Source organism: Harmonia axyridis, chromosome 1, assembly GCF_914767665.1.
Source record: "Harmonia axyridis chromosome 1, icHarAxyr1.1, whole genome shotgun sequence".
NCBI classification, from domain to species: Eukaryota; Metazoa; Arthropoda; class Insecta; order Coleoptera; family Coccinellidae; genus Harmonia; species Harmonia axyridis.
This window is the reverse complement of record NC_059501.1, coordinates 66,154,526-66,212,512: the sequence shown is the minus strand read 5'-3', so window position 1 is coordinate 66,212,512 and position 57,987 is coordinate 66,154,526. Positions and strand designations below refer to the sequence as shown.

The 57,987-nt window shown below is 33.9% G+C and overlaps 5 protein-coding genes and 2 long non-coding RNA genes across 7 annotated transcripts; 5 read left to right on the top strand and 2 right to left on the bottom strand.

Moving 5' to 3' along the window:
- Positions 1–1,016: 1,016 nt before the first annotated feature.
- Positions 1,017–4,549, top strand: LOC123670956 (zinc finger Y-chromosomal protein 1-like). Its single transcript, XM_045604551.1, has 3 exons — positions 1,017–1,227; positions 1,754–2,824; positions 4,214–4,549. The coding sequence occupies exons 1-2, from the start codon at positions 1,172–1,174 to the stop codon at positions 2,781–2,783; spliced, it is 1,086 nt and encodes a 361-aa protein (XP_045460507.1). The 5' UTR covers positions 1,017–1,171; the 3' UTR covers positions 2,784–2,824; positions 4,214–4,549.
- A 2,397-nt stretch (positions 4,550–6,946) lies between these two features.
- Positions 6,947–9,045, top strand: LOC123670955 (zinc finger Y-chromosomal protein 2-like). The gene is made up of 2 exons (XM_045604550.1): positions 6,947–7,181; positions 7,793–9,045. The coding sequence occupies exons 1-2, from the start codon at positions 7,126–7,128 to the stop codon at positions 8,958–8,960; spliced, it is 1,224 nt and encodes a 407-aa protein (XP_045460506.1). The 5' UTR covers positions 6,947–7,125; the 3' UTR covers positions 8,961–9,045.
- A 16,211-nt stretch (positions 9,046–25,256) lies between these two features.
- Positions 25,257–30,077, bottom strand: LOC123670954. The gene is made up of 5 exons (XR_006746026.1): positions 29,701–30,077; positions 29,585–29,645; positions 29,238–29,525; positions 28,748–29,144; positions 25,257–28,046 (listed from the first exon to the last, which is right to left on the bottom strand). It is a non-coding gene; the product is annotated as an uncharacterized LOC123670954 (long non-coding RNA).
- Positions 30,078–32,024: 1,947 nt separating this feature from the next.
- Positions 32,025–34,173, bottom strand: LOC123673743. The gene is made up of 3 exons (XM_045608392.1): positions 34,024–34,173; positions 32,420–33,640; positions 32,025–32,033 (listed from the first exon to the last, which is right to left on the bottom strand). The coding sequence occupies exons 1-3, from the start codon at positions 34,171–34,173 to the stop codon at positions 32,025–32,027; spliced, it is 1,380 nt and encodes a 459-aa protein (XP_045464348.1).
- Positions 34,174–34,770: 597 nt separating this feature from the next.
- Positions 34,771–37,670, top strand: LOC123670953 (zinc finger protein 64-like). Its single transcript, XM_045604548.1, has 2 exons — positions 34,771–34,926; positions 35,539–37,670. Exons 1-2 carry the CDS (start codon positions 34,844–34,846, stop codon positions 37,133–37,135), a joined length of 1,680 nt encoding a protein of 559 aa, XP_045460504.1. The 5' UTR covers positions 34,771–34,843; the 3' UTR covers positions 37,136–37,670.
- Positions 37,671–42,064: 4,394 nt separating this feature from the next.
- On the top strand, positions 42,065–43,808 carry LOC123670952. The gene is made up of 3 exons (XR_006746025.1): positions 42,065–43,092; positions 43,142–43,282; positions 43,335–43,808. It is a non-coding gene; the product is annotated as an uncharacterized LOC123670952 (long non-coding RNA).
- A 4,280-nt stretch (positions 43,809–48,088) lies between these two features.
- Positions 48,089–53,760, top strand: LOC123670951 (U4/U6 small nuclear ribonucleoprotein Prp3). Its single transcript, XM_045604547.1, has 6 exons — positions 48,089–48,874; positions 49,107–49,339; positions 50,163–50,406; positions 51,778–52,082; positions 52,169–52,371; positions 53,423–53,760. Exons 1-6 carry the CDS (start codon positions 48,202–48,204, stop codon positions 53,670–53,672), a joined length of 1,908 nt encoding a protein of 635 aa, XP_045460503.1. The 5' UTR covers positions 48,089–48,201; the 3' UTR covers positions 53,673–53,760.
- Positions 53,761–57,987: the final 4,227 nt, after the last annotated feature.

Here is a 57,987-nt window from a genome sequence, read left to right as displayed (position 1 = left end):
ATTAGCGGTATTTTTGTAGTAAACTCAATATTTCTCCGTTGGGAACACTGGGTAGTTGGTATTGTCGCATAACAATATGGCGACGGTGAATATGGTCAATTGACCATATTCGCCATATTGTTATGCGACAATACCAACTACCCAGTGTTCCCAACGGAGAAATATTGAGTTTACTACAAAAACACTGGGTAGTTGGTATTGTCGCATAACAATATGGCGAATATGGTCAATTGACCATATTCACCGTCGCCATATTGTTATGCGACAATACCAACTACCCAGTGTTCCCAACGGAGAAATATTGAGTTTACTACAAAAATACCGCTAATATCAAAAATACTATCAGCCATAAAGACTATTCTTCCACTGGCTATTTCCAAAAATGGAGCGAAGCATTCATTTATAAACTCGGCCACAATTAATTTGTTCAGAAAACCACCTTTCACTAATCTTTTTATTTCCAAAAGGTGAAATTTTTGCACAATGTAGTCCCAAACAAGCCTATCTGGCGTAGCAGCCAGAAAAGGTACACATAAACTTCACTTATAAACTTTATATTGTGGAATTTTTCTAGTAAACTCAATATTTCTTCGTTGGGAACACTGGGTAGTTGATATTGTCGCATAACAATATGGCGACGGTGAATATGGTCAATTCATCAATTTGCCTTAAAGAAATCAGTTCTGCCAACCAACATTTTTCAATGCAAAAATCACTAAAATATATTTATGGAACTATTTCATTAATTTCAATGAAAATGCAATGAATTAGAGAAAATAATGTATAATACTCGTACAGAAGGCTCATTCTACCACTCGTTCATTCCAAAACTCGCCACTTCGTGGCTCGTTTTTGAATTTTGAACTCGTGGAAGAATATCAATGCCTTCTGCACTTGTATTATAAATAATTCTCACGAACGTTCATGAGAAACTAAATTTCAAATTTTCATCTAAATAATATAATAACCTATAACAATGACATCATAATAATTGACATTTTATAAGTTCTGTGATCCTCTCCTCATAAAGATAAGATGTCAAAAGCTCCTATCACCTTATCAGGGATTTTCTCGAATTTTATCTCATCACATATCATATAAAGTGAGGTTGAATGATTTTCAGTAAATCAGATGTGCTGAATACTTGCTTTATAAACTGCTGCCAAGCGAAATGGAATCTGCCCTACTTCCTATTGAAGAGAAACCAAATATATCATTTAGTGAATCGTGAGTGAAAAAACATGTTTTGATGAGTAGACTGAATTTGAATATCGTTTTCTTGATTCTCAATTATCAAGTGGTCCAAAATTTTAAAGAGACCGACCTTCACATGCGAACGGAATAAAAATTATTTGTTACCTTATTCTTATTCTGCTCCATTCATTGTTTGACTTAAAAAAGTCTCACACAACCATCATCTTGCATCTTTATAGAATTGCCATGATTAAACTGGAATTTAGAATCTCTGAACAACTTTATATGGTTATATGACTTACGTCCCTATAGGGTTCAGTATAATTTTATGAAATTATATCTTGTTTTCTATTCTAGATATTTGCTAGCAGATACTGTTGTTTTAGTTTCATGTCAAGTAGTTTTTATTTACTCTGTATATGCTTAATCCAAGCAAATTCAATTTTTTTTTCATTCCTTCTATGAAAAAACATATTGAATTAAGCTACAAAAGATTATTTTTTTAATATCTGTCTTCCAGTGGAAAGGGTTAATAAATAAATAATTATATATGTTTCAGTAACAAAGTTTTCAAAGAAGAAGTAAGTTGTGAACCATATGAAGTTGAGACTGGTCAATTGGATGATATCAAAGAATTTACTGATGAGAGTCAAATTTATAACAGTGGAGTATTCATAGTCAAAAATGAGAGCAATGTTAATTCCAATGGCTCATCTGAACAAAGTTTTCTTGACACAGTTGAAATGAAGGAAAACAGTGAAGTTCATTCAAATATTAAACCACAAATATATAATATTTGTGATTATGTTTCTAATCTGAAGGACGTTCTCAAATGCAGTGACGAATCTGTTCATTCTAATGAAGAGCAACATAAGTGTAATTTATGTGATTTCACTACCAATGAAAAGGATCTTCTCAAATTACATATAGATTCTGTTCATTTGAATTTGAAACAACATAAATGTGATTTATGTGATTATATGACAAGTCGCAAATATAATATAAAATCGCATATAAATTCTGTTCATTTCAATAAGAAAGCACATAAATGTCATTTATGTGATTTTGCTTCTAATCATAAGTTTCACCTCAAATCACATATAGATTCTGTACATTTGAATTTGAAACGACATAAATGTGATTTATGTGATTTCGCTACAAATGAGAAATATCTCATCCAATCACATATTGATTCTGTTCATTTAAATTTGAAAAAATATAAATGTGATTTCTGTGATTATGCTGCAAGTCGTAAATCTTGCGTTAAATCACATGTAGATTCCGTTCATTTAAATTTGAAACATCATAAATGTGATTTATGTGATTATGCTACAAGTCGTAAATATAACATCAAATTACATGTAGATTCTGTTCATTTGAATTCGAGGTCACATAAGTGTGATTTATGTGATTTTACTTCAAATTATAAACCCCATCTTAAAATACATATAGATTCTGTTCATTTCAATTTGAAGCGACATAAATGTGATATATGTGATAGTACTTTCAATAGAAAATCACAACTTACTCGTCATTTAGAGTCTGCTCATGATAAGTTAAAGCAACAAGTAAAACTTAAGTCAGATTAACATTTAGACTCTTCTTTGAAAACATGAATGTTTAAATGATTATATCAGGTGTCCCAAGGTGAGTGGCCTATTAGATTATTATGGAAAATATTGATGGTAAAGATTTCAAATTTTGTGGATAGATATTTGGCCATGTAAGGTACATTTTTAAAATAATTTCACATTTCCAGTGTTGCCGGATGTACAACAATTTGGCAACAACTTTGTTATTTTAAATGGGACATCCGGTATTTCTATTTTTTTATGATACTCCAAAAAATATTAAATCTATTTACTCTTACTTTTCCATCCCTATCTTTAACGGTTTTTGAGTTATTAATTATTTTTCGAAATTTTAGATCAAATTGGCGTATTACGGAAATGACTCTAGTTCGCTCAATATTTGAGATTTAAGTCTGAAATTTTGCAAGTCGTTAGATATTGATTTGATCTGTGTAACTGCTTTTGAATTATGGTTGTCAATAATACAGGACGGACCGAAAAAAATCATCATTTGCCAAGTTCCAAAATTGTGAAAAAGTCTATTTTTCCAAATTAGACACCTAGTTTATTTTTCAATTTTTGGAATCAGAACAACACACTCTACAATTTTTCTATTCACGTCCCTATACCTATCTCAACTGGATTCCGAGTTATATGCGTTTATTAGATTTCACATTGATTCAATAAGCGTTAATTTCTTTTGTATTGTTATTTTCTCTATGTCGTTCATAGATCGATATATCAATGAATCAGTTCAATCCATTAATGTCAAAATAAACAATTATTGCCTAACAGGTGTTTTGTTCCGAGGTTTTTCTATAAATAATGGCTCAAGAAAGATATACACATATAACGCATATAACTCGGAATCCAGTGGAGATAGGTATATGGAGGTAAATAGAAAAATTGTAGAGTGTGTTGTACTGATTCCAAAAATTGAAAAATAAACTAGGTGTCTAATTTGAAAAAATAGACTTTTTTACAATTTTGTAACTTGGCAAATGATGATTTTTTTTGGTCCGTCCTGTATTATTGACAACCATAATTCAAAAGCAGTGACACAGATCAGATCAATATCCAACGACTTGCAAAATTTCTGACTTGAATCTCAAATATTGAGCGAACTAGAGTCATTTTCGTAATACGCCCATTTGATCTAAAATTTCGAAAAATAATTAATAACTCAAAAACCGTTAAAGATAGGGAAGAAAAATAAGAGTGAATAGATTTAATATTTTATGGAGTCTCATAAAAAAATAGAAATACCGGATGTCCCATTTAAAATAACAAAGTTGTTGCCAAATTGTCATACATCCGGCAACACTGGAAATGTGAAATTATTTTAAAAATGTACCTTATATGGCCAAATATCTATCCACAAAGTTTGAAATCTTTACCATCAATAGTTTCCATAATAATCTAATAGGCCACTCACCTTGGGACACCCGATATAGTATTTAAGTGATCATACTGCTATCTTAGTCATTCCTAATTTTATTAATTGAATTGTGATACTAATATATAAATGTTTCAAAATGAATTTATTGTTGCTAAGAAAATAAACACTCCATGATTGAAGTATATGGAAGAAGAAAAGTTAATTTGAAGGGTAATGTACTCTAATTATTTCAATGCATGAAATATTTTGTTACCAAATCAATTATAAACATTTCCAGATGAATCTTCTGGTCCACATTTCTAATGTACTATAGTATCTAGGGTGATTTCATTACATTCTAATACCGAATGCCCTATTTCTAGATCAAATAAACTTATAAAGAAACCATTAATGTATTGATTGGTCAACTCAGAGTTGATTAAACCCATCTTGAAAGAATTATTTGATTAGATATTAATAATTGCAGGAACTGAAGTAACTTTCAATCTTGAACAGAGCATTTTTAAAACCTTTATAACTTGTCTTCACATTCAGTACAGGGTGTCCCAAATTTTATGCTCACTGAAAGCATCTCGAGAACTATAGGGAAAAATCTATAAGGTCCCCTGATCTCTTTTTTCGAAATAATAGGATAACAGAAAGCAGACCATAGATATCTTGATTCGTTCTCGAGTAACAGGGCATCTCTGAAAAAAGGCTTTCAAGTATTTCGTTATATCTTGGTTTCTATTTGGGAAATTCGAATAATTTTATTACATTTTTTCAGTAAATATGATAAAATGGAAAAGCATTTAGGAACACGTAATTCTGCTAATTGCAAGAATAAGTTATCGAACACATAGTTGTCCAGGTTCCTCCAAATCGAAAAATTTTCGTTTCAATTCAATCATCTACTTTCTGAGTTCCCAATTAAAAGGTACAAATAAACAACGAAAAAGACATCCTAGAAATCAAAAACTCAAAATTTTCTACAACCAAAAATTAACTATAACCATATAGCGCGTTCGGCATCCGAGAGCGGACGGATATTTTAGTCACGTGACCACAGATTTTACAAATAATCATAGACCTAATATCACAAATTTGATATTAGGTCTATGGGTACCGTGCATAAATCCAGCATAAGAGCCCGTTCACATGACGAGCGGTTTCCGCGCGGTTTGAAACCGCGCGTTTACAAGTACATGAATTTTCTTCGAAGCGTACACATGCCTCCGCGCGGTTTTATGGACCGCGCGTAGAGCGCGGTTCTAGAGCTTGCCCGTAGTAACCGCGCGTTGGCGCGCGGTTTGAGATCATAGGTTTCTAATGTAACCGTTCAGATGACCGCGCGGGCACGAGCTGATAGATGCCAGAGACGTATTTACGTATTTTCCTTCGATCTGTTCGGTCAGAAATATTTCAAAATGGAACCGGACGCTCCTAAATTATTCATAGATGAAATTGAGAATTTTCCTGTAATATGCGACATGACAAGTAGTGTATATTCAGATAAAACTCAAGGAGACGGGCTTGGGAAGAACTCGTCATCATATCCTGTGAAGGAGATGCTAATGAAGAAAAAAAATTTATTATGTGACCACATAAAAATGATAATAGCTCTTTATTTAGAAATCATGAGATACACGTAGAACAAATACAAATGAAGAGAAATAGTATCAAAATAACATTCACCTACCACTTAACAGCAGAAATCTACTATACTAAGTATATGGTTCTAATTATAATTATTCAACAATAAATTGAATATTATATTCTTAAATGGTTTATAATTATTTATTTGTTTGATTTCATTAGGCAGTCTATTGAAAAACTTTAAACAACTGTATTCTAGCTGCTATTTGTGTTGAATTTAATTTACTTTTTTTTTTCTGTCGAGCCACGTGTCCTGCCCACTGCCACTTCAATTCTGCAACACGCGCTATAATATCTACGACTCTAGTTCTTTGTCGGATATCTTCATTCCTTTTTCTGTCTCTGAGACTGACATTGAGCATAGTTCTTTCCATCGCTCTCTGCATCACCCTCAGCTGGTTTGTGGTCTTCTTAGTTATTGCCATAGTTTCCAGGCCATATGTCGCTACCGGTAATATGCAGGCATCGAAAACTTTCCTTTTAAGGTTTATGGGATGTCGTTATTCCTGAATATATATTTCATCTTTCCAAAAGTCATCCAAGTTAGCCTGATTCTTCTTTTTATCTCTGCTGTTTGATTTTCTTTGCCGATTCTTATTGAGTGTCTTAAATATTATATATTCTTCTACATTTTAAAGTTGTGTGCCGTCAATGTTTATGTGTTCTGTGGTGTTGTTGATAAGTTTGGTCTTCGAAACATTAATTTTCAAACCGACTTTATTCAGAGCATCAATAAGTTGTTTTAACATCTCGCTCAATTCCTGCATGTTGCTACTTATTAGGACGATGTCATCGGCAAAACGAAGATGATTTAAGTAGGATCAGTTTTAATTGATGAATAATAGAAACTATTCGATCTATAATTACCTATCAAAACTTAAAAACGTTTAATTCTCACCTAAATCTGATACTGAATCCAGATTCAAATCAAAATGTAGAATTCAAACTGAATACGGGCCGTTACGGCAACGCGCGGTCACCGCTTGGCAACCGCGTTCCATGTGAACGGTATCCAATTATCAACCGCTCATTCAACCGCGCGTAAACCGCTCGTCATGTGAACGTGCTCGGTTTTTACTTTTTACATCTTAAACAAAAAATTTTTTTTGACAGGTCTCCGAATTGTCTAAATGTCTAATGTCAAATTTAAATCTATGGTTGAATTTTAACCTTCTAGAAAATATCAACACCTTATGTAGAATATAGATAGATAGATATTAATTATTAATGTTCTAAGATCAACACAGACTTAATCAACTAAGATTTTTTTAATTTGGCTTAATGTAATTCAATTGTATCGAACGATTCATATTGTATCCAAGCAAAATGGAATCTATACAACATCCCATCGAAGACAAAACAAATATTTCATTTAGTGAATCGTGAGTTTCAAAATTGTTATTTATTTAAGTGGTCGAATTTATTACATCAGACTGATCTTAGTACAATAAAATTATTATACATTTAAATTAAAGTTAAGTGGAATCTTCTATTCTGAATGAGGAAATATACATTTTATTATATGGATTTTGGTGAATTGTTGTGTTGTTTGTAATTGATAATATGGACTAAAAGTCTATTGGCATACTGAAAGCCTTAAAAAGTAACAGATTATTATTTTAACACCATCCGTCCCAATTAAATCCTTTACATTAGATATTGTAATATATCTAGTAGATACGAAATGAATTCCTCATAATTTTCAGAATTTAAAGGTCAGACTGGTGTAACACTTCATTTGAAATATTTTCATTCATTTTCTATCTAGTTCAGACATCATTTTCGGATGTGTTGAATTTGACAAGCTATATATGCTTCAATAAATAATTTTGATTTATTATATATTGCATGATATAATTAATAATATCGATAAATTATCATAATCCATGTGATTTGCATGAGAAATTGTATTGTACTGTAGATTAATATGATTTTTTTTTTGACTGACACAAGCTACAAGAGTAAATAAATGCATAATTCTATAATGTTTCAGCATTCATGTTTTCAAAACGGAAGGGAGTCTTGAAACATTCAAGGCTGAGATTGAAAATTTGGATATTGTTGAAGAATTTATTGATGAAAGTCAAATAAAAGTCAATAACACAGGAGCCTTTATAATCAAAATTGAAAATGAAGTTGATTCTAATGATACATCTGAACAAAGTGTTCCTCACGCCGTTCAAATAATGAAAGAAAATGAAGAAAAAGAAAGTCTTGAAACATTTAAGGTTAAGATTGAAGATTTGGATATTGTTGAAGAATTTATTGATGAAAGTCAAATTCATAAGGAGCAAGCAATCATAACCAAAATTGAGAATGAAGTTGATTCTAATAACACATGTGAACAAAGTGTTCCTTGCGCCATTCAAATGAGAGAAGAGAGTGAAGAAAAAAAAAATTGTCTATTCAATGCAAAACGAGTTACTAGCTGGAAAACTATTATTGCTTCAAAGCAACAAGACTGTCATCTTTGTGAGTTCTCTTCTAAAAATAAATATGAGCTCAATTATCATATAAATACTATTCATTTGAAGCCATTCAAGTGTGATATATGTGATTATGCTACTAATATAAAATATAGTCTCAGACTTCATATGGAATCTGTTCATTCTTCAAGTTCACATAAATGTCATTTATGTGATTTTATTACTACCCATAAGAATTACCTCAAATCACATATAGATCATGTTCATATAAATTTGAAACAATATAAATGTGATTTCTGTGATTATGCTTCAAGTCGTAATCATGACATAAAAAAACATATAAATACTGTTCATTCCAATGATAAGCCACACAAGTGTCATTTATGTGATTTTGCTTCTAATCATAAGCATTATCTCAAATTGCATGTAAAGTCTGTTCATTTAGATTTAAAGCTACATAAATGTGGTTTATGTAATTATGCCGGAAATAGTAAATATGTCATCAAAAGACATGTAGATTCTGCTCATTCCAATAAGAAACCTCATAAGTGTAATTTATGTGAATTTGCTTCCAGTCATAAGTCTTATCTGAAAATACATATAGATGGTGTTCATTCAGATTTGAAGAAATATAAATGTAATTTATGTGATAATTCATTCAAATGGAAATCTTCCCTTAAATATCATTTAGATTCTGTTCATTTTATGTCAAAGGAACAAATGAAATCCAAGTGAATATTAATATTTGGGAGTCTTTTTCAGAATCTTATATTATTATGTAAAAGAGGATTTATTATTTTAATTATAAAATGTCGATATCTTTGTGTTGTTATTTCCACTACATTATATTGTATTGTGATACTAGTATGCATGTTTCAAAATTAATTTATTGACATAAAATATGTCCATTCATACTTTAAGATGCAAAAAATGTCTAAATTCATGAAAGTTAGCAAAAGGCGAATTTCATAGAAGTGAATAAGGCACATTGATATTCGTATTAATTGCTTGAGAGACTGTTAGAACAATGATTTTGTAATGTATTTTGTCAAGAGTGAAGATCAACTAGGACTAGAAGTTGTTTTCATCAAGACTTTAGGGAGATGCACATTCCAAGTTATCTGAGAATAATAAACAATTCTAATTCTTCATTATGGTTTATTATCTTCCACCTATCTTATAGAATATCTAAATTATCATAAAGATAGAAAGAGCGTCAAAGAAGAGCAAGTCGTATAGTTCTAGATATGATGAAAGGGAGAGAGGAAAAGTAGATTCGACTCGGATCAGTCTCTGATACGTAATTCTGTGAATTGCGAGAATAAATTATCGAACACAGTTGTCCAGGTTTCTCGAAATCGAATCATTTTCCTTTTAACTCAATCATCCACTTTTTGTCAGGCAATTCAAAATACATCCTACGAAGTGTCAAATTAAACTCTATGATCATTTGCTTGGTCAGAGGAAAATTCTGAGGAAGGATAGACTCCATCCTACAAGGGAATTATAATAATAATAAATAATGATAATAACTAATCTTTGTTATACCCAACAGCAGGGTTCCCAATTAGAAGGTACAATTGTCGAGAAATCTATTGAGTATAATAGACCTGCCTACATGTGTTTCATCGACCTACAGAAAGCATTTGACCGGGTAAAGTTACAGGATGTGGTCCATTTGCTATATAGTAGACGGGTGCCCTTCAATTTGATTAAGGTGATTGAAAATATCTATAGCGCCAACAAAATACAAGCCAGAATTGAGGGAGAACTGACCTAATCAATCCCCGTAGACAAGGGAATACCTCAGGGCGATTCACTGAGCCCACTCCTTTTCAACATAATCATGGACGAGATCATATAACAAGTACGCCACTTGAAAGGTTATAAAATGGGTAACCGTAATATAACTATCCTATGTTATGCCGATGACGCTGTGCTTGTTGCTGAAAATGAAGACTGTGTAGCCAAGTCCTTGAACATGGTCATTTCTACATCCAAAACAAAAAGCTTGACAACATCTAAAATACCAATCAGATGCAAACTTGTTGTCGATGATAAAATTATTCAACAGGAAATGAAGTTTAAATACCTAGGTATTGAACTCTCTGGATATGGGGACATTGAGTTGGAAGTCAGACAACAAACAAACAAAGCACTGAGGGTTGCTGGTTGTTTGAACGACACGATATGGAAAAACAAATACATACACACTGGTCACTGAGACTAAGGCACGAATATATAAATCTGTCATAAGACCTATAATGATATACACAGCGGAAACACGACCAGATACAGCAAAAACAAAAAGAATCTTGGAGGTCGGCGAAATGAAGATCTTGCGGAAAATCGCTGGAAAGACTTTATTCGACAGAGAACGAAGTGAGGCGGACATATAATAATAATAATAAGTCCTTTATTTCCAACAGGGTTGACCCCCAATTACAGGAAAACACAACTTTAATTACATTATTTTAACAATATAACAATCATTACGAATGGCAATGTAAAAAAAGAGAGATACACCAACCCAACCCAAGATCAGCTCACAGAGCTGTCAAAATAATAGGCCTCCACGATGGACCGAGGAGAATCGTGATGTATGTCACATATACTTGCGAGCGAGTTGAACAACTTAGATGAATAACAAATTGGTGATCTACGACTCGAGAGAGTCGTAGAGTGGACAATATCAGCGATTGGGTGCTAGCCCGAAAGATGGAATGGAACGACCTCATAAGCCTAATGGACCAACGAAGAATAGTACGGATAGCACGTGATGAATCCCCGATTAGAAGAAGAAGTTTGGGAAGACCACGAAAGCGATGGAGCGATAATCTCACCGTCCATTGAGAGTAGGCGAGTTATGAAGTATAAACAGGCAATTGACCATATTCACCGTCGCCATATTGTTATGCGACAATACCAACTACCCAGTATTCCCAACGAAGAAATATTGAGTTTACTAGAAAAATTCCACAATATAAAGTTTCTAAGTGAAGTTTATGTGTACCTTTTCTGGCTGCTACGTCAGATAGGCTTGTTTGGACAATATTTTGCAAAAATTTCACCTTTTAGAAATAAAAACATTAGTGAAAGGTGGTTTTCTGAACAAATTAATTGTGGCCGAGTGTATAAATGAAGGCTTCGCTTCATTTTTGGAAATAGTCAGTGGAAGAATAGTCTCTATGGCTGATAGTATTTTTGATATTAGCGGTATTTTTCTAGTAAACTCAAAATTTCTCCGTTGGGAACACTGGGTAGTTGGTATTGTCGCAAAACAATATGGCGATGGTGAATATGGTCAATTGTGCCTATCATAGAAAAAGAAGAAGAAATAAATAAGCCTTTCATAAACAATGAAAGACATCCTAGAAATCAAAAACTCAAAGTTTTCTTCAAATATAACTATTAAAACACATCAATAGCAAGGTTATTAGAACTCTCCCAAAACCGATACACAGGTGCCCTCCGAAATATGTTGGTCCGAGGAGTAGGCAGGCCAAACGCTTGTGGACGCCTGGTCACTACTCTCAGCACTAGGATGTCGACTCGAGAGAGCAGGCAAGGGCAGTCTATCCTTTCGATAAGGAGCTTCTGTGCGAATTATGCGCAATGCAGGGTAAGGAAAGTTGAAATCTCATCAAAATACCCCCTTGTCCTACTGAACATAACTTACTTTAGAAATTTCCCCTGGATTCGCTCAACTGGAGTGTAATGAGTTGCATATATTTGGAACCATATCAAATTAACATATTCCAACTTACTAACAACAAGCGAAGAGTAAACACTCGTGAGAACAGACAAATCATCAAATTCCCTAAAGCTTCTGAAGAGGAATCCCAATGACCTACAAGAGGCAAATATCTCTTCAACGTGTGGCACAAAACTCAAATCACTGTCGAATAGGACTCCCAGGTCAAGAAAGCGGTTTCCAGCAGCAATAATGTGGTCTCCAATATGATAAAAGTGAACGGCTGCGTTTTTCTCGTGTATATATCTGAGATCCTTACTTGTGATTATAATAATTCTTCAAAACCAACTATGTTAAAGTTAAATTCTGTTCCTCGGCCTTTACTGGAGTATCAAATTCATAATCATCATCGCTATGATTGCCGAACTTCCCCAAATGTTTCTTGTATGGAAAATATTGATGATTCTAACAATAACCATCTACGTGATCCAGAATTATCATATCAAATTAAAATGAATTACCTACTAATTGATCGCTATTTATAATCTTTATTTTTTTTATAACCACCTACAACCTCCAAATGAGCTGAAAATGAAGTAACAAAGAAGACCTGTGATAATTAAAGTGAATTACGAAATGAGCACTGTAACGCAGGAAGATAGATTAAACCAACTGAAGATTTTTATCTTTCATGTATGTGCAGAAATTTGAATATTGCTTCAGAAATGTATCAATTCAGTTGTTCATCAGATATAATTTTATAAAGTAGGTATAAATAGGTATTTTTTTCAGTCAGGTATAGTGTAAATCTCCCAATATTATGTATTGATTTTTATAAATTATTATTATTTTAAGCAAATATGTAAATTTCCTTTGATAAATAAAACTTTTCAATGATATTTTTCTGAATATCATTGAAAATTTTTATTTATCAAAGGAAATTTACATATATTTACATATATAATAATAATTTATAATTAAAACAGAAGTTTTAATTCGAAATTATAACAACATAACCTAAAATAAATACTAATAATATTCCAACAATTTCAATGAATTGTCATACCTTCATATTCAAATTTTCCCGCCAAATAACACTTAGTGATGGCGGACAAAATATCTTGGAACATTAATAAGATATCGGCCATATTGTTGCCTTGATTTAACACGGCGTTAGCACTTCTTATATATTTAGTATTCTGTGCTAAGAACTAAACCTAAGAATTCAGTGGCGATTATGCACTCTCTTGTTAGTTCTTACTTAAGGCATGCGAACTTGCTCGAGCCACTTTCTACTTGTTCCATATTTTGATGTTTGACATTGATATTGATTGTGAAAAAATTAGGATCTAGGCGATGTCTGAGGGGTGGGCCATAAAAAGTCACGGCTCATATCGATTAGCAAAATAGCGGAATTTTTTGTTGGTGCCTACTGGGTCAAGTGTTTTTTTTTTAAGAAAGATGTATTTTAGTAATTCATATCATATTCAGTTTCCAAAATTGTAGTAGTACAAAATCAAGTTCAAACAATTTCATGAATACATGTAGATTTATTTCATGAGAAAACTCAGGCACAAGAAAATATGAGGTATGGAAAAAGAACCATTATTTTTGCATAAAATCAATACTTCAATTACCACAGTTAGAATGATCCAATTTAAGTTGAATATGCGCCGTTTTGTTCTATAACTTGTTGTCACTTGTTTTTTGTATGCCTCTCTCATAGAAACCCTTGTCGCTATTGGCAAAAAAAATGAAGACAGTCTATTTTCACAAGCCTCTGTTGAAACAAATTTTTCACCAGCAAAATTGTTTGCGATGGACAGCAAGAGATAAGGATGCATAAGAACCTCTGGCGAGTCACTATCGATGTGTTTGGACTTACGTTGTCTCCATGGAACACAATTTCTTTCCTATTGACCATATTCACCGTCACCATATTGTTGTGCGACAATACCAACTACCCAGTGTTCCCAAAGGAGAAATATTGAGTTTACTAGAAAAATACCGCTCATATCAAAAATACTATCAGCCATAGACATAATTCTTCCACTGTCTATTTCCAAAAATAGAGCGAAGCCTTCATTTATACACTCGGCCACAGTTAATTTGTATATAAAACTACCTTTTTTGCGAATAATGTCCCAAACAAGCCAATCTGGCGTAACAGCCAGAAAAGGTACTCCGGAATTTACACATAAACCACAATTATAAACTTTATATTGTGGAATTTTTCTAGTAAACTCAATATTTCTCCGTTGGGAACACTGGGTAGTTGGTATTGTCGCACACCAATATGGCGACGGTGAATATGGTCAATTGGTCGCTTATGAGCAATTGCTTCCTTCAGAAGGTCCAAATGTTGACAGTACAGTTCCGAGTCAACATTTGTGCCTTAGGGAAGCAGCTTGTAGATAATTTCCTTCCAATCACTCTAAATACACAGCAAAACCTTCCTGACCGTTTCCGATGGCTCACCGCTTTTTTACCACGATTGTTTTCGCTTGATGTTGTTGTGAGTCGTCCAATCTTCATCACCAGCCACCAACCTTTTCTAAAACGGGGTGATTTTGTTGCGATTCGCAGATGGAAATTCGGTCTAAGAAGTTTTTTGCGGTAACTCATGTGGTACCCATACATCTAGCTTCTTCTTGAGACCAGCCTTATGCAAATGGTTCCAAACGATTTTTTGTGCAATCTTCAACTCTTGAGCAATGGAAACAGAACTCGATAATGTCCATGATTTTGTCGATCTTTTCGACAATTGGTCTTAAGTGCGTGATGCATCTTTGACATAGAAATTACCAAGATGGAATCGACGAAACCAAAATTGCGCGTGATTGTCTATTACAGTATCAAAACCATAACCATTATTTAAATTTTCAGCAGCTTGGCTTGCATTTTCGACTTTATCGAAGAAAAACTCAAATATAACGTATTTTTTCTTTAACGCGCGCTCAAACTAAACGAAGTAAACTAATCACAAAACTGTCGAAAAAGATTATGTAGTACGAAATCTCATCTTTCTAACGCCTTTTAGTGGAACCCGATCGGACCTATAAAACAGGAAATGCAGATAATTAAAGCTATCTATTGGAAAAAAAAAAATTAAAAATTAAATGAGTGAATAGTCTTCGGTAATTCAGGATACACTTTTATATTTATAAGGTTCGCGAGGAGGGGGGGGGCATGGCCCCCCCCCCTGGATCCGCCCCTGTTACTAAGAACTAACACTAGCAAGCCAACTGTAAACTAACAACTAAGGGATCAGGTAAAATATAGAAGTGCGCGTGCGCCGCATAGAATTTCAATATTAACGAGTACCAGTTTCTATCATTTTATGTCCTTTATTCGTGTTTATCGATGAAAAGTATTAGGTGTATTTGAAAAAATTAAATTAAATTTTTTCACAATAAATATAAATGTCAAACATCAAAGTATAGAACAAATAGAAAGTAGTTCGAGTACGTGCGCATGCCTTAACTAAGAACTAATAAGAGGGTGCATAAACGCCACTGAATTCTTAGGTTTAGTTCTTAGTTCATAGTTCTTAGTCCTTAGTTCTTAGGTACGGTGCATAAATCCACCATAAAAGTTGGTCAACTTTCTGGTGTTGGTGTTAGTTCTTAAGTAAAGTGCATAAACGCTCTCATTGATTTGTTAGCGTTCAATTCTTAGTTATTAGTTCTTAGGTTTAGTCTTAGTTCTTAGGAATGGTGCATAAACCCACCATAACCCACAATCCACCTATACATGTATTGCAGGAACCTATAGGCAAACCAATTCGTTAAATATTAACCCTAGATGTCAGCCCCAGTGAAACCATATTGCAAATATTGGTAAATTAATATTCGGCATTCGTTGTAAACCAGAAAGAGCCAGTCTAATGTTTTCTTTAACTTGAGTCCATGGAAAATATCCATTTTTTTGAGTTTTTGAATAATATATGTTTCTATGAACTAGTGAATTTGTTTCGGAAGGCGCAAATTTTTTCAGATTTTTCAGTGAAGTAGCACTGGTAACACTGATTTTTATTTATAAGTTCTGTGGTTCTGTGTTTGATATTAGCGCTATTTTTCTAGTTAACTAAATATTTCTTCGTTGGGAACACTGGGTAGTTGGTATTGTCGCACAACAATATGGCGACGGTGAATATGGTCAATTCGCCATTTTAAGATAGGTTTGTCTATGGATGACAAAGTTGTTATTTATTCGTGGAGAGCGTTGTGGGTATATCTAAGATGTCTAAAATTCAGGTGTATCAACTGATTAGCTTTTGTTTCGCCAGTTTTGAGAATATTAGATAAGCTTCGTTATGTCAACTATAGGTGGCGCTATCAACAAATTAATATTCTTGTTATTTATTATTTATGAGTTTTGTGCCATTATGGACCTATATATGTATATCTTTCATTATAGTTATGATCTATGGAAGCAATTCTTGTAATTGAAATACCAATAAACTCTCTCTATTTCAAATATTTGAATTCATTCCAGTAAACATTTCGTGTTTTGTTTCACGACTTTGCACGATCATACTCGGTTCCACATCACTTTTGATTGGTCACTATCGGGTTTTAATTAATGTATCCAATCAAAATCAACGGAAAAAGATCGAAATGACAGGTATGACATTGCGGCGCCGCCACGAACTAAAACAATATTTTCAATTTGGTGGAAAGCATAGACCTAATAACATAGTGATATTAGGTCTATGGTGGAAAGTCATTTCATTCAAATGTTGACGAGTGCATTCTCCATGTTTTTAGACATCTTAGGTATATCATAGAGAAATTTAGGATTTTTTGTATATTGGGAACATTATCTTTTAGTCGGGGAAAACAGACAAGCTTCATGCTATCGTGCACAGTAGAGATAATACAAAACAAACACAAACAAATTGAGAATTTACGAAGTGTTGAAGTCAGAAATGGAAACATACTCAAAAATTTTCCTTGATGAAAATAATCATCACAGAGTAAAGATGGAAATGGGAGAAGCTGATGATAGCTATGAAAAAGGAAACTCATTGGACTTGAAGTAAGCATTCATTATTTTTTCTTGATACTGTAGACCAAATTTTAACTTTTTTCATAGTGAAAGTTATTTCTAGAAAGAACATGGCTTATTGTCTCTTCATTTAAGTAGATGTGTTTTTGCGATTTTGAAAGTTTTAATTATTTCTAAACTGATCTTAAGTCTCAGTCTTATGGCTGGTTTATGTACCATTCTTAAGAACTAAGAATTCAGTGGCGTTTATGAACTCTCTTGTTAGTTCTTAGTGAAGGAAAGCGCACGTCCTCGAACTACTTTCTATTTGTTCTATACTTTGGTGTTTGACATTGATATTGATTGTGAAAAAAATTAATTTATTATTTTTCAGATACACCGAATACTTTTCATCGATAAACACGAATAACAGAACATAAAACGAAAGAAACTGCTACTCGTTAATATTGAAATTCTATGCGGTGCATGCGAACTTCATTATTTTAACTAAGAGCTTAGTTTTTAGTTAAAAGTTGATCAACTTTCTAGTGCTAGTATTAGTTCTTAGTACTTAGGTAAAATGTATAAACATCCTCATTGATTTGTTAGAGTTCAATTCTTAGGTTAAGACTTAGTCCTTAGTTCTTAGGAATGGTGGATGAACCAACCATTAATTTCTTGATTTTAATGCAAAATGTCAGAATATGTTGACCATCTCTTTTTTTCCGAATAATGTAAAATATTTGGATACAATTCAATAATAGAGAAAGAAAGAGAAAAGTTTATTGATGGCCATCGATCTGAGGTCCTTCAGCCTATTACACTGCATATACATAAATATTAAAAAAAAAAGTACATTATGTGTTTTCTAATGCTCTAAATAAAGTCTGTGTAGGGTATTTTCTAAAAGTTATGTCATCGAGATCATTAAGATTATTGAAAAACTTTCTGTTGAAAATACAAAATCAAGAATCAATTGGTTCACCTGGTTCTTGAATACAGCGTTTGGTTTGGCGGGTTATGCAATATATTGGTGGGATGTTTGATTTTTGAGATGATCCTGAGTGCTGTTGTCTCTGCCACCTTGAGATTTTTTACTGCTGGAGCTCTACAATTTATATATATATATATATATATATTGTCTGAATCTTAATAGATTCACGATATATATATATATATATATATATATATATATATATATATATATAGGGTAAATGCACTGGTTCTCGACCAGTTAAAAGAAACATCGATTTCGAGCACGATTTTTTCACACATAAACTTATCAAATTTCAATGGTGTTGGTGTTCATCGATTCTTTGGCGAGTTTTAAATGAGTTGTCATATAATTTTAAACGTTCTTTCCGCATTTAACCTTTGAAATGTGGAAACATATAGAAAATCTCAATAACCTTCGGTTCTCGACCACGCCGCAGAGTTCTCAACCATTTTTGTGTTAGTTTTCGACCACTAATAATAGTGGCCGCTCCACTTCAAAATTTTATAAAAAACTTTAGAGCGAGATGAGTGATTAGTACTTACTTTCGTACCGTCATCGGCATCACTACCTATCACTCAGATGGGTTTCAGATGAGCTAATCAAGTAAGAAACACTCGAAACGTAAAAAAAAATTATTTTGCAAAAGTTTCCACTTTCTATAAATATTTCAAAATAGCAACTCATACAACATTATTTGGTTATTTTGCTCTTAATATCTATTCAGAAACTAATGAGTAAATAAAATATAAAACACCGACCACCAGTGGTCGAGAATTAAGTACAATCAAATTGGTTCTCGACTGCGAATAAAGAAAGGGTAGAAATAAGTGTTTCAACGTTAATTCAGTGGTCGCAAACTAATTTTCAGAAAGTAGATATATAAATGAATCAGGGTATCGAAAAAAAACGAAAATGATCCAACAGAAATATATCGGTTGACATAAACAATTATTAAAGTAACATATTGGTTCTCGACCACTTTGGTCGAGAAATAAAAGATACAAATTTTCCAATACCAGTTCGCGACCGCCGAATATTTAACAAAAAAATATACATTTATCTGCTTCTTGATTGAAATACACTCAAAAATATATTTTATAGTTGATATGGAACAAAATATACACACATAATTCATTTAAAATAAGAAACAATTACTATTTTCTGGTCATATATCACAAAGCACTTTTCTAAGAGAGGACGAGAAAGAACCCTTTTCTATGATAGACGATTATAAACTAATTTTTAGCGCGAAAACTTTGACCTATACCCCTACTATGGAAACTATCTTGGAAGGGTAGAATGGTCGAGAACACGTACCGCGAAAATATTTCGCACTACATGATATATTTTTATTATTATTTTATCTCAAATCACGGAATGGTCGAGAACCAGTGCCGGTCGGCTAACCAGTGCATTTACCCTATATATATACAGGGTGTTCCTAAATTGAACGTACAAACGAAAAGGGGAGATTCCTTAAGTGAGTTTAAGAAAAAAAAGTCCCATAAACATGGGGTCGCAAACGTTTCGTTTTCGAGATACAAAGTGTTGAAGTTTGAATTTTTTTCAAGTTTTTTTCTCATAGTATCTACACTTCACAAGATATTCAACTGAAATTTGGCATAGATATTACATTTGAGAGTTCTCACCACGTGACATGGCAATTTCGATAGAAGATCTACAGGGTGATATGTTTTCTGGAACACTGCCACCTGTTCTTCAGCAAAACTTTTTTTTGGTGAGCAACTGTTAATTTGAAAAAATGTAAAAAGAAGCATTGTTCTTATACTAAACTTTTCGTTATTTTGTAGTTTTGTCGTATCTACCAACGATTTTGAGAAAAAATATTTTGAACGATTCTCTCGAAATTCTCGTGAAAATCCAAATTATGATGGGAAGGCCACTTTGTAAGCTGTGGTGAATGAATTCAGTGTCAGTTTTTATGGAAATTTTCCTGATCTGTGGCGATGATTCATAAAGATTCGATAAACTCGTATAATCAACACAAAAAATGTATTACAACAAGAAACGTAAAACTAAAAAAAATCATAACAAGAAAACTAAGTAACCGCAAAGGACTGAACTACAGCAAATGTTGAAAATGTCCTCCCCCAACTCTTATACAAGCTTCTGTTCTTCGTCTCATAATAATAATTTGATGTGTCAAAACTGGCACTGAATTCATTCACCACAGATTACAAACTGGCCTTCCTATCATAGTTACGAGAATTTCGAGAGAATCGTTCAAAATTTTTTTTCTCGAAATCGTTGGTAGATACGACAAAACTACAAAAGACCGAAAAGTTTAGTATAAGAACAAAGCTTCTTTTTACATTTTTTCAAATTAACAGTTGCTCACCAAAAAAAAGTTCTGCTGAAGAACAGGTGGCAGTGTTCCAGAAAAAATATCACCCTGTAGATCTTCTATCGAAATTGCCATGTCACGTGGTGAGAACTCTCAAATGTAATATCTATGCCAAATTTCAGTTGAATATCTTGTGAAGTGTAGATACTATGAGAAAAAAACTTGAAAAAAATTCAAACTTCAACACTCTGTATCTCGAAAACGAAACGTTTGCGACCCCATGTTTATGGGACTTTTTTTTCTTAAACTCACTTAAGGAATCTCCCCTTTTCGTTTGTACGTTCAATTTAGGAACACCCAATATATATATATATATATATTTTGATTTATTTATTTATTGATATATATATATATATATATTGGGTGTTCATATTCAATTGAAGGTCGACATATGCTTTTATAATTTTTTGTAGCATTTTGGATGGATATACCTTGTTTTTTATATGTCAGTTTGGCAAAGTATTTGGCTCTAGTGATAGTTCTCTTTTTTACTAGTTTCGTTTGCATGTTGAAATTCAGTTTATTATCAATCTGTACACCCAAATATTTCATTGAAGTAGAAATTTTTCCCTTTGGAATCATTTATTTTGTTGCATGCATTAATCCAGTTGTTTCCTCTAAACTGCTGTATCATATTTTGAATATTTTTATTATACCTATTTATACCTCTTTTGAAGTTTGAAATTGTTTATGAGATGTTTTTAGGTATAAAGCTGTTAATGTTACTATAGAGTATTCATGATGTTGACGTGAATTTGCCTATTAATTTCGGATTATAAAAATTTTTATTTCATCATGTACCGTTATTGGAGCATGAATCTGGCTTGTGTTTTTTTGGGAGATCTTCTTTTTCATTAGTTTTTTTATAAAGTGGCTTGACATTAGCGTTTGAAATACCTTCTATGTGTTTTTTTTGGATGTTTCGGACATTTAATTGACCATGCCATATGGTCTTCTGCGCCACAAGACAAGCACTTCGGAGAATTATTGGTTTTGTACTGAGACATATTATGTGGTCCTTGTCATTTTGAAGTATTTTGGTGAATTTGTGCAAGAATCTTTTATGGTCGAATTGGAAGGTATAGGAGTTGGTTCTGGAGGATGGCTGGGATATACCAAATAGTGTTGATTCATGAAAAATAATCCATTATTCAAAAGTACTTCAAATGATTCAATTTCATAATTATTCTAATAAATTTTGTGGGTTTTGATGGGGCTCTTGAGATTATCCTTTTGCAGTATCTATGTTTTATGTTTTGTGATAAAAGATGCTGACTTATTTCTTCTTCTTTCATACACGTTTCCATATTTGAAATCACCACAGAGTAAGTTTGTTGAGGCGCTCTTCTTGTATTTGTCGGTTTTTGCGATGTTGTTTTCTTGTAACTGACTATTTGTTCACACTGTTGACAGGGCTTGTTCCAATTCCTTTTCATTAGTATTGGATTTGAGGATAAAGCTGAGAATGGTTTTGAGAATTATATCTCTGGACATAGGAGATATCGTATTCCAAATGGTCGACATTTGTATTTTATCTATTTCATTGTTTTCAGAATTAATATAAAATTAATTTGAATATTCCATCTTCTGGATTTCATTCATCTTGGCCTAAAGGTTTCTGTTTATTATTTTGGTTTATTTGTTTTAGTTTTCGATGTCTCTTGTCGTTGATTATTTTTTGTTGACATGGCAGATGTTGACTGTTCATTATTTTCTTTATCAATTTCCTTTGGTGAAGGAATGTTTTGATTCATTCCTGAATCTTTTATTAATTGGGGTTTTTTTAATACGATATCAGGAGATTTATTATCGGTTTTTTTTCTTTGTATCTATGGCGTTTTTGGTTGACTTTTTCTTTCGTTTTTTACGCTTTGAATCTTCCTGGTAGGAAGTAGAAGTGCCGCTGACCTGGGACATTTCTGATTTGTAGAGAAGTTCGAAGACTGCGGCGCTAGCAGTAATCCGCTTAGAAATTTCATTTAATCGAATTTGTTTACTCATAATAATCACTTTCTTGAAGAAATTCTCAAGGGACGTTGAAATTATTCACATGTGCTCACCATGAAGGTTCAACACAAACTGTTTAATATTATTTTCTCTATTTCGCAATCATTCAAATACACTAGGATACACAATACAAGATACTAATTTTCAAAATATATTTATTTTGAAATTGTGTAGATTAGATCTTGAAAATTTCAATAGTTCCTATGAAATAAAGTCTAATCGATTATATTATGTGATATTGAAATTTCTATTTCAAATTCTCTAACAAGGAAAATCAATGTAGTCAAGCAACAATACTTTTTACAAAGATGTCACACTTTGTGAAATATTCCATTGAAACATCATTTTGAAAATTCGATTTTTTAGAAGAACCCTTTTGAATGTAAATTTCCAGTGTTTGTTGAAATTGTTTTATCTTCAAATCTCTTATAATTGAAAATGTTACAATTATTTTTTTGGTTCTAGTTTTCAGTACACGATTGAGGATAAAAAGAATGAAATCATGGATATTGTTCACCATTACACTGATGAGAATGGAATGAGATCGTCTCTTGAATATGACAGAGGACTATTTGCTTTCAACCAGAAAAGCAATGTCGGTGGGCATATAGATGCTGTCCATTTGAATAAAAGTGAGCATAAATGTCACTTATGTGAGTTTGCATCCAATCGGAAAAATGTCCTCAGAAGGCATATAGATTCTGTCCATTTGAATAAAAAAGAACATAAATGTCACTTATGTGAGTTTGCAGCCAATCAAAAACATGACCTCAAAATCCATATAGATTCTGTCCATTTGAATAAAAAAGAACATAAATGTCACTTATGTGAGTTTGCAGCCAATCAGAAAAATAGCCTCAAAATGCATATTGATTCTGTCCATTTGAATGAGAAAGAATATAAATGTCACTTATGTGAGTTTGCAGCCAATCGGAAAAATGTCCTCAGAAGGCATATAGATTCTGTCCATTTGAATAAAAAAGAACATAATTGTCACTTATGTGATTATGCAGCCAACCAGAAAATTCACCTCAAAATCCATATAGATTCTGTCCATTTGAATGAGAAAGAATATAAATGTCACTTATGTGAGTTTGCAGCCAATTGGAAATATGCCCTCAGAAGGCATATAGATTATGTCCATTTGAATAAAAAAAAACATAAATGTCACTTATGTGAGTTTGCAGCCAATCAAAAACATAACCTCAAAAAGCATATAGATTCTGTCCATTTGAATAAAAAAGAACATAAATGTCACCTATGTGAGTTTGCAGCCAATCAGAAAAATAACCTTAAAATGCATATAGATTCTGTCCATTTGAATAAAAAAGAACATAAATGTCATTTATGTGCTTATGCAGCCAACCAGAAGATTCACCTCAAAATGCATATAGATTCTGTCCATTTGAATAAAAAAGAACATAATTGTCACTTATGTGATTATGCAGCCAACCAGAAAATTAACCTCAAAATGCATATAGATTCTGTCCATTTGAATAAAAAAGAACATAAATGTCACTTATGTGAGTTTGCAGCCAATCAGAAACATTACCTCAGAAGGCATATAGATTCTGTCCATTTGAATAAAAAGGAACATGAATGTCACTTATGTGAGTTTGCAGCCAATCAAAAACATGACCTCAAAATCCATATAGATTCTGTCCATTTGAATGAGAAAGAATATAAATGTCACTTAAGTGAGTTTGCAGCCAATCAGAAAAATAATCTCAAAATGGATATTGATTCTGTCCATTTGAATGAGAAAGAATATAAATGTCACTTATGTGAGTTTGCATCCAATCGGAAACATGACCTCAGAAGGCATATAGATTCTGTCCATTTGAATAAAAAAGAACATAAATGTCACTTATGTGAGTTTGCAGCCAATCAAAAACATGACCTCAAAATCCATATAGATTCTGTCCATTTGAATAAAAAAGAACATAAATGTCACTTATGTGAGTTTGCAGCCAATCAGAAAAATAGCCTCAAAATGCATATAGATTCTGTCCATTTGAATAAAAAAGAACATAAATGTCACTTATGTGAGTTTGCAGCCAATCGGAAAAATGTCCTCAGAAGGCATATAGATTCTGTCCATTTGAATAAAAAAGAACATAAATGTCACTTATGTGAGTTTGCAGCCAATCAAAAACATGACCTCAAAATCCATATAGATTCTGTCCATTTGAATAAAAAAGAACAACAATGTCACTTATGTGAGTTTGCAGCCAATCAGAAACATGACCTCAGAAGGCATATAGATTCTGTCCATTTGAATGAGAAAGAATATAAATGTCACTTATGTGAGTTTGCAGCCAATCGGAAAAATGGCCTCAGAAGGCATATAGATTCTGTCCATTTGAATAAAAAAGAACATAAATGTCACTTATGTGAGTTTGCAGCCAATCAAAAACATGACCTCAAAAAGCATATAGATTCTGTCCATTTGAATAAAAAAGAACATAAATGTCATCTTAGGCGAGTTTGCAGCCAATCAGAAAAATAACCTCAAAAGGCATATAGATTCTGTCCATTTGAATAAAAAAGAACATAAATGTCACTTATGTGAGTTTGCAGCCAATCAGAAAAATAACCTCAAAATGCATATAGATTCTTTCCATTTGAATAAAAAAGAACATAAATGTCATTTATGTGCTTATGCAGCCAACCAGAAGATTCACCTCAAAAGGCATATAGATTCTGTTCATTTGAATAAAAAAGAACATAAATGTCATTTATGTGCTTATGCAGCCAACCAGAAGATTCACCTCAAAAGGCATATAGATTCTGTTCATTTGAATGAGAAGGAATATAAATGACACTTAAGTGAGTTTGCAGCCAATCAGAAGATTCACCCCAAAATGCATATAGATTCTGTCCATTTGAATAAAAAAGAACATAAATGCCACTTATGTTGTTATGCAGCTAGCCGGAAAGTTCATCTCAAAATTCATATGGATTCTGTCCATTTGAATGAAAAGGACATAAATAACACCTATGTGATTTTGCAGCCAGCCAGAAAGTTTATCTCAAAATTCATATGGATTCTGTGCATTTGAATAAAAGATAACATAAATGTCACTTATGTGATTATGCAGCCAAGCATAAGTTTCACCTCAAAAGGCATATAGATTCTGTCCATTTGAATTAAAAAGAACATAAATGTGACTTACATGAGTATGCAGCCAATCAGAAAAATAACCTCAAAAAGCATATAGAATCAGGAAATGACCTCGAAAAGCATATAGATTCTGTCCATTTGAATAAAAAAGAACATAAATAACACCTATGTGATTATGCAGCCAGCCAGAAAGTTTATCTCAAAATTCATATGGATTCTGTGCATTTGAATAAAAGATAACATAAATGTCACTTATGTGATTATGCAGCCAAACATAAGTTTCACCTCAAAAGGCATATAGATTCTGTCCATTTGAATTAAAAAGAACATAAATGTGACTTACATAAGTATGCAGCCAATCAGAAAAATAACCTCAAAAAGCATAAAGAATCAGGAAATGACCTCGAAAAGCTATAGATTCTGTCTATTTGAACATAAAAGAATTACTTATGTGATTATGCAGCCAACTGGGAAGTTTACCTCAAAATTAATATGGTTTGTGTCCATTTGAATGAAAAAGAATGTAAATGTCACTGTGAGTATGTTTAAAGCGTTCAAGAATTTCTTAAAAGACATATAAGTTGCATCAGTAAGATGATAAAGTGAGGTAGGAAAACAACAAACCCGCAAAATTGACAAATAGAGGTGCAGTAAACATTCCAGTGGCGTGGTTAATTGTTTCTTAGTAAGGATTAATATTACAAAATCGATATTTAACTTGAATATAGAATATAAGTGAATTATTATATTTCAAAATGAAAACTATCAATGGAGCAGAGACCATAGCCGAAATGAAGATCCTAAGAACAATAACGAGATACAATCTGGCGGACAGACAGAAAAATTATATTATAAGAGAGAAGTGCCAAGTGGACGATGTGGTCAGATGGAACCAGCATGTGGACAGAAGGAGCCTAGACAGAATGGCAAAGATCACCAGGGACAACAAACCCCTCGGAAGAAGACCCATTAGATGACCAAAGCAATGGTGAGATAGCTGGCAATCCACGTCACAGGAAACATAGACCAGAGGAAGCAGGCAGTATGTCTTCTCAAGAAGAAAATGAAAACAAGCTAGTTTCATAATTTTTTTAAGAAATAATTTCCATTTTATGAGTTATTTTAGTAGATTTCTTATGTAAACAATATACAGTAAATAAACTCTCGTAAAATACAATGTTTTTAATTAATTAGTAATAAATAAATATACCTCATTTCTTACATAGTTTCAATAGAATGAAGAATTTCCCAAGATGAATATTAACCTGCGATCAGATTCTTCCATAGACCTATAACAACATGGACTGGCCCTCACATGGCTTCTACTTGCATAGCTTTGCAGACTATCAAAGAAAGAGAGGTGTTGGGAAGGATGGAGTCATTGAATTAATGGCAACACATGCGAATATACTATGAGAAAAACGCGTTTTTAATTTTTTTTTGAGAAATACTGAGTTTTTGCATGACTTGATTGTTGAAATGGCTATGGGAATAAGGCGTTTGTAATGAGAAATATTGAGTTATTCAGATGAAAATAGTATTGAAATAGCTTAATATGGCTATGGGAATAACGCACATTTAATTTTTTTTTAAAGAAAAATATTGAGATATTCGTATCAGAATTGTATTGAAATAGCTAAACGATTCACATTTAGGAACTGTTTGGTACAGGTTTTCATGATATCTGAAATAGCTTAATATGGCTATGGGAATAACCATATGTTGTATATATGTTGTCTTCAGAAGAAGTAGCCCAAATATTTTGAGAAATAGACTGAGGAAATAGTAAGTGCTATTAGGATACCAGAGTTGCTAATCGGTGGATTTTTATCCGACTTGCAGGTTTTTTTCGATTTACTGATTGATGCAATAGATGTCGGGCCGGTTTGAAAGATATGAATTTCTTCAAATATGGTTATCATAAGTTATTCACTGAGACCCTAGGCTCTGAGGCATAGTGCTTTTACAGGCTAATACATTCTATTGAGAATGCTTTAATCTGATGAAATATGTTGTGATGTTGATTAGTTATGAATCAAGGAATGTTTTGAATCTGGGTTTTATTATGTGCATTAACATTTCCATTTCAACTCTTCAAGCATCTTATGCACCATTCCTAACAACTAAACCCATAGAGAAAGGAGGGAAAGAGTGACGACTCAACGGTAAAATAAATAAGCGTGATTGTGGCGACCTTATGGGCAGGGAATGGAATTAATGATGTTGATTCTGCGCATTTGGCTCCTTATTATTTCATAATTCGAAACGACTCACAATTTGAATGAAAACCTGCACCGAAAATTGTGAAAAAACTGTAATATCAATTACAGTTTTTTCAATATTTCAGTGAGATTTTGCATCCAACTTAATTTTTACTTAAGTAATAATACTCAACAAATTTTGACATTCTTTTTATTGCACATAATTATACAAATTGATATTTGTGAAGATTTTAATGAAATAATTGAATCGAATTATATATAACGTATTGTACCACTTAACTATCAAAGAAGGAAACATTTCATTTGAAGATTGACAATAAAATAATTATTTTTGTGATTACTGACAAAAATCCAGGAAATCGAAGGATTGATTTAGAATTGGAATCTTCAATTGGCAGAACTTCAACATAAGCCTTTTGAAACCTGGAACAAAGTGAAAAATTAATGGTAATACTGAAGAGACTTTTATTGAAAGTATATAAGGTGATAGCAATAGAACAATATGAAGTGAAAATATAGCTCCGTTTTCTTAAATCGACACAACTGTTCTCTTTGACATTTACTAATATTAAAAAAAATTCTCTTTGTTAAATGACTCTCTTCCTTGATATTAATTTGATTTAAAATGCCTGGTTTTTTCTTCACAAAAAGAGAAACAGTATCAGTATTCGGTTGGTTATTTCTGATGCTATCTGAACTTGAATCTGTTAAACTAGTACTCGGCACACATAATTGCATAATTTGGAAAATCTGGCAGGGTTGAAGGTAAAAGTCTTGTTTTAGGTGTATTGAAAAAATTGACCTCACTGATATGGTCCCAACATATTTTACTGTTCACATTAATATTTGCTGGAATGAACAGCTTCAATTGCTTTATCCCATTCAAAAATTCTAGTTGGAGGACGAAAACAGTGCTTGTTCGTGATTGAACACCTGTAATATATACACAATTTTGGAAGCAACATGAATAATGATATGACAAAATGCTGATTAGTTATGACGAAAGGTGCTTTATATTTATAATTATCATTCTTATACGAAAAAACTAGCAGACATATGCCTGAGATTCTTCAATGCGTTGCCAGCAAATATTCAAATGGAGGAAAATTTCAAAAAATACATACATGATCATAATTCAACTGGAAAGTATTGAATAGGGTTTGATATTATATTTCTATAAATATCTGACTTCTTAAATATCCGGCAGTCATTCATAGAAGCTGGATATTCAGCATAACAATCTATGAACTTAAGCTTGTGATCACAGATTGCTTGTAGAGTGATTGCGTGAAATTTTTTACGACAAACATAAAATTCTGGGTCCTTTTATTAGTATATAACTGCCATCTATCATACCCAGGCATGAATCAAGGCCAGTTAATGAAAAACTCTCCTTCACTTCAGCATTCTCCCGATGGCCATTTAATTATCATTGGCGCTATATTATTCAGCACATAGGTAACTCTGATGAAAGAATTGAAAAGAGTGGATTTTGCCATATCTAATCTCTCTCCAACAGACCTAAAAAATGTTTTTCAGTTATAATACCAACCATTATATATTCAACTTCAATACAAATCAATGAAACATTAAACTGTTGCTGTAGTTGCTTACCTAAACAAATCAGGTGTAGCTAGAAGCCAAATAACACTCAATAATTGTTTTTTTGGCTCAACAGTTTGCCATCTGAGTGAATGTTCATCAAGTTTGACCAACAGCTGCTAATACTTTTTCAAATGTACCTATATTCATTCTGAAATGCATCCTGAATTGTTCTGCTGTGAGATTGGGTACAGTATGGAACAAATAATTTTCAATTCTCACAGGTTTCTGTCCACAGCCATTTGCTAGTTCATGGGCTACCAACTCGCCATTTTCACAGGAAGACTCTCCTTCACTCATCTAAAAATAGTATCAAGATATTACACGATTATTCAAAATGTATCAGTTCACTCACTCACATTCATAAGTTCCCAAGAGAACTTTATAATTTCATCTATAGGATCCATGGTATATATAATGCTAAAATAAATTAACTATATTTTGAAGACACAACTAAAATGTTTGTACAACTTACTTTACTGGCTATAAAGTAGGCAGACCGAACTGAAAGAGAAACCATAATAATAGCCTTAACAGAAACCAATGAAAAATACAGACTACAGCGACCGGCAATTTCTCTTACTTTTGTTATATTATACATTTACGATAGCAACAATTCAAGATATAAAATAATGTTATCATATCATTGTGTACAAATATAATTTAACCTATAAATTTGTTTACTTGTTTAAATGACATTTGTCAGAGTAAGTTTCTGAACGACGTGTTTTGAGTAAAGACTTGCGCATATATGGCCATATCATTATTATTATTATTTGAACTGGGGTCGTTTTGCTTCGGTAAGCCTTCCGGGAACTGCGACCATGCAGATCTTTTGTTCACTACCCTACTCATTCATAGAAACCCAGGGAGGTCGTCAACGACGTTAATAAAATTGACAACCTCCCTAGGGACCTTGGCCATTACCTCTCTGGTATCCAGGACCGGCTTGCCCATGTGAATGGTTCTTAGGCCAGCCAGCTCTGGACACTTGCATATCAAGTGTTCAGAAGTTTCTACTTCCGATCCACAGAGCCTGCAAATCTCGTCTGCTGACTTACCCATACGGTACAAATGATGTTTGTACCGACAGTGCCCCGTCAGCAGTCCCACCATCACCCAAAGCTCCGCTCGTGATAGCTTCAGGAGTTTTCTGGTGTAAGTAGGTGGAATCTTCACGAATTTCTTTGCCTGAGCAAGTCTAGGAGTGTTAGTCCAGTGGATTGTCCTACTGTTCAACTCCCATAGCTGGACCGCAGCTTTGTATTGGTCTTTTCTTATCCCACAGAAAGGCTCAGGTCCAGCAGGTCTCAACCTTGATGCACTTTTTGCAAGCTCGTCCGCCCTCTCATTTCCTTCAACCCCACAGTCACCTTATTTCCTCTGGCCAGTTGCTTTATGGTGTTACGGCACTCCCAAGTCAGCAGAGACCCCTGAAAGCACGATTCCAGGGATCTCAGCGTGGCTTGGCTGTCCGTGGTGATGTAGATATGCGCCCCTTTGAGGTTCATTTTGAGACACTTCTGGGCGCATACATAAACAGCCATTATCTCGGTCTGTAGAATCGAGGGCTCACTCCCCAGGGCTTTAGAGATCCTCAGTCTAGTTCCATATATCCCAATGCCGGTGCCCTTCTCTGCTTTTGATCCATCTGTAAACCATATGGATGACTTTTTGTCCAGACGATTTATGAAACTTATTGCACTATGACGGTCATTTATAACCGTTTCAAAGGGCGTTTCAAAATCGTAGGTGGTTGGCATAATATCTGATGGTTTTGCGAGGAGGTTTGAATCTAGTTGATTCAGTATCCTCATATGTCCAACCCAGTTCCCAGGAAGGAGCTTTCCATTATGGGAAATCCTTATTGCTTCCAGCAGGCTACATTTCCTTACATGTAGGTGTAAGGGAGGTAAGTCTAGTATGACCTCCAGCGCTGCCGTAGGAACTGTGCGCATAGCTCCTGTGACACCAATACACGCCAGCCTTTGCATTTTCTGCAACCTGATGCGTGTGGTGACCTCCTCGGTTTTTGTCCACCATGCTAGAGATGCATAGGTGACAATAGGGCGTACCACCGCTGTGTATAACCACAGTACCATTTTCGGTTTCACTCCCCATGTCTTTCCAAAGAGTCTTTTGCATGCCCACATAGCCGCCGTGGCTCTGGAAAGAGTCTTATCTATATGTTTCCCCCAGTTCAGTTTACTGTCCAGGATAACACCTAGATATTTACACTCACTAGAGAAGTGCAGAGTCTGACCATTTAAGACCAGAGCTCTGAGGTCGAGATTCCTTCTTCTAGTGAACGGGGTTATTGATGTTTTCGAGGGGTTGACAGTAAGCCCCTCTTCCCCGTAATTTTCAATAGTTTTGAGAGCAAGTTGCATTCGGCTACTTATTGGGCCCCCATGCTTGCCTCTAACTGTCACCACTATGTCGTCGGCGTAAGCCTGGACGTTAAATCCGCCTGTTGTAAGCCTCTCCAAGAGGCCATCCATGACCAAGCTCCACAGCAGGGGTGATAGAACCCCTCCCTGAGGGCATCCCCTGCACGTCAGCACAGTCACTTCGGTTTCTCCCAGATAGGCTGTAACGGTTCGTCCTTTCAACATAGCTGATATCCACTTTACAGTGGAGGGTTCTATCCCTTTCCTTTTGGCTGCATTGCATATGGAGGTATGTAGGGTATTGTCAAAGGCCCCTCCGATATCACCGAACATTGCAAGCAGAATCTCCTTTGCGTTGAGGGTGCCTTCCACCTCTCTAAGAAGATGATGAAGGGCGTCTACAGTAGATCTACCCGCCCTATAAGCAAACTGTTTGCTGTGGAGTTTTACACTGCCTCTTATGTTGTTGTCAATTATTTTCTCCATGGTCTTCAGGAGAAAGGAGGTGAGGCATATGGGTCGATAGGATTTAGGCTCTGGGGAGCCTTTTCGACCCTCTTTGGGTATGAATACTACCCTCGCTTCCCTCCATGATTTCGGGATATAGCCCCTTGTAAAGCTGGCCTTGAAGAGCTCAGTTATCGGGGCTATAAGCACTTCAACACCTTTCTGAAGCATGGCTGGAAAAATACCATTCATGCCTGCTGATTTGAAGGGCTGAAAGCTCTTTATCGCCCATTCAATTCTTTCTGGTGTGAATAGTCTACCAGCTTTCTGAGAATCCCACCTGGTGGGGTTGTATACTTCCCCAGCGGGGGCCCCATCTTCACTGGTAATCTGCCTGGAGCCAGGAAAGTGAGTCTCTAGTAGAGCTCTTAGGCTCTCTTGAGGATCATTCGTAAATTCCCCACATGGCTTCTTTATTTGGCCAATTGGGTTTGAGTGATCCTTAGATAGTACCTTTTGAAGTCTAGCTGCTGGGGCCGTTTTATCTATTCCCTCACAGAAGCTTCTCCAGGACTGCCTTTTGGCTTTCCTGACCTCTTTGTTGAAGTTGGTCAGGGCTAGTCTGTAGGCATTCCAGCTGCCTTCTCGCTTAGCCTTATTGAAGGCTTTTCTAGCAATTTTCTTGAGGTTTTCAAGATGATTGTTCCACCAGGGGACGTCTCTGGAGGTCGTTTTCTTCCTGAGTGGACAACTGTTTTCAAATGCCCTCTGCAGACATGATGTGAAGTGAGCAGAGGCGTTCTCCAGATCCTCATTGGAGCTGATGTTGTATTTCAGGCCCTTCAGATCAGAACTCATGTGGGCTATGTAAAGTTCCCAGTCTGTCTTCCTGGGTATCCTGCACTCAACATCAGCTGAAGCAGTTGCTTCAACGTTGAATTCTATTGCCATATGGTCTGACATGGATGGCTCTTCTGAGACCCTCCAGTTCTTGACCATCCCCGCAATAAAAGGTGTCGCCAGTGTAAGGTCAATTACTTCCCTTCTGATCGCATTCATGAAGGTTGGACTATTACCCACATTTACTATCTCTATGTTAGTAGAAAATAGAAAGTCAAGCAAATCCTCACCTCTATGATTTATATCTGTGCTGCCCCATACTTTGTGGTGTGCGTTCGCATCGCAGCCCAGAATCAGTTGTTTCTTCTTCATGCGGCACCATTCGATGAGGCGTTGTACTTCCTTCGGTGGTGGGCTGATGGCGTCTCCTGGAAAATATCCTGAGGCGATAACAAGCTGCCTCCTGATGTTCTCAGTTCGCACCTCAACCAATGCCGCAGCAAGATCCCTTGTCAGGAACTCTGTAAGTGGAAGACAGGTTAGTCCCCTTCTGAGTATTATTAGGGCTCTTGGACTTACTGCCTTATCGCAGTATATCGTCTGATATACTTTGTTTGGTAGGCCTCTTACTTGGCCTCCATTGATCCAGGGCTCTTGTATAAGCCCTATGTCAACATGCCTTCTAGATGTTCTCCAGCATAAGGCACTAAAGGCTGCCTTCGAGTGCTGGAGGTTTATCTGAAGGCATGTCAGACATCTGCTCCTTATGAGGTTGGATGTCCGCTAGGCTAGGCCTAGGATGATGGCCAAACCATAGTATAAGGAACTCCTTATACTATATATTTAGTATTCTGTGATGGCCATACTCTACTCTCTATGTAAGTTTATGAACGCACCCACTATGTTGTATTTACACTATTTCCTTGAAAAACTTCGATTAAAATACTTTGTGACAGCTTTCCAAGAATTATTTTATTTCAATATCGTTATATCATGTCTATAGTAACAAAAACATATCAGATTATATGGAGGTAATAATTGAAACAATGAAATCATCAATCCATTTCCAACATTCTCCCCCCGCAAAATTATTGAAAACCATAACGATCAGGTGGTTTCACCACACGTCCTCTTCTCGTAATTTTGATTTTCTCCTCTTCCTCTCTATTCCTTCGGTTTCCCCCTAAATTCATCACTTCATTTTCTACATTCTTCAATTTTGGTGGGTCAGTTTGATTTTCTGTTAAACTCGTGGAATCGTTGATCTCCATGGTGTACAAACGTTGGAAAGGTCTCAAGGATTCGCCAGTTTTTTTTTTCACTTTCGCTACTCTCGAAACTTCATCTTTTCCAGGGTATAATTCTAAAACTCTTCCAATGTTCCAGTCTGTCCGTTTCACATTTTCTTCACCAATCAGAACTACGTCGCCTACTTTCAATTCACGTGGCTTTCGTCGACCAGAGTTGACCAGTTATGCAAAATATCCCTTTTTAAAGCGTGTTCTCAATTGATCATATTCACCGTCGCCATATTGTTATGCGACAATACCAACTACCCAGTGTTCCCAACGGAGAAATATTGAGTTTACTACAAAAATACCGCTAATATCAAAAATACTATCAGCCATAAAGACTATTCTTCCACTGACTATTTCCAAAAATGGAGCGAAGCATTCATTTATACACTCGGCCACAATTAATTTGTTCAGAAAACCACCTTTCACTAATCTTTTTATTTCCAAAAGGTGAAATTTTTGCACAATGTTGTCCCAAACAAGCCTATCTGGCGTAGCAGCCAGAAAAGGTACACATAAACTTCAGTTATAAACTTTATATTGTGGAATTTTTCTAGTAAACTCAATATTTCTTCGTTGGGAACACTGGGTAGTTGGTATTGTCGCATAACAATATGGCGACGGTGAATATGGTCAATTGTATCTAATGATTTACAAATTGTATCCAAGCAAAATGGAATCTGTTCAACATCCCATCGAAGACAAAACAAATATTTCATTAAGTGAATCGTGAGTTTCAAAATTGTTATTTATTTAAGTGGTCGAATTAATCATCAGATCAGACTGATCTTAGTACAATAAAATTATTATACATTTAAATTAAAGTTTAGTGGAATCTTCTATTCTGCATGAGGAAATAAACATTTTATTATATGGATTTTGGTGAATTGTTGTGTTGTTTGTAATTGATAATATGGATTAAAAGTTTATTGGCTTTCAAAAGTTAACAAATTATTATTATAACACTATCCGTCCCAATTAAATCCTTTACATTAGATATTGTAATATATCTAGTAAGATGTAATATATATAGTAGATACAAAATGAATTCCTCATAATTTTCAGAATTTGAAGGTCAGACTAACACTATTTGAAACATTTTCATTAATTTTCCATCTAGTTCAGGCATAATTTTAGAATGTGTCGAATTGGCGAGCTATATATGCTTCAATAAATAATTTTGATTTATATTACCTTACTCGCATGGTATAATTAATTATCGATAAATTATCATAATCCATGTGATTTGCATGAGAAATTACTGTAGATTAATATGATTTTTTTTCATTGACTGACAGAAGCTAAAAGAGTAAATAAATGCATAATTCTATAATGTTTCAGCATTCATGTTTTCAAAACGGAAGGGAGTCTTGAAACATTCAAGGCTGAGATTGAAAATTTGGATATTGTTGAAGAATTTATTGATGAAAGTCGAATAAAAGTCAATAACACAGGAGCCTTTATAATCAAAATTGAAAATGAAGTTGATTCTAATGGTACATCTGAACAAAGTATTCCTTACGCAGTTCAGATAATGAAAGAAAATGAAGAAAAAGAAAGTCTTGAAACATTTAAGGTTAAGATTGAAGATTTGGATATTGTTGAAGAATTTATTGATGAAAGTCAAATTCATAAGGAGCAAGCAATCATTATCAAAATTGAGAATGAAGTTGATTCTAATAACACATCTGAACAAAGTGTTCCTTGCCCCATTCAAATGAGAGAAGAGAGTGAAGAAAAAAAAAATTGTCTATTAAATGCAAAACGAGTTACTAGCTGGAAAACTATTATTGCTTCAAAGCAACAAGACTGTCATCTTTGTGAGTTTTCTTCAAAAAATAAATATGAGCTCAATTATCACATGAATACTATTCATTTGAAGCAATTCAAGTGTGATATATGTGATTATGCTACTAATATTAAATATAGTCTCAGACATCATATGGAAAGTGTTCATTCTTCGAGTTCACATAAGTGTGATTTATGCGATTTTACTTCAAGTCGTAAACATAACATCACAAGACATGTAAATACTGCTCATTCTAATGAAAAGCCACATAAGTGTCATTTATGTCATTTTATTACTAGTCATAAGAAATACCTCAAATCACATATAGATGGTGTTCATATAAATTTGAAACAATATAAATGTGATTTCTGTGATTATGTTTCAAGTCGTAAACATGAAATCACAAAACATATAAATACTGTTCATTCCAATGAAAAGCCACATTCCGATGAAAAGCCACATAAGTGTGATTTATGTGATTTTACTTCAAATCGTAAATATGTCATCAGAAGACATATAAATACTGTTCATTCCACTGAAAAGCCACATAAGTGTGATTTATGTGATTTTACTTCAAATCAGAAATATGAAATCACAAGACATATAAATACAGTTCATTCCACTGAAAAGCCACATAAGTGTTATTTATGTGATTTTACTTCAAATCATAAATATGACATCACAAGACATATAAATACTGTTCATTCCACTGAAAAGCCACATAAGTGTGATTTCTGTGATTTTACTTCAAGTCTTAAAAATTACATCACAAAACATGTAAATACTATGCATTCTAATGAAAAGCCACATCAGTGTCATTTATGTGATTTTATTACTAACCATAAGAATAACCTCAAATCACATATAGATTGTGTTCATATAAATTTGAAACAATATAAATGTGATTTCTGTGATCATGCTTCAAGTCGTAAAAGTGACATCACAAGACATATAAATACTGTTCATTCCAATGAAAAGCCACATAAGTGTAATTTATGTGATTTTATTACTACTCGAAAGAATAACCTCAAATCACATATAGATGGTGTTCATATAGGTTTGAAACAATATAAATGTGATTTCTGTGATTATGCTTCAAATCGTAAATATGACATCACAAGACATATAAATACTGTTCATTCCAATTAAAAGCCACATTCTGATGAAAAGCCAAATAAGTGTGATTCATGTGATTTTACTTCAAGTTGTAAAGATGACATCAGAAGACATAAATACTGTTCGTTCCACTGAAAAGCCACATAAGGGTCAGGGTGATTTTGCTTCTAATCGTAAGAATTATCTCAAATTGCATGAAAAAGTCTGTTCATTTAGATTTAAAGCAACATAAATGTGTTTTATGTAATTAAGCTGGAAATATTAAATATGTCATCAAAAGACATGTAAATTCTGTTCAGTCCAATGAGAAGCCTCATAAGTGTAATTTATGTGATTTTGCTTCCAGTCATTTCTGAAAATACATATAGATTATGTTCATTCAGATTAGGAGAAATATAAATGTGATTTATGTGATTATTCTTTCAAAGGGAAAACTCCCTTTAAATATCATTTAGAGTTCATTTTATGTCAAAGGAACAAATGAATATCAATATTTGGGAGTCTTCTTCAGAATCTTATATTATTATGTAAAAAAGGGATTCTGTATTATAATTATAAAATGTCGATATCCTTGTGTTGTTATTTCCACTACATAATATTATATTGTGATTGTGATACTAGCAGAGACAAGAATGAGACGCACAACTCCCCACTAAATTTTATCCGATATTTTGTATCCTTGTCTCACACATCTTTAAAGGCAGTTGGAGATGGCGCCACATCCGCTTTGTGCGTTTTAGCGCGGGAATATCAAATTATTAATTTCAATTCCATTGTTTGACTTTGAGGTCTTGGAGCAATTTCGCGCAACCATAATATTAATACTGAAATTTTTGCCATGCTGAATATTATGATTATTAATCATTTCCAGGTTAAAATAAGGCATAACATTTTCACTACTAATATGGCTGCGTGAAACTGTTTAAAAAAATGGTAATACATCTTTGGATGAGATTATATAGTTTAATGTAATTTTTGTTGAAACTCTTGAAAACATTTATCATATAAAACAGCAACTAACATGCGTTTTTCTGCAACAAATGAGGGTTTTATTAACAATTAGCGCGTTCGGCAATAGCATCCGAGAGCGGACGGATATTTTAGTCACATGACCACAGATTTTACAAATAATCAAGATTTATTTGAAATAAACGAACGGTACAGAGCATCCTGAGCTTCAGCCGTTATGTCAGTTCTTTGATATATGCATGTGGTGCCCTTCGTGGCTAAATGAAATGAAATCATTAGTAAAACATAATATTCATAATATACACTTTTTCTGTCTTGCCTGCTGAAGAGGCGTTAGAAATTTATGCTCTTTTTGATTTTGTTTTCAATATTGAAAAATACGGAAAAATTCTGCAGGTATGGACTTTAATATTATTAATTATTTACTGCTAGAAATGCACAAATTCATTGCTTTGTAGTTGGTTGCCACAATTCATATTACAATAAGAAAAAGTAGCTCGAGAAAGAAGGAAAGATATGGATTATTAGTGTGAGAAGAGTTTGATAAGAATATTTGAGAAATGATAGCTAATGTCTCTCATCTCAAACTTATTGTAGTGCTGATAATTCTTTGAGAGAAATGGCAACCTGAAGTATTCCATGAAGTGCTCATTTTGTGTGAAACGTGAGGAAAATATGTTTGTAGTTACAAAATTATCAAATAATATTTACAAAAATGATTCCTAAATAAATCACTCAACCTGTATATTGTATGATCCAATAGCAAATCCTTTACTATCTTACTAATAACAAGTGGACTTAAATTTTTCAATAATCTGGAAGTTATAACATGTAGGTATAACTTCAGACATGTATGATTCGGAACTTTTCTTATTTTGGATGGTCTTATTACAGCACAATTAAGGCTTGGAAAAATATCTTTCTAATTGAAAAATTTAAACTTCCATGCTACACAATGTGTAAAGCATATTTTTAAAATAAATCATTTCAAGTTTTAAAAATTATTTTTTTGTGAATTCTTCATCAAATGGCTCACTAACAGTTTTGAACGTCTTATCACCAGATGAGAACACTATATAGAGTCGCAATTTTTCAAATTCATAATTGCCATACTTGATCAGACTCTAGCATAATGTTTATTCATTCTTTCAAATTAACTGGCTTTTCCTCTTCTCAAATATTTGCAATGGTGCTCAGTATTTTCAGCAGAAATAATTTGACCTGAAATTTAAACAATTATAAAAATAATCTCTATAACTTACTAGAAACTTACCAATGAATAGACATTTGATTTCCAATAATTTCACGGACTCCCCATTCTTGAAAATAACACCATTCAGAAAAGCAACAAGCCTCGGGTCCGACTGACAAACTTCAAGTCCTTTCCTGAATATGGTATTTTTTTCTCTGAAACTTTCGTATGATAATAAACTATTAGCTGACACAAATATAGATATAGTACCTTGAATACACTGATCTGGCTTTATATTCCCAATTAATTCCATGCTGGGTATATTTATTGAAGAACAGGACATTTATAAAATATGTACTTCTGGGACTTGCTGATGTCCCAGTCGGGACCCTTGAATGAATAAATTTCTTCTGATTCATCCAACTTACTTACATAATTTCGATATTATAAGGTGGATAATTCACTGAAGTATGTCTCATTAATTTAGAAGTAATGAAACCTGTCCGCTTCATAATTATGTTGTAAAAATGGCCAGCTTTTTAAAAAGCTTGGCCTTTTTCTTCATATGCCTAGCTTGAATGTCAATCGCTCCTGAATAAAGTGCACAAGCACAATACTTTATTTCATATAATAACACGAAAAAAATGACCTGTCCTCAAAGTCTTACTAATGATTTTGCCCTAAGTCACCACCAGATATCTCGTTCCAAAAATATGCACACCGCCTATTCATTTGTTATCTGCATATCATACCCATAATTTTATTTAAAATCCAATTATAGAAGTACAACAAGGTAGGTATTGAAATTTTTCAATACAAACTACGACGAAATGTTAATTTTTATAAACAAATAAGCATTAAAGACATATAAAATCCAATAATCCATAGACAAAGATATATAGGATCGGAGAAACAGGAAAATGATACTCTGTTAGTTCGCCGACGTTTCGGAAAAATTTATTTCCATCCTCAGAGCTCTACAAAATTTACGGAAAACATCATTTGTAACATTGATGAAGGTGTTTACAAAAATAAAGGAAAGATGAGCATTACTAAAAGTTATTGACTAGAAAATATCACAGAAAATATGGTCTGGTATAATTTAGATATACAAAGAAACATTATATAATTCAAAACATTTTTAGTTTAAAATAAGAATAAAAGTAATATACACATATATAGGTACAAAGTACTTACAAGCTAGACAAATGTATCTTTCCAAAATCATCTCATTCAAATTCAAATCAATTCTCCAATATTTCACGTATAAAGAAATCATAATATATTAAAAAGCGGGGACAAACAATGCGACCGATGCATAAACAGTACGCCGACAGACGGAGGTGAAATCAAAGGAACAGCGGACTCGAAACAAATTAGGGTAAAAAACTTAGATGTATGTATGTGATGCGCTGAAGTAATGAAGTCGATAGGGGCTAGAAATCTTTATTTTATTTTATTATTATTCATTCCGTAGTTGGATATTTGTTTTTAATAAGGAATAATAAAATCGGCTAAGTTGTTGGATGTCAGCTCTAGAATTTACTGAGTCATGGATACTTATTTGTAACATTTCCTGATCCTACACCACCAATCTATAAGCGCGTTCGGTTATTACCTCGGACCGCTCGGACTTGTCTGAACCGTTCGTTTATTACATCCAAATTGAGGGGAATACAGATCTGGAGCGTTCGGCAAATATATCTGATCAATCAGATGTCGATCTTTTTCGATCTAGCAATAGTATATTTTGGGTTAATTAAATGTTTATTTGGTTTAATAAGTTTATTGAGTAAACACAGTGAATGTAGTAATAATATTATTTCGCAAATGAACAATGAAATAAATACGTAATTGTAACAACATGAATTATACGGAGACGTTCACCGGTCGATGGCTTGGGACGAACTAACTATACCAGTATACCATTACCAGCTGACCGCGTCCTGGACCTCTTCATTGCGTCATGGCGGGGATAGCGGAGACTTCGCGCCAAATGTTCCACCATAGAATATATTTGTTGCATCCCAACCCAACAGTATATAACATTACTAGCAAGGTAAGAGGGTTTTTTTGTGTTGTTAAGTCGAATTTGTGGACAACGTTCTTTCCTTAGTGTGAAATCAACTTGCTTGGATTTGGTCTCATTTATCTTGATCTTCAACTTTTTCATCCAGAGTTGTACTTTGTCCAGGTGTTTCTGGACGAGGTCTGCGGCAATTGATGGATCTTCGTCTATTGCCAGAAAAGTTGTATATCGTCTGCAAATGTTCCTAGTATAGTTTTGATCGATGTGGGCAGATCTGATGTGCACAATAGGTATAGAACAGGACCCAGGACGCTACCTTGAGGAACTCCAGCACGAATGGGGTAATTTCCAGAGATTTCTTGTCCAACTCTGATTCTGAATTTTCAATTCGTCAGATAGGATTTCAGAAGATGGAAGTACTTTAGGGGGAGGATACTTTTTATTTTGTGTAGTAATCCTGCGTGTTAAACTTTATCAAAAGCTTGGCTTACATCGAGAAAAACTGAAGTACAGTATTTCTTCTCTTCGAAGGCTTGGTTGATGGCTTGTGTGATTCTGTGAGTTTGCTGGACTGTTGAATGGCCTTGTCTGAATCCGAACTGGTGATTTGGAATCCATTGGTTGTTGGGGATATCGGTGTTGATTCTTTTCAGGATAAGTCTTTCCAGTACTTTGGAGGTTGTGGGAAGCAGGCTTATTGGTCGGTATGATGATGTATCGTTAGGATTTTTTCCTGGTTTTAGAATTATGAGAATATCTGCTGTTTTTAGTACTTCGGGCCAGTGCTTCAATCTTATTATAGCGTTGAAAATGTTGGTTAAGAGGACCACTCCTTTTCTGGATAATTCTTTTATCATTCTTGGAGTTATACCGTCAGATCCAGAAGCTTTTTTAGTATTTAGCAGGTTGATTTCCGCATATACCTCTTTTGATGTTAAGAAAATTCTTAACATCAAACATAAAATATGTTTGGTATATCTTGTGGTGTGTTGGAAATGCTCTCCTCTATGTTGTCATCTACCATTTGATTGTTTGGAGTGAATACATCGGTTATGTACTCTGCAAATAAGTTTGCCTTTTCCTGTTCGCTTCTGGCCCATTCAGCATTGGGTAATACTGAGTTTTTGATTGGTGGGATTTGTTCTTTCGGTTTACTCTTCGATTTTATAGGCCTCCATATAGAATAATCAGATCTCTTCAAACCAGTTATGTATTGTTCAAATGATTTGTCTTGTGGTTCTCTAAGTCTACTCTTGCGCCTATTGCTATGATTCGTCGTAGTTTGTATTGAAAAATTTCAATAACTAACTTATTATACTTCTATAATTGGATTTTAAATAAAATTATGGGAATGGAATGCAGATAACAAATGAATAGGCGGTGTGTATATTTTTGGAATGAGATATCTGGTGGTGACTTTGGACAATATCATTAGTAAGACTTTGGGGACAGATAATTTTTTTCGTGTAATTATGAAAAGCGATGGACATTCAAGCTAGGGATATGAAGAAAAAGGCCAAGCTTTTAAAAAAGCTGACCATGTTCACAATATATGAAGCGGACTGGTTTCATTACTTCTAAATAAATGAGACAGACTTCAGTGAATTTTCCACCTTATTATATCGAAATTATGTAAGTAAGTTGGATGAAGCAGAAGAAATTTACTCCTTCAAGGGTATCTACTGGGACTGTGGGACATCAGCAAGTCCCAGAAGTATTTTATAAATGTCCTGTTCTTCAATATAAATATACCCAGCATGGAATTAATTGGGAATATAAAGCCAGATCAGTGTATTCAAGGTACTATATCTATATTTGTGTCAGCTAATAGTTTATTATCATACGAAAGTTTCAGAGAAAAAAATACCATATTCAGGAAAAGGACTTGAAGTTTGTCAGTCGGACCCGAGGCTTGTTGCTTTTCTGAATGGTGTTATTTTCAAGAATGGGGAGTCCGTGAAATTATTGGAAATCAAATGTCTATTCATTGGTAAGTTTCTAGTAAGTTATAGAGATTATTTTTATAATTGTTCAAATTTCAGGTCAAATTATTTCTGCTGAAAATACTGAGCACCATTGCAAATATTTGAGAAGAGGAAAAGCCAGTTAATTTGAAAGAATGAATAAAAATTATGCTAGAGTCTGATTAAGTATGGCAATTATGAATTTGAAAAATTGCGACTCTATATAGTGTTCTCATCTGGTGATAAGACGTTCAAAACTGTTAGTGAGCCATTTGATGAAGAATTCACAAAAAAATAATTGTTAAAACTTGAAATGATTTATTTTAAAAATATGCTTTACACATTGTGATAGCATGAAAGTTTAAATTTTTTAATTAGAAATATATTTTTCCAAGCCTTAATTGTGCTGTAATAAGCCCATCCAGAATAAGAAAAGTTCCGAATCATACATATCTGAAGTTATACATGTTATAACTTTCAGATTATTGAAAAATTTGAGTGCTGTTGTTATTAGTGAGAGAGTAAAGGATTTGCTATTGGATCATACAATATACAGGTTGAGCGATTTATTTAGGAATCATTGTTGTAAATATTATTTGATAATTTGTAACTACAAACATAGGTATTTATGTTTTCATTACAATAACTATTAATACTATTCATTTATAGTTTGAGATTTTTTGATTGACAAGCCATGTAAACTTTTGATGGCGTATGTTTTTATGGATTTCTTGTGTGCAAATAAATTATTATTATTATCAAATACTGCATTGATTTTACATATCATTTATTTATCCTATGGCAGTAAGTTATCCCATCACACATTCCCTTGGCACCATAGTCCATTAAATTACTGATGGAAATAAAAAGATATCATCTTCCAAAACACTTTTGGATCAATTTGAAATGAAACTTCCTTTTTTCCTTCTTAAACTTCCATTGAAACATTTTTGTCTTCATAAAACGAATGGAGATTTTAGAAGTGATTCCTCCTTGGAAATATACTTTCTACGAGATCAGACTATTTTTCTTTTATATCTTTTCATTTTTGTAGAGGAATTATCTGTTTTTTTATACTTCTGAAATAAGTAAAATGAGATTAGATAAACGTAACATAATTCAAACTAACCTCTAGAAATCTTTGGGTTAAATGAAGTTCTCTCAGGATCATTATTCCTCACGTTTCACACAAAATGAGCACTGCATATTTTATGGAATACTTCAGGTTGCCATTTCTCTCAAAGTATGATCAGCACTACAATGAGTTTTAGATGAGAGACATTTGCTATCATTTCTCAAATATTCTTACCAAACTCTTCTCACACTAATAATCCATATCTTTCTTCCTTTCTCGAGCTACTTTTTCTTATTGTAATAGGAATTGTGGCAACCAACTACATAGCAATGAATTTGTGAATTTCTTGCAGTAAATAATTAATAATAATAAAGTCCATACCTTCAGAATTTTTCCGTATTTTTCACAAAACAAAATCAACTCAAAACTTCTTAGTATAGTTAAAAAAAATATAAATTTCTAACGCCTCTTCAGCAGGCAAGACAGTAAAAGTGTATATTATGAATATTGATTATGTTTTACTAATGATTTCGTTTCATTTAGCCACAAGGGCGCCACATGCATATATCAAAGAACTGATATAACAGCTGAAGCTCAGGATGATGTGTTCCGTTCGTTTATTTCAGATAAATCTTGATTATTTGTAAAATCTGTGGTCACGTGACTGAAATATCCGTCCGCTCTCGAATGCTATTGCCGAACGCGCTATTAGTTATCCACCACATTCTTCATCGTTATCAGCATAAACGGATGTTAGGCAAATGGGTCTGAAAGATCGGGGATCACTCCCATCTTTCTTCCCTATTTTTGGTATGAAGGTTACTTTAGCCCTCCTCCATATCTTAGGTATTTGACCCAGTGCTAGGCTGCTTTTTGTTATCTTCAGGAGATGGGGAAGAATCTCCTCCATTCCTTTCTATAGGAGTACAGGGAATATTCCATCTACGGTTGGAAAGTGTTTATTGCCGATTCCAGCCGTTGTCTTGTAAAAAATTTCTCAGCAATATCCCAATCCTCCTTGCGGGGATTTTTGGTTTAAGTTGCTATATCAGCGTTTATTATGGGTTCACTACCTGGAAGTGTATTTTGAGGAGAAGAACCGAACGTTCCTCTTCTCCCTCCGTGTATGACCCGTCTGGCTTTCTGAGCAACATAGTGGGGTTGTTTCCCTCCTTTGCCATGACTATTTGTGATCTGGCTGCTGTTGGAGTAGAAGTGATTTTTTCACAAAAGACTCGAAAATTAAATATTTTGGCCTTCCTTATCTCCTTATTGTACAGAGTAAGCTTTTCAGTGTACCCCTGCCAACTACTGTCTCTTTTGGCTCTATTGAAAAGCCGACGAACCTCTTCTTTGAGGGTTGACAGGTTCTGGTTCCACCAAGGTTGTTCGAACTTTCGAGTGTCGGCAACTTGAATGAAAGGCCTTTATTATTGCCGTACTTACTTGTTCGATTTTTTGTTCCAGATCGTAGTGCGGGTGTTTTGTCCCATCATTTTCTATCTGTTTTAAATTATCCTTCAGATGGACCTTATATACAGACCAATCCGTGTTTCTAGTTAACTCCCCCGTTATATTGAATTCGATAATCCTATGGTCTGAAAGTGAGGGTTCATTCATTACTTTCCAACCTGTAACATTTTTCCTGGCAGTATCGCTGGCAATTATTACGTCCAGAACCTCTTCTCTTGCTCTCGTGACAAAGGTGGGAGTTGCCCCCCCCCTTTCAGGGTCTCAGGAGTATTAGCTAAGAGATATTTAAGTAAGCAGTGTAAGCACTCACCTCTAAGGTTGTTGTCCGTGCTGCCCCAAATGATGTTATGCGCGTTGGCGTCACAGCCTATTATGAAATTTTCTACTGTTAGAGTATTGCACTAGCTCCTGCACTTCCGCTGGCGGTGTGGTAGGTCCGTCTCCAGCGCAATAAGCGGATGCAATAACAATGTCTCGGTCAACATCGAGGTGTACCATAATTGGGATTGCATCTCGAGTCATGTATTCTGAAACACGAATTTATTTAATGTTATTTCTTATGAGCACACGGGAACTTGAAGATACTTACCTCTGGTCGTAAATCAATTTGAGTCTTTACAAGCCAAACCTTTGATTTGACCTACTTTGTCTATCCAGGGTTTCTTGATGAGTACAATATCCAGTTGCAACATTGCAAATAATCTTGCAATCAATTTTTAGGGGTGAGAGAGCTGAAATTTTCAGCCCTTATATATCCCCCTCCCTTTTATCTCCCTGCTCCTCCTCGAATTCCACGCGGAAGGATTCTCTCCAGAATTTGAGAAGATACTTTGGTCTTGGGTTAGACCCCCAACCACCAAACAACTTCGCCCAGCTTCCAGGGACGCAGACTCCCCAGGCCTTGCAGTAGAGCCGTCCGAAGCCCCAGACTGAGCTGAGCTCAAGCCATTGCTCTCCTCCTGCTCCCCAGATTTCCCGGATGCTGAGGGCATCCGAAAGTTCATCGCGCATCCTCCTGCTTTCAGAGCTTGAGCTTCCTCCAATTGGTTATCAATCCCAATCGTGATTATGGTTCCTTTTTCCTCCTTTTTGGAGTTCAGTACCTTCCAAGCCTCTGGATTGAGGTTTGCATTCTGAACCTTAATGAGCCGGAGGCGCTTCTTGGGAAGTACTCAGGTCCCTTCCAAGGGTTTAATTTCGGCACTGACTTCGTGAGCCAGTCCGCCGACACTTGGGATCCACATCCACCAGCATCATTCCACAGCGGAAATGTTCCCCGGTGAAGTGGATTCCCCTCTGCTCACAGCCACACATCTCCTCCACCAGAATATACTCTAGGGAGGTGAGTTGTTCGGCTTCCAGTATTGCCCTAGGGTAGTCCTTGGGTATTATACCTATTCTGGACCCTATATTTGCCTTGACAGCTGCTGCATACCCAGTGGCTTGCCCGGTTTTTGCAGCCACTGTTTTCGGCCTTTTAAAATGAGGTCCTTCCGGAGGTGTTATATACTCCGGGACTCTTTTTCCTGTCGGTGTTACCTTCGGAGTGGGGTAATTTGTTGGTTTGGGTTGCTGAAAAATTTGTTTCCTAGCCTCCTCAGGGGCAAGTCCCTGATGGAGCAGTCGCAGGTACTTCCGCATTCCGGCTCCACTGAGACCCTTTCTCAGTGGATCATCTCTGCCGCCTGGTTGTCCCAATTTGGGTATCTCAAACGGCTGACGGTTTTTCCGTTTGTTCTCTTTTCCAAGGGGGCCGGATGAAGAGGTGGAGGTCTTCTCCCCCTCCCCTCCAGTAGGTTTATTTAATTCTTGGTCTTTTTGCATGATTGGTCTCACTAGAAGCTAGGGAATTATACAATGGAGTTCTCCTGGTGCTCCAAGATCGAAACCAGTAAAGACTAGGTCCTCTAACCATTGGTATAACGAGCTGGTCTAGAGGTTCGCTCAAGACCTAACCTTTTTCCTGCTAATCCTGCTTTCCGTTATCCTGAAATCAGGAAATGGATCTATCTTTTCGAGCGCTCGTATCCAACCAGAACGCTGTATAACTCCAATCTTTCATAACTATTTCATACTATTTCTTCTCCAATACTAATTAATATACTTCAGGAATATCTGATTATAGAATAAAAATATGATTTGAAATAAAAAAAATAATTAAAAAAATGAATAAAAATATCAAACCAAAAGCTGTTTAGTAGGTTGGTGATTTAACCTATAGGTGGCATTAGTTTCTGGAGTCTCAATATCCTCGATGATCGTAGATCGAATCTAACTCTATGTAACCTAACCTTTAAAACAAACGTAAATTTTCGATTGATGATTTTGTTGGCATTCTGTTGATAATCGATCAACGTACAACAAAAAAGGAAACATAATTTTATTTACATTTCAGCAATGTCTCATTTAAGTAGGAGAGATATTGATGATTTACGACCTTCTATAGATAGAGCTGTGTATAAAATTCTTGGAGAAAAGGATTCTTCATTGGTCAGTACCGCAGTACATTGTTTAAACTCAGGGTATGATAAACGCAAAACTATTGATAAACTTTCATCTTATGTTGATAGCAAAAAAGCGTTGAAACTAGGGGATAAAATATTTGATTTAGTAGAAGATTTGAGATCATCATATAGCTCGAAGAAACGATCTAGAGATGATACAACAGAAAGAGAGTCCAAGAAGAGCAAGTCGTCTAGTTCTAGATATGATGAAAGGGAGAGAGGAAGAGAAAGGGAAAGTAGATTTGACTCGGATCAGTCTCGTTATAAAGAAAGGGACAATGGGGACAAGAAAAACGGTGATCAGAAGAAAATTTTGGATTTGACACCGAAGACCAATGTCAATATATCGAATATAGCTATTCCAACACCAAGTATTTATGGAATTCCTATGGGACTCTTGAATAGAGGTGAAGCAGACAAGGCGAGAAAAATTGCTCAACTTCAAGCCCAAATAAAAAATAAACTGTCTTCAGGAATTTTAGGGAGTGTTATTCAAATTCCAGTTCCCTCTAATAAACCTACACCTCTCATTCTAGATGAAGAGGGGCGAACTGTTGATAAATCAGGTTAGTTCATCACATCTTATTTTATTACATACTTAATATAGATAATACTTATACACTATGGTGTGGTTTTGACAATTGAAAGAGATTATTTATTTGAAACATCCCTTTTTTATTTCATTTTCAAATATTAGAATCAATGAATGTCTGTGCAATATTATCTTCAATAAATTCTATTCAATAGTATCAACATTTAATATATTTATGACTGATTTTTATTTTTTACACAATATAGGTAAAGCTATTCAATTGACTCATGTTGTACCTACCTTGAAAGCAAATATAAGAGCTCAAAAAAGAGAACAATTTAATAAATCTCAAAGCCATGACAAGGTCCAAGAAGATAGTGGAGAAAGTAGATTTATTGATAGTCGACTTAGTGTTAAGCCAGCTTTACGTACAAAACGTGCCTTGAGGTTTCATGAACCAGGTAAATTCCAACAGATGGCTGAAAGACTTAGAATGAAAGTGAGTATGAAAAAAAAGTTATTGAAAGCTTGACTCACGTTTTGAATTGAACATTTCATTAGGACTTGGGCAAGTTTTACCCATTTATTGAGATACATTTCTGAAATAAGTAACTAATACATTTAGTTTTTTTTTTATAGTGCATGTTATTATTTTGAGCTATTTGAACAGAATCATCTTTCAGCTTAATTGAAGTGCTGTGGAGAACTCAACATAATATCATAAAAAAGTCCAATGAAACCAAATAGGCATTGTAAAAAAAGACACTTGAAAAATATTCTAAATCGAAAGATTATTTAAAATTTGTTATAATGATAGCATTACAGGTTTGAAATTTCATGAATTTGCAGATCAATTTCTGTAAATATGAATTTTTCAGAATTTCAATTCTTGATCTTGGAGGGTCAATGCAGTATCACAACTGATTTTCATAACAAATTTCATGCGAATAATTATCATAGTTTCAGACAATGTCTGGACAAGCTGCCAGCTTTTTTTCATTCATCAAAGATTTATAATTCAAAATAAAAAACCAAAATTGCAAACATATAATGGTAATGATGATATTTGGATTCAAAACCTACAGAATATGATAAAATACTTTAAGTTAAGAATTGTGTAAATTTTAAGGTATTTTTTACTTAATAATAATGTCAACATTATTATTGGTATATCTCATTACTTTTCAGATTTATGTTGAAACATTATCTTGTATTATTTATGACGGAAGGAAACCTCAAATATTATTTAAGTTCCTTTACTGATTTTCTTTTATCAAGTATCGAAAATGATTGGAGAAGGATCTCATTATTTTATTTTGTAGGCACAACTTGAAAAATTGCAAAATGAAATCTCACAAATAGCAAAGAAAACTGGTATATCATCAGCTACAAAATTAGCTTTGATTGCTAAATCGGAAGGGGTAAGTGAAGATATCCCTCAAATGGAGTGGTGGGATTCAGTTATTTTGGAAGATAATCTAGATACAATGAAGGATGACAAAATAGCCATAAAGGATATAGCAATTAATACTTTGGTAGAACATCCAACACAGATGCGATGTCCAAGTAAGGAAAAATCTTTTCAAATTAATTTAGCTTTTATTATGAGGTAAAATACTTTAAAACTTCAGTGGTCAAAGGAATTGAAACTGGAAATACTTGATAGCCTTCAGTTTGGGTTTAGAATAAACACAGTGATTCAGTTTGTGCACAGTATTATATGATTTTATCTGGGATTTTAGAATTTTAAGCCTAGGGCAAATGATTATGTTTGAATCACCGATGATTAATTCAAGGTCGAAATCAATTCTTCCGGTCATCAACACTTTAACTATTGAACAGAATGTATTATAGTCTTGAAATCTGCAGGTAGGTTCAGATTCCGAGTATCTCTGTTAAGATTGTGTATGGGCAAAATCTTTTTCACTTGGTCCAAAGTTATACGAAATTCTGTTTTATAAATTATTGGAAAAATACCCATCCGACTCAACTAAAATTTAAAAATCTCTTACAAAATAGCGAAATGAAGGTTCATCATCTTATAATTGGGGGATGAAAAAAAGGTCTTTTGGAGGATTTTGATAACTCGGAATCTATCCGTCAAATTCAATGAAATTTTGTTATAGAAAAGTTCTAGGTGGTATATGACCACCTAGGCATATATGCCTACTACAATTTGGATTTGTAAAATGTGTGAATTTGAATAAAAAGATTGAAAACTCAGGAATTGTCATTCTGAAAAAGTGAAACTCGTATGAACAAAAAGTTAATATTATTAAATGATATTTGAAAACTGATCGCGCGGATGAAGTGTGATCTCTTGATTTTTGCTTACCTTAGTCAACCTGCACTGTGTTCGAACAGTTTTGAATATTTTTCATCGTTTCAAAAAACACAATTCACTTTTTAGGCCCAAGGCTAATTATATCTTCCCTATCACTGTTGTATCTTAACCTTGAATATAACAGTGACCAAATTACGATTGTGACTTCACCTCCATAGAAATAAAATATGAGAAATCATCATTATCGTTTCTTAAAAAATACTTTTTCAGAATTGAGATAACCTAGAGCTAGATCGTATAATTTCGATAACCTCTACTTGTACCCCCTTCCCTCAAAGTGTTATTGGATAGGGAATTGTTCAAATGACCCAATCGTTCTCTATCAAGACATCTCATTATAAGTATTGTGTAAAGACATACAGTAAAAGGGAAAAAAATGAACTTTTTCAAATATCCATTTAGTTCTTCTATGTTTTCATGGCATGTCACAAATTAGGAAGTTTTGACTTCAAATTTATTTCTAGAAGACTGAATTAAGCTTATTGGAGACATTCATCATTTCATAAAAAAAATATATGAGATTGAATTTGAATAAGAACGCAAAAGCTTCTGACTTCACTTCAGTGCATTTCTCATTTTATATCTTATTTCAGCTGATCCTATCAAACCAGTATATATGCCAGTTTTCTTGACTAAGAAGGAAAGAAAGAAGTTGCGTAGACAGAATAGGAGAGAAATGTGGAAAGAAGAACAAGAGAAAATTAGATTGGGTTTGGAACCTCCACCAGAACCGAAATTACGTATTTCAAATCTGATGCGAGCTTTAGGAACCGAAGCTGTACAAGATCCAACAAAAATTGAAGCGCATGTTAGGGAACAAATGGCTAAAAGGCAAAAGGCTCATGAGGAGGCTAATAACCAACGAAAGCTGACCACTGAACAAAGGCGAGAAAAGAAGGTAAAAAACAGACAAACCGTATAAATTTTTCATTTTTATTATTAGAAAATAATTTAAGTTTAATTCATATTAAATTCGGTTTGCAGGTGAAAAAATTGAAAGAAGATACAACTCTTGGAGTTCAAGTTTCTGTTTATAGAATTAAAGATCTACATGAACTAGCTTCCAAAAAGTTCAAGGTTGAAACTAATGCTAAACAACTTTTTATGACTGGCACTGTAATGCTCTATCCAGATTGTTGTGTTGTTGTTGTTGAAGGGGGACCCAAACAACAAAAGAAATATAAGAGGTAATTTCTTTAGTATATTAATATGTATGTAGGCTTGGTTAATCGATCGTCTAGAGGTATGATTCGATTACCTGGCCTTTCGTCTTTTTCTCCGTGACTGTGTTGGATTTGTAATAATGAAACTCTTTTGAATTATTTACATCTATTTACAAAGCCACAATTATACAGTGAAAACTCAGTATTGAGAAGATCCCAATAACGTCCTAATAACAAGTTTCTCACTACTATACGGTATACGGTACTGAATTTCGTCTTTAACTCTCGTTTAATTGATAACTCGAAACGTCTTCGTCGTACTTCAAGTTTTCGGTAGTCTCGTCTTTAACTTGTTCGCGACTCGTCTTAATCTAGTCCGCGAACCGTCTTTTCGTTTACGTCTTAAGTTGACCGACCGAACTTGTCTCGTCTTTAATTTGAGTTGAACTGTACCGTCTGTACCCGTCTTTGGTTTAATCTTAACTGTACTCGTCTTCGGCTTAATTTTGACTGTGCTCCCTCTCGATTGGAACTACCCTGTCTCGAATATCCCTTCTTTTCGTTTTGGCCACACCTTTAGGGGAAGGTACCATCCCCTAGTCCAATGAAATCTTTTGTCGTACCGCCCCCAAAGATCTTCGCGGATTCCTGGAAACCGAATATTCTAGAAGAACTAGAACCTGAGAAAAAACATGTGAAACACATCTGGCCTAATCGTCTTGTTCTGAAACTTTTCCCAACCCCATAACTCTTAAGTTTTACAATCGACATATGACATTCTTCGACACCCCGAAAGAATAAGACATCCTTTGTGCATTATGTACAATAACCATTCGTTCCCTGTAAATTCTTTGAATTTGTCATGCCCTTGGCACTTGAAGAGACTAATAGGGCTCCACGCATCCGGTTGACCATCTCAATTATTTACAGGGAACAATAAACCGGATCCTACATGTATTAACTGTTCTAATTTGGGTAATATGAATAAATGTGATAAAATTTGAAAATTTCTGTTTTTCATTTCCAGGATAACATGAATCAAAAAAATAATAAACATAATGTGTAATATTTTCAGGTTGATGTTGAATCGTATAAAATGGGAGGAAGATATGGTGAAAGATCCTGATGGTAACGAAGTCCCTAATAAATGTGTTCTTGTCTGGGAAGGAACAAGTAAGCAAAGAAACTTTGGTGAGATGAAGTTCAAAGTATGTCCTACAGAAAGGATGGCCAGGGAACATTTCAAAAAACATAAAGTAGAACATTATTGGGATCTGTCCTACAGTGGAGCGGTGTTAGAGCAAGCAAATGATACGATTGTGTAATTTTATTGAATCATTTATTCGATTTGAGTAATCCTGTAAATAATTAAACATATGAAATTTTAAAGAAGTAAATTATCTAGAACTACAACTTTAGCCCCTCAAGTACCTAATATTAAAATGACTGAAAAATATATTTATTTCCTTTTAGATTTATTCAGTTTTTCTATCACTATACATGCTAATACTTTTGGTTTATTATTTCAATAATGATAAATCAAAACAACAAATAAGGAAAAAAAATGTTTCTACAACTGCTATGGAAAGTAGCGTATTCTTCATAGCTTACTCAATTTCAAAACAATGGATTGCTCATACTATGGGAAATATTATTTCTCACGGCACTTTGCCCACCCCTAGCTTGGTAGACCAATGAAATTGGACTTTTGAGTAGTTTCTATGGAAACGTTATAAATTAGCACTTACTGTCAACGAAGGCCATTTTGATTTGAATCAAGTCCATTACTTGAATATGAATTATTGAAATTTGTGCAGTTGTAGGAAAAGTATAGTGTGCAACATGTGGAGAAAGTCCTTTTCTCGCTCGTGTGTTTGCGGCACTCGCCTTTCAGGCTCATGCCACAAACTTCCACACTCACGAGAAAAGTTGGACTTTCCCCACTTGTTGCACAATATACTATTTTATAGCTCCCATGGAATTTTTAGATAAGGTTTTGGAATATGTGCATTCCAGAAATCGATAATTAAAAATCCGAATCTCAGGACATATAACCCCCTGAATGGAATTTTAATTTTTTTCATACGTTATGATATTTAGCCATAAAAGAGGAAAAAAATGTGGACACTATAATTCACAATCCAAATGGCCTAGATTTATTTAGGATATGATTTATTTAATTTAAATTCCTGTGTTTTTTACAATTTCATGATGTTGAAATTAATATACAGGGTTAGAACTATTTAGAGGGCCACTACAGGGATATCGAAAACCGTTAGAGATACAGGAAGGCTTAAATTACAAAGAAGTGGCGTTATTTAGGGATGAGTGTGTTGGTGTGAACAGATCCGAAATATCTCCAGTAGTTCCCGAGATATCTCGAAAAAACTGAAAACCGAGATTTTCTTTTTTTTCTGATTAACTCATTCGTTTTTGGAGGTAACTCCATGAAATTTGGTTTGTAGTCATTATCCAATATAGAGATATAATGGTGTCTTCAGATTTTTTCTGTTTTCCATTGTTTCAGAGACGCGATGGTCAAGTGATGATTTCACATAACAACTCTTCAAATTTGCGTACCTAGACTCCATATTTCTGTAAAGTGTGGTACATTGTTGAATTCGTAATTTTTTTCTTCATCCTCTCATAAGGAAAATCAATATGGCGTCCATAAGGAAAAAAATTGACTATCGAGTCTCTGAAACAATGGGAAACAGAAAGAATCTGACGACAAAATTAGAATTGGTTGGATAAATACAAGCCGAATTTCGTATCTCGATTTTCAGTTTTTTCGAGATATCAAGGGAAACATTGTAGATATTTTGCATCTGTCAACACCAACACACTAAATAACTAAATAACGCAAAATTTTTTGTGATTTAAGCCACTCTGTATCGTTCTAACGGTTTTTGATATCCCTGTAGTGCCCCTCTAAATAGTTCTAACCTTGTATTCAAAAGTGCGCGTCCATGGAAGCATTACCACTAAAAACAATTTTAGCACTAAGTTTTGAAAAACAATGATATTATTTTAATCATTTCTTCATATCCCAAATAATCTCATTAGATTGGGATTGATCATAGTGTGCCCGAATTAGGAATATAATATAAAGGGTGACCCATTTTAGAAGATCCACTCAATTAGCTCCTTGGGAATATCCTGGACCAAATAATGTTTCAAATAAGTTTCTAAGTCTTCAGGGGGATATCAAATCCAGTCATTCAATGTTACCTTGGAATTTGATTTCATGGTCAAGTAGATTTTTGAATAGGGAATATACATTTTTCTTTGTAAAATGTTAAACTTCTTGAAAAATTAGAAACTTTTTTTCATAAAATGAATTTTTCTGGAGATATGATGTGTTTCATGTTAAAGATGATTATGATGAAGTAATTCAAAGTTATTTCTCATAAAATCATTTGTTTTTAATAATATAATAATAGGACTTTATTGATTCAAATTCTTTACAAATGAACAGAAAATCAAAACAATCCCAGGGCGAAGTTCAGATGGCATTCGATGATGCCTCTGTTCTGCCACTCAAACCCTGATTTAATAACTTAAACATAAAATTGATACATCCCAAAAAATAAAAAAATTATGCAAATAGCCCTATAATATGGCAGAAAAAAGCAAGCGAAATTGAGCAAAACATGAACAATTCAAAAGAGCCATCGATGATAACATAATAATCATGATTATTGTATTCCATATGAACATATTCAAAAATTAATGTCACCCAATTTTCGTTAGTGTTATTTTTCTTATTAATTTATTTCTACCCATTAAATTATTTTGTTGTTAATTGATGCTTTTAGTAACCGTCTGAAGCTTTGAACAGAGGATAGAACTCTGCATTTCTGATTATGGGAAAGGAAATTTAATTAGGTGAAATGTGAATTTAAGTTTTGTTTAGTTCTTTCAATTTAAAATAATTTTTTTATTTGTTATTTGTTTCTCTATACTGGTTCGTTTTTCTATGAATATTCAATTCTCCGAATATGCTCACTAGTTTATATGTAGAAAATTTTCATGAAACACTTCATATCTCCATAAAGGTTCTTTTTATATCATAAACGAAGGAGACAACATTTTCCTATTCTTTTATGAATAATTGGATTCTGTAAAGAAAAATGTATATTCCCTATTCAAAAAATCGACTCGACTTTGAAATCAAACCCTAAGGTCACATTGAATGTACCCTAGAAGATTAAGAAACTATAATTTCAAACATTTTTTTATCCAGGCTTTTCCTAGGGAGTTATATCAGTGGATCTTTTGAAATGGGTAACCATGAATACTGTGCGTGTGTGTGTAGTACTAGGAGAATATCAGCACCAATAAAAGGTATACCCATTACTCAATCTTTGTCATATGAACAATAAAAGCTGATTACCTGTGCACTATTTTGTGCGATAGCAAGATTTTCAGTTCCTTCTGTTTTTGTACGAAGAAGTAAGGAAAAGTTCCTTCATTTTACTGCCAAATAATCAGTTGTGTGGATTGAACCTCAACACCACGATGACGTTTGCCTTATAATATTAGTTGTACTGTTGTGTGATTATATACTGTTTTTGAGTGCTTGTTCTCCGAACAAAACAATCTATCATTTCCTCACAATGTAATTTTTGAATGGACAAATGGTTCAGTTCTCAGAGTTTGTAGGAAAATCGAGAATAATAAATAATGATGAGGCGAAGACTGATAAAACTTGCAACCACATTACATTTCAGAAAAATTTTGACTAATAGGTCGTAAAAGCACCTTGCTTCCTTTTTGTCAATGAAAGTAGTTTTTGAAATAATCATAATGTTTTTGGTGATTTGAATAATTTACATCACCTAATGAAATGAGAATGTAGAAAGCTCACAGTCCAACATTTGCAGGAAAACTCAGGCCAAGCTAAATATTTTCCAACTATTCTCAAATTTCTTAAATGAATAAAAAACGGAAATTTAAGGATAGCTTCTAATTTTTTTTTCAGTAATTCTTTGTTGGTCACTACCAACAAAAAATAATTTATATATTTTTGAATGCAACAAAATGTTTCTTGCTATGAAAGAATGAATTAAATTATTAAATGATTTTTTATTATATTTGCAAACTCCTAGGTTTCAGGTATTAGCTTCATAACAACTCTGTAGTATAATATTATCATTTATTCGTAATGGCAATGATTTAACATAGTGATCTAACATATAATGTTAATAAAAAAGTGATTGGTATCTATTTACAATGTTATTTACAGAACAAAATGTATTTGACCATGTCAAGAAAATATAGAATTCCTGTACAAGTTACAAATGTTTGGTATATTATAATACAATCACAGATAAAAATTTCTTCCTGGCCTAACGTTTATTACGTTACATAATTCACAAACTTAAGCAAGGAGTCAATAGATGAATTCAAACCTTATTTTGAAATCAGAAATATTGTATTACATTTGAATTTTCCTTTTGAATCAGGTTTATCAATATTGAATGGACAATCTAGTGTAATATTTACGATCCCCAATATATTTTAAGGATACTTAACCTTTATTCTTAAGTTGATGACTTCAGAACCAAATTCATTTATTGTTTTCAGGTACTTCATACTGTAATTCATCTTTCAATATTCCAATTGATTTGTTTTTAA

What these genes read in the sequence shown, in the direction of transcription:
- LOC123670953 (XM_045604548.1), top strand. Translation starts at nt 34,844, where the DNA reads ATGATTTACAAATTGTATCCAAGCAAAATGGAATCTGTTCAACATCCC. An exon ending in AATATTTCATTAAGTGAATC is followed by an intron (nt 34,927 to 35,538) that starts GTGAGTTTCAAA and finishes ATAATGTTTCAG; the next exon opens with CATTCATGTTTTCAAAACGG.
- LOC123673743 (XM_045608392.1), bottom strand. Translation starts at nt 34,173, where the DNA reads ATGGAGATCAACGATTCCACGAGTTTAACAGAAAATCAAACTGACCCA. An exon ending in TTACGAGAAGAGGACGTGTG is followed by an intron (nt 33,641 to 34,023) that starts GTGAAACCACCT and finishes ACATGCCTTCAG; the next exon opens with ATAAACCTCCAGCACTCGAA.
- LOC123670951 (XM_045604547.1), top strand. Translation starts at nt 48,202, where the DNA reads ATGTCTCATTTAAGTAGGAGAGATATTGATGATTTACGACCTTCTATA. An exon ending in GCGAACTGTTGATAAATCAG is followed by an intron (nt 48,875 to 49,106) that starts GTTAGTTCATCA and finishes TACACAATATAG; the next exon opens with GTAAAGCTATTCAATTGACT. An exon ending in CTGAAAGACTTAGAATGAAA is followed by an intron (nt 49,340 to 50,162) that starts GTGAGTATGAAA and finishes TTTATTTTGTAG; the next exon opens with GCACAACTTGAAAAATTGCA.
- LOC123670956 (XM_045604551.1), top strand. Translation starts at nt 1,172, where the DNA reads ATGGAATCTGCCCTACTTCCTATTGAAGAGAAACCAAATATATCATTT. An exon ending in AATATATCATTTAGTGAATC is followed by an intron (nt 1,228 to 1,753) that starts GTGAGTGAAAAA and finishes TATATGTTTCAG; the next exon opens with TAACAAAGTTTTCAAAGAAG.
- LOC123670955 (XM_045604550.1), top strand. Translation starts at nt 7,126, where the DNA reads ATGGAATCTATACAACATCCCATCGAAGACAAAACAAATATTTCATTT. An exon ending in AATATTTCATTTAGTGAATC is followed by an intron (nt 7,182 to 7,792) that starts GTGAGTTTCAAA and finishes ATAATGTTTCAG; the next exon opens with CATTCATGTTTTCAAAACGG.